The sequence below is a fragment of the Oncorhynchus clarkii genome, unplaced genomic scaffold (genome assembly GCF_045791955.1).
Source record: "Oncorhynchus clarkii lewisi isolate Uvic-CL-2024 unplaced genomic scaffold, UVic_Ocla_1.0 unplaced_contig_6256_pilon_pilon, whole genome shotgun sequence".
NCBI lineage: Eukaryota > Metazoa > Chordata > Actinopteri > Salmoniformes > Salmonidae > Oncorhynchus > Oncorhynchus clarkii.
The window spans coordinates 1-72,089 of NW_027258367.1; the positions used below are offsets into that span (position 1 = coordinate 1).

Here is a 72,089-nt window from a genome sequence, read left to right on the forward strand (position 1 = left end):
TGTATTCGGCCATGAGCTTTCAGGCCTCCTAACCTGTTAAAACACTTTCCACACTGGGAGCAGTGGTAAGGCTTTTCCCCTGTGAGACTCTTCTCATGTCTTTTCAGGCTTCCTAACTTGGCAAAACTCTTTCCAATCTGGGAGCAGAGTCTTGCTGGTTTGGACGTCTCTGGTTCCTCCAAGTTTGGTTTTCCTCCTGCCAAAGACAGTGTTTATTTAAAGAGAGAACAGAATTACATCTCCACATGATAAAACTGCCTTGCTATGAGGTTTAATCCAAATCAGATCCCTCAATAACCGGAGGTCAGTTTTCAAACATTTCATCATTTAAAACAATCTTGGTGTGATTTTAAAACAAATGTTGTAGAGCTTCCTGGTAATATGTTTACTTACTTATTCATATTCTTAATTTTCTTTCTGTTTTAGAAGTCAGAACACAAACAACTAAACAGTTCTACGACACTCAAGACACAGACATCTCTGGATTCCTATCGAGCAGGTGGTTCTAAATATATAACCTTCATAGCTGTATGATACAGAATGCGACCTACACACTTCCTTAAACCTAAAATAAGTAATTTTGTCAAAAAACAATATTTTTTTTCATTGGAGACAAAGCACCTCTGTAACATCTCCCCGTTGTCTCAATGGTTTGACACATGATGTTGAAATGGCACATTTTTTTATTTAGATTAGATCATTTTGATTAATCACTAATGGAATGGTATTTTGGGTAAAATAAAAATAATGAAATATTTGGGGCAGACTTTTTAAAAAGGATTATTATATTTATATTTTTTACCCCCTTTTTTGCCCCAATTTTCGTCAATTGTCTCATCGCTACAACTCCCGTACGGACTCGGGAGAGGCGAACGTCATGCGTCCTCCGAAACACAACCGCAATGCATCTTGACACGATGCACAATTAACCCAGAAGCCAGCCGCACTTATGTGTCGGAGGAAATACCTTACACCTGGCGACCGTGTCAGCGTGCATTAGCCCGGCCCGCCACAGGAGAGCACGATGGGACAAGGACATCCTGACCGGCCAAACCCTCCCCCAACCCGGACGACGCCGGACCAATTGGCTCTCCCGGTTGTGGTCGGCTGCGACACAGCTGGGTATCAAACCAGAATCTGTCGGCAAACGGTGACTACTTTGAAGATTCACTTAACCCTTTTTTGGTTACTATATGATTTCATATGTAATATTTTATAGCTTTGATGTCTTGTCACAACACAACTGATTGGCTCGAACGCATTAAGAAGGAAAGAAATTCCACAAATTACCAAGGCACATCTGTTAATTAATTGAAATGCATTCCAGGTGACTTCCTCATGAAGCTGGTTGAGAGAAGGCCAAGAGTGTGCAAGGCAAAGGGTGGCTACTTTGAATAATTTGTTTAACACTTTTGGTTACTGTATGATTCCATAAGTGTTATTTCATAGTTTTGATGTCTTCACTACTTTTCTAAAATGTAGAAATTAGTACAAATAAAGAAAAACCCTTGAATGAGTAGTTGTGTGTCCTAAATTTTGACTGGTACTGTATATGGCCGATTCCGTGGGAAAGTCAACCTGAACATGTGTAACGGAGGTTAGAGCGTGCCGTAAACTCACTTCACAGCTAGCTTGAAACGTCACAGATGGAGCTGTCCAACTGGTACCAGCTATCAAATCAAATCACATTTTATTGTTAACATACACATGGTTAGCAGATGTTAATGTGAGTGTAGCGAAATGCTTGTGCTTCTAGTTTCGACCAGTAGTAATAACAGCAGTAATATCTAACAAGTCATCAGTAGTAATAACAGTAATAACAGCAGTAATAACAGTAATAACAGCAGTAATATCAGTAATAACAGCAGTAATATCAGTAATAACAGCAGTAATATCAGTAATAAAAGCAGTAATATCTATCTATCAAGTCATCTAACAATTTCACAACAACTACCGTTTACACAGTGTAAAGGAATTAATTAGAATATGTACATATAAATATATGGATGAATTAGAATATGTACATATAAATATATGGATGAATAAGAATATGTACATCTAAATATATGGATGAATATGTACATATAAATATATGGATGAATAAGAATATGTACATATAAATATATGGATGAATATGTACATATAAATATATGGATGAATATGTACATATAAATATATGGATGAATAAGAATATGTACATATAAATATATGGATGAATATGTACATATAAATATATGGATGAATATGTACATATAAATATATGGATGAATATGTACATATAAATATATGGATGAATATGTACATATAAATATATGGATGAATAAGAATATGTACATATAAATATATGGATGAATATGTACATATAAATATATGGATAAATAAGAATATGTACATATAAATATATGGATGAATATGTACATATAAATATATGGATGAATATGTACATATAAATATATGGATGAATATGTACATATAAATATATGGATAAATAAGAATATGTACATATAAATATATGGATGAATATGTACATATAAATATATGGATGAATATGTACATATAAATATATGGATGAATATGTACATATAAATATATGGATGAATATGTACATATAAATATATGGATGAATATGAATATGATGAATATGTACATATAATATATATGAATATGTACATATAAATATATGGAATAAGAATATGTACATATAAATATATGGATGAATATGTACATATAAATATATGGATGAATATGTACATATAAATATAATGAATATGTACATATAAATATATGGATGAATATGTACATATAAATATATGGATGAATATGTACATATAAATATATGGATGAATATGTACATATAAATATATGGATGAATATGTACATATAAATATATGGATGAATATGTACATATAAATATATGGATGAATATGTACATATAAATATATGGATGAGCGATGGCCGAACGGCACAGGCAAGATGCATTTTTTATTTATTTAACCAGGCAAGTCAGTTAAGAACAAATTCTTATTTTCAATGACGGCCTGGTGTGTGTGTGGGTTAACTGCCTGTTCAGGAGCAGAACGACAGATTTGTACCTTGTCAGCTCGGGGGTTTGAACTCGCAACCTTCCGGTTACTAGTCCAATGCTCTAACCACTAGAGCTACGCTGCCGCCACCTTGCAGTAGCAAGATGCAGTAGCTATTCCCTCTACAGTATATACATATGAGATGAGTAATGTAGGGTATGTAAACATTATATAAAGTGGCATTGTTTGAAGTGATACATTTATTACATCAACATTTTTTTATTATTAAAGTGACTAGAGATTTGAGTCAGTATGTTGGCAGCAGCCACTCAATGTTAGTGATGGCTGTTTAACAGTCTGATGGCCTTGAGATAGAAGCTGTTTTTCAGTCTCTCGGTCCCAGCTTTGATGCACCTGTACTGACCTCACCTTCTGGATGATAGCGGGGTGAACAGGCAGTGGCTCGGGTGGTTGTTGCCCTTGATGATCTTTTTGGCCTTCCTGTGACATCGGGTGGTGTAGGTGAAGAAGCGCTGTTACGCCTTCTTCACCACTCTGTCTGTGTGGGTGGACCATTTCACTACTGTCCCATCGATGTGGATAGGGGGGTGCTCCCTCTGCTATTTCCTGAAGTCCACGATCATCTCCTTTGTTTTGTTGACGTTGAGTGAGGTCATTTTCCTGACACCACACTCCGAGGGCCCTCACCTCCTCGCTGTAGGCCAATTTGTCGTTGTTGGTAATCAAGCTTACCACTGTAGTGTCGTCTGCAAATTTGATGATTGAGTTGGAGGTGTGCATGGCCACGCAGTCATAGGTGAACAAGGAGTACAGGAGAGGGCTGGAGAACGCACTCTTGTGGGGCCCCAGTGTTGAGGATCAGCTGAGTGGAGATGTTGGTTCCTACCCTCACCACTTGGGGCGTCCCGTCAGAAAGTCCAGGACCCAGTTGCACAGGGCGGGGTCGAGACGCAGGGTCTCAGGCTTAATGACGAGTTTGGAGGGTACTATGGTGTTAAATGCTGAGCTGTAGTCGATTAACAGCATTCTCACATAGATATTCCTCTTGTCCAGATGGCATAGTGCAGTATGGTGGCGATTGCGTCGTCTGTGGATCTATTGGGGCTTTAAGCAAATTGGAGTGGGTCTAGGGTGTCAGGTAGGGTGGAGGTGATACGATCCTTGACTAGGCTCTCAAAGCACTTCATGATGACGGAAGTGAGTGCTACAGGGCGGTAGTCATTTAGCTCAATTACCTTAGCTTTCTTGGGAACAGGAGCAATGGTGGCCCTCTTGAAGCATGTAGGATCAGCAGACTGGAATAGGGATTGATTGAATATGTCCGTAAACACACCAGCTGGTCTGCGCATGCTCTGAGGACGCGGCTAGGGATGCCGTCTGGGCCGGCAGCCTTGCGAGGGTTAACACGTTTAAATGTTTTACTCACGTTGCCTGCGGTGAAGGAGAGCCCGCAGGTTTTGGTAGCGGGCCGTGTCGGTGGCACTGTATTGTCCTCAAAGCGAGCAAAGAAGTTGTTTAGTTTGTCTGGGATCAAGACATCGGGGTCCGCAACGGGGCTGGTTTTCTTTTTGTAGTCCGTGATTCACTGTAGACCCTGCCACATACGTCTTGTGTCTGAGCCGTTGAATTGCGACTCTAATTTGTCTCTAAACTGACGCTTAGCTTGTTTGATTGTGTTGCAGAGGGAATAGCTACACTGTTTGTTTCCGGTCACCTTGCCCTCATCAAAAGCAGTGGTTCGCGCTTTCAGTTTTGCGTGAATTCTGCCATCAATCCACGGTTTCTGGTTGGGGAAGTTTTTAATAATCGCCATGGGTAAAACATCACCGATGCACTTGTTAATAAACTCGCCGAATCAGCATATACATCAATGTTATTGTTTGACGCTATCCGGAACATATCCCAGTCCACGTGATCGAAGAATCTTGAAGCGTGGAATCAGATTGGTTGGACCAGCGTTGAACAGACATGAGCACGGGCGTATCCTGTTTTTAGTTTCTGTCTATAGGCTGGGAGCAACAAAATGGAGTCGTGGTCAGATTTTCCGAAAAGAGGATGGGGCTTAGTATGCGTCGCGTAAGTTAGAGTAACAATGATCCAGGATTTTGCCAGCCCAGGTCACGAACTCGATATGCTGATCAAATTAAGGGAGCCTTGTTTTCAGATTAGCCTTGTTAAAATCCTCAGCTACAATAACTGCAGACTTAGGATATGTGGTTTCCAGTTTACATAGAGTCCAATGAAGTTCGTTCAGGGCCGTCGAGGTGTCTGCTTGGTGTCTGCTTGGGGGGATATACATGGCTGTGATTATAATCGAAGAGAATTCTCTTGGTAGATAACGCGATCGGCATTTGATTGTACGGAATTGTAGATCAGGTGAACAAAAGGACTTGACTTCCTGTACGTCGTTATGATGACACCACGTCTCATTAATCATAAGGCATATACACCCCCGCCCTTCTTCTTACCAGAGAGATGTTTGTTACTGTCGGCGCAATGCGTGAAGAAATCAGGTGGCTGTACCGACTCTGATAACGTATCCCGAGTGAGCCATGTTTCCGTGAAACAGAGAATGTTAGCTTGAAACGTCACAGATGGAGAGAATCAGGGACACTCGAGGAAGCTAAACTGTTAGCACCACACTGGCGTCAGTTACATATGAACAAATAAAGTTAGTCATTTCCAAATGAAACCATGTTCTTTAAGGTCTATATAGTATATATATTAAACCATGTTCTTTAAGGTCTATATAGTATATATATTAAACCATGTTCTTTAAGGTCTATATAGTATATATATTAAACCATGTTCTTTAAGGTCTACATAGTATATATATAGTATATATATTAAACCATGTTCTTTAAGGTCTACATAGTATATATATATATTAAACCATGTTCTTTAAGGTCTATATATATATATATATATATATTAGTATATATATTAAACCATGTTCTTTAAGGTCTATATATTATATATATATATATATATATATATATATATATTAAACCATGTTCTTTAAGGTCTATATAGTGTATATATATATATATATATATATATATATATATATATATATATATATATATATATATATAAACCATGTTCTTTAAGGTCTATATAGTATATATATATATAGTATATATATTAAACCATGTTCTTTAAGGTCTATATAGTATATATATATAGACCTTAAAGAACATGGTTTAATATATATACTATATAGACCTTAACAGAACATGGTTTAATATATATATACTATATAGACCTTAAAGAACATGGTTTAATATATATATATATATATATATATATATATATATATATATATAGACCTTAAAGAACATGGTTTAATATATAATATATATACTATATAGACCTTAAAGAACATGGTTTAATATATATACTATATAGACCTTAACAGAACATGGTTTAATATATATATACTATATAGACCTTAAAGAACATGGTTTAATATATATACTATATAGACCTTAAAGAACATGGTTTAATATATATATATACTATATAGACCTTAACAGAACATGGTTTAATATATATATATATATATATATATATATATACTATATAGACCTTAAAGAACATGGTTTAATATATATACTATATAGACCTTAACAGAACATGGTTTAATATATATACTATATATATATACTATATAGACCTTAAAGAAGGTCGGAGGAAATGGAATACATTTGATCCACTACAGAGACGAAGAACAAGTCTCACAAAAATTGCTTTTCATTTAATCACATTTCATAGCTTTAAGAAAAGGTTTAGAGAGCTTGTTTTAAATACATATGTGCCATCTTTAACAAGTTCTGTAGATCGGACGTTAATGAAGGAATACAGACCACATTGAAGTGTCTGGAGTTTAGTTCTAGAGTCTTGTAAAGATATGGGGGGGGGGGGGGGGTGACTGAGACAGGCAATGTAACATCTATCATGTTTTTAGGAACAGTTTATGTAAAACATGCATCTCTAGAGCTAACTTTCATCAAGGTTTAATATGGTCAATTGGTTTCTCTCAGTCTAGCTTCATGTCAACTAACAGAACTCTGCTAGTTGTCATGGTAACAGATACCAGTGGGAAGATCTATTTAAAAAAAAAAAACGTATTTATTTCACCATTATTTAACCAGGTAGGCAAGTTGAGAACACCTTTATTTAACCAGGTAGGCTAGTTGAGAACACCTTTATTTAACCAGGTAGGCTAGTTGACAACAAGTTCTCATTTACAACTGCGACCTGGCCAAGATAAAGCAGTGCAGTTCGACACATACAAACAGAGTTACACATGGAGTAAACAAACATACAGTCAATAATACAGTGTAAACAAGTCTATATACGAAGTGAGCAAATGAGGTGAGATAAGGGAGGTAAAGGCAAAAAAAGGCCATGGTGGCGAAGTAAATACAATATAGCAAGTAAAAACACTGGAATGGTTGATGTGCAGTGGAAGAATGTGCCAAAGTAGAAATAATGGGATGCAAAGGAGCAAAATAAATAAATATACAATAGGGGGAGAGGTAGTTGTTTGGGCTAAATTATAGATGGGCTATGTACAGGTGCAGTAATCTGTGAGCTGCTCTGACAGCTGGTGCTTAAAGCTAGTGAGGGAGATATGTGTTTCCAGTTTCAGAGATTTATGTAGTTCGTTCCAGTCATTGGCAGCAGAGAACTGGAAGGAGAGGCGGCCAAAGGAAGAATTGATTTTGGGGGTGACCATAGAGATATACCTGCTGGATCGCGTGCTACAGGTGGGTGATGCTATGGTGACAAGCGAGCTGAGATAAGGGGAGACTTTACCTAGCAGGGTCTTATAGATGACCTGGAGCCAGTGGGTTTGGCGACGAGTATGAAGCGAGGGCCAGCCAATGAGAGCGTACAGGTCGCAGTGATGGGTAGTATATGGGGCTTTGGTGACAAAACGGATGGCACTGTGATAGACTGCAAAGAATTTATTGAGTAGGGTATTGGAGGCTATTTTGTAAATGACATCGCCGAAGTCGAGGATCGGTAGGATGGTCAGTTTTACAAGGGTATGTTTGGCAGCATGAGTGAAGGATGATTTGTTGCGAAATAGGAAACCAATTCTAGATTTAACTTTGGATTGGCAATGTTTGATATGAGTCTAGAAGGAGAGTTTACAGCCTAACCAGACACCTAGGTTATTTATAGTTGTCCACATATTCTAAATCAGAACCATCCAGAGTAGTGATGTTGGACGGGCGGGCAGGTGCAGGCAGTGATCGTTTGAAGAGCATGCATTTAGTTTTACTTGTATTTAAGAGCAATTGGAGGCCACGGAAGGAGAGTTGTATGGCATTGAAGCTCGTCTGGAGGGTTGTTAACACAGTGTCCAAAGAAGGACCAGAAGTATACAGAATGGTGTCGTCTGCGTAGAGGTGGATCAGAGACTCACCAGCAGCAAGAGCGACATCATTGATGTATACAGAGAAGAGAGTCGGACCAAGAATTGAACCCTGTGGCACCCCCATAGAGACTGCCAGAGGCCCGAACAAAAGGCCCTCCGATTTGACACACTGAACTCTATCAGAGAAGTTGTTGGTGACGAGGCAATCATTTGAGAAACCAAGGCTGTTGAGTCTGCAGATGAGGATGTGGTGATTGACAGAGTCGAAAGCCTTGGCCAGGTCAATGAATACGGCTGCACAGTAATGTTTCTTATCGATGGCGGTTAAGATATCATTTAGGACCTTGAGCGTGGCTGAGGTGAACCCATGACCAGCTCTGAAACCAGATTGCATAGCGGAGAAGGTACGGTGGGATTCGAAATGGTCGGCAATCCGTTTGTTGACTTGGCTTTCGAAGACCCTAGAAAGGCAGGGTAGGATAGATATAGGTCTGTAGCAGTTTGGGTCAAGAGTGTCCCCCCCTTTGAAGAGGGGGATGACCGCAGCTGCTTTCCAATCTTTGGGAATCTCAGACGACACGAAAGAGAGGTTGAACAGGCTAGTAATCATTTTATTTGTTGAAACTGAACTACAGCACTTACTTTGATGAGTCAAATCTGATCCGTTCATCTCTTCTCCTCCTCTCACAGTTCCACTCAGCCCCGTTGTTTTCCTGCAGTCCACCAGCAGCACAGACAACCTCTTCATACCCAGCAGTAAGGTGCTACTGGGAGAGGCACGACACGGTGACTCCGGGAGGGAGGAGGGGGGCAGGCTATCGTTGTCCTGGTAACCATAAAGAGGGGACACAGACACATATCATTATGGATGCTGATGTCACTGTTGTCATAAAGTGCTTTCCAGAAACCCAGCCCCAGATAGAGCAAGCTGTATGCTAGACCAGACCAAGCTGTACCATCTGGTGTTCTGATCTGGAGAGACTCTTCTCTGCCTCGTCAGCATCAGGATGTTGTTGAGGCTCCCCAGAAGATCCATAATAGTCATGTCTCTCTCCTGTGTGAACGAGAACATCAAACAGATATTGAACTTTAATATATCTCAACTGGGCATATAATGCAAATGTGAAAGGGTTGTTGCACGAAACAGGTGTATTTTGCATCCCTTCAATATTTTATGAAGAAATTATGCTCCAATATTGAATTTTAAAAGCCTGTTGCAATAGATGAGGTGCAGTTTAATGTAGACCACATGGAGAATTCAATACATAATCTAAAAGTCCCCAAAATATATGTAGCAATGGCAGATTGACCCTTTAACAATTTATACAGTACTGAACAACATATTCAAGTGTAGAACTTCAGTAGAATGCCCCTTACAACCCCCACATTCAATAACTGCATAGTTTGTATCCCTGTTGAAGACAGTACTCACTGGTGTTAATCAGATATTCTGTCTCCTCCTCTTTCACTCCCAAAACGTCTTCCTCCTTCACCTTTATTGAGACAGCATCCTCTTCCTCTCGAAACGGTTCTTTCTCTTCCTTCACTAAAACAGCCTCCTCTTCCTCCATTTTCATTCTGAATGCTTCTTTCTCTCCTCTCACTGTAATATCCTCCTCTTCTTCTTTCACGACAATGTTCAGCGCCAGAGCGTCTTTCTCTCCTTTCACTGTAATATCCTCCTCTTCTTCGTCTTTCACGACAATGTTCAGCGCCAGAGCTTCTTTCTCCAAACAGCAGACCTCATCTTCTTTAGCAGGGGATGAGTAGTTTAGTGAGCTCATGGTCAGTGATGTTAGTTAGCATTAGCGACTAGCCTAGTGCTAGGCTCAGTATCAATATTTAACAAGTTTGCAAATTGAACAAGGAAATTAGGTTCAAGTTAACCAGTAAATACGTCGCCAGAAATGTGTTTTCAACACTGAGATTAGCTAATGTACATTAATAATGTCTAAAACCTCAATCTTTCAGTTTTATGTTGTCTAGCCAGCTACCGAGGTGGTTGAAAGAGTAGCCGTGTTGTTGTTCCTGAGGAAGCGTCCCGTCCAGTCCATTATACGTCACGCAAGAAGCATCACCCGAAAGACGCTCATCGCCATCTGCTGGCTGGAGTGTGTAACGCAGTTTGGAAACAAAAGTTACAACTCTTTTGTATTGGAAAAAACGTCATAATAATTCAACAATAAACTGATATATTTTCTCTTACAAATAATAATTTCCGGTACACAGACGTAGAAGCTTAATATGAATATGTAGATGATGATGATTAAATACTTATATGAATAGGTGGTGTGTTAATGTGTGTTTTCTCTGTTAATTTTTTACATTCGTTTTAATCTAGATGCGATCATGCTATCCACTTCAATCAGTGTAAGATACAAACCATCCTGTAAACAACAGTGCAAATGCATCACATGCAAATAGCACTTGATTTTCTGATTATCTGTAGTGCTATACACTGGGTATAAAAAACTTTAGGAACACCTGCTCCTTCCTTGACATAGACTGACTAGGTGAATCCATGTGAAAGCTATGATCCCTTATTGATGTCACTAGTTAAATCCACTTCAATCAGTTTCGATGAAGAGGGGGAGACAGGTTAAATAAGGATTTTTAAGCCTTGAGACAAATGAGACATGGATTGTGTATGTGTGCCATTCAGATGGTGAATGGGGAAGACAAAATATTATAAAGGTCATTGAACAGGGTATGATAGTAGGTGCCAGGCGCACTGGTTTGTGTCAAGAACTGCAACGCTACAGCTTCCCATGTGCACCAAGAATGGTCCACCAGCCAAAACAGTGGCGGTCAGTGCCGTTTCAGATGAGGGAGGACCGTTTGTTTTTTCATGAGCATGGCCTTATTTCTACACAAGCATATTGGACGACTGTCATTCATATTTCACTCACCCTGTTCAATGTAACAGCAATAGGTTTAGGCTACTACATGATACTCACATTTTCACTATAACCATCATGAGTTTGCTACAACCTGGCCTATGAATGAAAGTTTAGAATGTAGGTGCACACTGGTCGAGAGAAAAATACTGCCTAGCACACTCTTGACTACATCTAGCTGATAAATGGGTGTCATCAGTAGTCCAACAGTTTCAAACAAGAGATTCTATTGGACAAATGTTGATCCCGGTTTTGTTCCGTTTATGTAATGTTTGTCAACAGAATCGGAGGACTGAATACACCCCTGATCATGCATAAACACAGTTCACTTTCATTACAGACACGTTGTATTCCTTCTTGCATCTATGTGCTCTCCTCTTATCACCTTCTCCCTTTGTTTCTGTACTTCAGTGCACAACACATCAGCTGTATGTGACCAGGCAAAAAAACCTTTCCAAGCCAAACCATTTCATAACTGCTACACACAGCTTACATTGTTGTCAACATATTAGCTAAAGTAACATCATAGTCAACAGAGCTAATAGAACTAACCTGCTACAATCATAGCATCGCTCTGTTTGAGCCAAGTGTTTGAGTAGGCTAAACAAGATAGCTGCATTTGCTAGCTAATTAAGTGAAAATGTAAGTGCAAAATAAGTGACGAAATATCTCTCTCTCGCTTCTCCTTCATTTTGGAATAAAATAATTTGTTCAAAACTGTTCAACTATTGTATTTTTCTCTCTTTTAGTCAACTACTCACCACATGTTATGCACTGCAGTGCTAGCTAGCTGTAGCTTTTGCTTTCAGTACTAGATTAATTCTCTGATCCTTTAATTGGGTGGACAACATGTCAGTTCATGCTGCAAGAGCCCTGATAGGTTGGAGGACATCCTCCGGAAGTTGTCATAATTATTGTGTAAGTCTATAGAAGCCTTGAGAACCATAATCCTCCTAGGTTTTGTATTGAAGTAAATGTACCTAGAGGAGGATGCAAAATAGTATGTTTTAATCAATTATTTGGTGACGTGATTATATTTAGTATAGTTTTATCTAAAAAAAAAAAATCAGTGAGGAGGAGGGTCCTCCCCTTCCTCCTCTGAGGAGTCAACATGGGCCAGCATCCCTGTGGAACACTTTCGACAGCTTGAAGAGTCAATGAATTGAGGCTGTTCTGAGGGAGAAAGGGGAGGGTCCAACTCCATATTAGGAAGGTGTTCCAAATCTTTGGTATAATCAGTGGATATATCTGTCATTTAGCAGACACTTTTATCCAAAGTGATTTGCAGTCATGTGTGCAAATACTTTACATATGGGTGGTCCCAGGAATCAAACCCACTACCCTAGTTTTACAAGCACCATACTCTACCAACTGAGCTACAGGACCACAAGAAATGATCAAGGAATGACGCAGAAAATAAAAACACACACACACACACACAAACACACACACACACACATACACACACACACACACACACACACACACACACACACAGCCTGAATTTGAAAAATCAAATTTAATTAAAGACAGTAACATTGAAACTGACAAACTCCATATTTAGTTCAAATCAAATGTTATTTGTCATACATACAACAGGTGTAGACGTCACTGTGAAATGCTGAATACAACTGCTATAGCTATACCTTACCGTGAAATGCTTCTTACAAGCACAGCCTGGAATCTAACCAAGGAAATTCTTACTGACAAGCACTTACACACAATGTAGTTAAGAAAAATAAGAGTTAAGAAAATATTTACTAAATAAAAACATTTAAAAAAGTAACACAATGAAATATCAATAACAAGGCTATATACAGGAGGTACCAGTACAGAGTCAATGTGGAGGCTATATACAGGGGGTACCAGTACAGAGACAATGTGGAGGCTATATACAGGGGTTACCGGTAGAGAGTCAATGTGGAGGCTATATACAGGGGTTACCGGTACAGAGTCAATGTGGAGGCTATATACAGGAGGCACCAGTACAGAGTCAATGTGGAGACTATATACCAGTACTATGTACCAGTACAGAGTCAATGTGGAGACTATATACCAGTACTATGTACCAGTACAGAGTCAATTGTTTTAAATTTTTTATTTTACCTTTATTTAACCAGTTGAGAACAAGTTCTCATTTTCAACTGCGACCTGGCCAAGATAAAGCAAAGCAGTGTGACAAAAACAACACAGAGTTACACGTAAACAAACGTACAGTCAATAACACAATAGAAAAATCTACAGTGTACAGTGTGTGCAAATGTAGAAGAGTGATCGGTAAGCTGCTCTGACAGCTGATGCTTAAAGTTAGAGAGGGAGATATAAGACTCCAGCTTTAGTGATTTTTGCAATTCGTTCCAGTCATTGGCAGCAGAGAACTGGAAGGAAAGGCTGCTGAAGGAAGTGTTGGTTTTGGGGATGACCAGTGAAATATACCTGCTGGAGCGTGTGCTATGGGTGGGTGTTGCTATGGTGACCAGTGAGCTGATATAAGGCGGGGCTTTACCAAGCAAAGACTTATAGATGACCTGGAGCCAGTGGGTTTGGTGATGAATATGTATTGAGGGCCAGCCAACGAGAGCATACAGGTCATTTGGCGACAAATATGTAGGGTAGTATACGGGGCTTTTGTGACGAAACGGATGGCACTGTGATAGGCTACATCCAGTTTGCTGAGTAGAGTGTTGGAGGCTATTTTGTAAATTACATCGCCGAAGTCAAGGATCGGTAGGATAGTCAGTTTAACGAGGGTATGTTTGGCAGCATGAGTGAAGGAGGATTTGTTGCGAAATAGGAAGCCGATTCTAGATGTAATTTTGGATAGGCGATGCTTAATGTGAGTCTGGAAGGAGAGTTTACAGTCTAACCAGACACCTAGGTATTTGTAGTTGTCCACATATTCTAGGTCAGAACCGTCCAGAGTAGTGATGCTAGTCGGGTGGGCGGATGCAGGCAGCAACCGCTTGAAGAGCATGCACTTAGTTTTACTAGCATTTAAAAGCAATTGGGGGCCACGGAAGGAGAGTTGTATGGCATTGAAGCTCGTTTGGAGATTTGTTAACACAGTGTCCAAAGAAGGGCCAGATGTATACAGAATGGTGTCGTCAGAGTAGAGGGGGATCAGAGTCACCAGCAGCAATAGGGCAACATTGATATATACAGAGAAAAGAGTCGGCCCGAGAATTGAACCCTGTGGCACCCCCATAGAGACTGCCAAAGGTCCGGACAACAGGCCCTCCGATTTGACACACTGAACTCTATCTGAGAAGCAGTTGGTGAACCAGGCGAGGAAGTCATTTGAGAAGCCAAGGCTATTGAGTATGCCGATAAGAATGCAGTGATTGACAAGAGTCGAAAGCCTTGGCCAGGTTGATGAAGACGGCTGCACAGTACTCTATTTTATCGATGGCAGTTATGATATTGTTTAGGACCTTGAGCGTGGCTGAGGTGCACCCATGACCAGCTCAGAAACCAGACTGCATAGTGGAGAAGGTACGGTGGGATTCTAAATGGTCGGTGACCTCTTTGTTAACTTGGCTTTCAAGATTTTAGAAAGACAGGGTAGGATAGATATAGGTCTATAACTGTTTGGGTCTAGAGTGTCTCCCCCTTTGAAGAGGGGGATGACCACGGCAGCTTTCCAATCTTTGGGGATCTCAGACGATACAAAAGAGAGGTTGAATAGGCTAGTAATTGGGGTACAGCAAACTTTAGAAAGAGAGGGTCCAGATTGTCTAGCCCGGCTGATTTGTAGGGATCCAGATTTTGCAGTTCTTTCAGAACATCAGCTATCTGGATTTGGGTGAAGGAAAAGCGGGGGGGACGGGGCTTTGGCAAGATGTTGCAGGGGGTACTGAGATGTTGGCCGGGGTAGGGGTAGCCAGGTGGAAAGCATGGCCAGCCGTAGAAAAATGCTTATTGAAATTATCGATGATCGTGGATTTATCGGTGGTATCTCTCAGTGCAGTGGGTAGCTGGGAGGAGGTGCACTTATTCTCCATGGACTTCTCCATTCGTGCTCCAGGATGCAAATTTCTGTTTGAAAACAGAATTTCTAGTTTTCCTAATTGACTGAGTATATTGGTTCCTGACTTCCCTGAAAAGTTCAATATCGCGGGGCTATTCGATGCTAATGCAGAACGACACAGGATGTTTTTGTGCTGTTCAAGGGCAGTCAAGTCTGGGGTGAACCAATATCTGTTCTTAGTTCTACATTTTTTTTTGAAGGGGTGTGCTTATTTAAGATGGTGAGGAAAGCACTTTTAAAGAGCAACCAGTTATCCTCTACTGACGGGAAGAGGTTAGTATACTTCCAGGATACCCGGGCCAGGTCGATTAAAAAGGCCTGCTCGGTGATGTGTTGTAGGGAGAGTTTGACAGCGATGAGGGGTGGTCATTTGACCGTGGACCCATTACGCACGTAGGCACTGAGGCAGTGATGGCTGAGATCCTGGTTGAAGACAGCAGAGGCGTATTTAGAGGGCAAGTTGGTCAGGATGATATCTAAGAGGGTGACCATTGTTACGGATTTAGAGTTGTACCTGGTGGTTTCCTTGATAATTTGTGTGAGATTGAGGGCATCTAGCTTAGATTGTAGGACGGCTGGGGTGTTAAACTGGTCCCAGTTTAGGTCACCTAACAGTACGAACTCTGAAGATAGATGGGGGGAAATTAATTCACATATGGTGTCCAGGGCACAGCTGTGGGCTGAAGGGGGTCTATAACAAGCGGCAACGGTGAGAGACTTGTTTCTGGAAAGGTGGATTTTTAAAGGTAGAAGCTCTAATTGTTTTGGGTACAGACCTTGATAGTAAGACAGAACTCTGCAGTAGATTTCAACTCCGCCCCCTTTAGCAGTTCTAGCTTGTCGGAAAATGTTATAGTTAGAGATGGACATTTCAGGATTATCAGAGGGGTACGAAGCCAGATAGAACTATTCAGACATTCCAAATCAGGCTTCATCCATTTCATGAAGGTGGATATTGATCCAACCATTTCAAAAGTAATGACCGGGCTGATGGAAACAGGATATGCCTGTATACTTTTCTAAATGCCGACAGACGATTTGTTACTTCGTTTGACATGGTGGGGTCTTTTTGTGTCAGTAAAAATGTATAAGCGAGAAATGGAGGTGGAAACTCCTTTATGAGCAAATATTTATATAATAACCATCATGTCTTAGTTAACTTGGAGTCACATGCTGATATGTTGTGTGGTCCTCCCACTATGACTTGGGAACCCATGCAGTTTATTAGGCTACAGATGAAATAAGTTATGAACTTCACAGGGTGGTGAAACTGCATGTGATGAGCTTGATGCTCCTTTCCAATACATTTTGATGGTCTTGTTCTGGTGACATGATGATTGATGATTGGTTGCCATTTTACAAATAAAATACAAAAAGAATACTTGAACTTAAATCTTCATTGTAAAGGTTTTAAACACAGTTTCCCATGTTTGTTCAGTGAACCATAAACAAGTAACGTAAAACATATACAAATATGATGATGTCATAATGAATTCATGACACGTGAATTAACAAATATGATGATGTCATAATGAATTCATGACACGTGATTGAACAAATATGATGATGTCATAATGAATTCATGACACGTGATTGAACAAATATGATGATGTGGGGCGGCAGGGTAGCCTAGTGGTTTGAGCGTTGGACTAGTAACCGGAAGGTTGCAAGTTCAAATCCCCGAGATAACAAGGTACAGATCTGTCGTTCTGCCACTGAACAGAGAGTTTGACAGCGATGAGGGGTGGTCAGATTTTTCACATTGATCAAACATCACATGGATTTATTTTGTTGAAATGATGTGGAAACAATGTTTATTCAACCAGTGGGAGGCTTGTAAATTCCCCCAGGAAAGTGTAACGAGGAATTCTTCTTTGAGACAATGATAAACAGCAATCCGTGGGAGAGTTGTGGTGGATATTATAAAATAAGGATCTGCTGGAGTCCAAGTCCAACCAAAATTCTTTATTTCTGAGCTCAGAGAGAATAACAGAGTTACACAGTGCAGTGTAGACAGCCTGAATTCAAAAGCATTGGGTGATGAGCACATATCTTTATAGTTTCCTGTTCCTGGGCGGGACTTTATTCATACAAGGACGCAGGTGCAAATTGGTTTGCAACACAGGATGAAACTCCCAAGAACAGGAGATTATAATAGGACAGTTTCACAAGGTTAGTCACATAATCAGTTATGTGGACACACATACAATTAACATTTTCTATTGCAGTCTGAATATTTTCATTTCATTAAATCATCAGTGGGCTACAATGCAAATGTCAACAATGGAACTAATGCATCACATCCAAATATCACTTGATTATCTGTAGTGCTGGAGGAATGACACAGCCAGATAAACACACAGTCAGAGTTTAAAAAAGGACCATTTAAACACATGGAATCTGATCATATCAAATCAAATGTATTTATATAGCCCTTCGTACATCAGCTGATATCTCAAAGTGCTGTACAGAAACCCAGCCTAAAACCCCAAACAGCAAGCAATGCAGGTGTAGAAGCACTGATCTACTCTGTATTCAAACTGACATACTCCATATTCAATTCATGTTTTCTAATAAAAACATACAAATATATATGTTTGAGTATACTTTGTACCATTCACTTTCATGTGGTATAAACATGTAAACACATTCTCAGTCAACAATATAAGACAATGGACAATGATATGTGAAATATGAGTTCACACACTAGGATAAGTAAGTATTCTCTCCTGTGTGGATTCTCACATGACTTTTAAGTGTCTGTGATGAGTAATATGTCTTCCCACAGTCTGAACATTTGTAAGGCTTCTCCCCTGTGTGCAGTCTCCTGTGTTCCTTCAGGCTTCTTAAATGGGTAAAACACTTTGAACACTGGGAGCAGTGGTAAGGCTTCTCCCCTGTGTGTATTCACTCATGACTTCTCAGGCTTTATAAAGGGCCAAAACTGTTTCCACACTGGGCGCAATGTTATGGTGTCTCCCTAGTGTATTCGCTCATGAGCATTGAGGGTGTCTAAGCGCTTAAAACTCTTCCCACATTGAGAGCAAATGTGTGGCTCCACTCCTGTGTGTATCCTCTCATGTCTTTTCAGGCTAGCTAAATGGTTAAAACTCTTTCCACATTGTGAGCAGTAGTAAGGCTTCACCCCTGTGTGCAGTCTCATGTGTTCCTTCAGGCTTCCTGACCGGATAAAACACTTTCCACACTGGGTGCAATGGTACGGCTTCACCCCTGTGTGTATTTTCTTGTGAGTTTTGAGGGTGTCTAACCGCTTAAACCGCTTTCCACACTGGGAGCAATGGAAAGGCCTGTTCTGTGTGTGCGTTCGCTCATGAGCTTTCAGATTTCCTAAGTGGCTAAAACTCTTTCCACACCGGGCGCAATTTTGTGTCTTCGGTTCTACGTGTCCCCTCTCATGTCTTTTCAGGCTTCCTAACCTGGTAAAACTCTTTCCAATCTGGGAGCAGAGGTGTCGTCTTGCTGGTTCGGACGTCTTTGGTTCCTCCAAGATTGGTTTTCCTCCTGCCAAAGACAGTGTTTATTTAAAGAGAGAACAGAATTACATCTCCACATCGTAAAACTGCCTTGCTATGAGGTTTAATCCAAATCAGATCCCTCAATAGCCCAAGGCCAGTTTTCAAACATTTTATAATTTAAAACAAATGTTGTAGAGTTTCCTGGTAATAACATTACTTATTTTATTTTGATTATCTTGGCAAAGGAGAAATGTTCACTAACAGGGATGTAAACACATTTGTGCACAGAATATGAGAGAAATAAGCTTTTGAAACATGGGACCAACACTTTTTATTTTTGTAAATACTTATTTCCCACCATAATTTGCAAATAAATTCATTAAAAATCCTACAATGTGATTTTCTGGATTTTTTTCTTCTCATTTTGTCCGTCATAGTTGAAGTGTACCTATGATGAACATCTTGGCCATGTTCTGTTATAATCTCCACCTGGCACAGCCAGAAGAGGACTGGCCACCCCACATATGCTCTCTCTAATTCTCTCTTTTTTTCTCTCTCTCGGAGGACCTGAGCCCTAGGACCATGCCCCAGGACTACCTGACATGATGACTCCTTGCTGTCCCCAGTCCACCTGACCGTGCTGCTGTTCCAGTTTCAACTGTTCTGCCTTATTATTATTCGACCATGCTGGTCATTTATGAACATTTGAACATCTTGGCCATGTTCTGTTATAATCTCCACCCGGCACAGCCAGAAGAGGACTGGCCACCCCACATAGCCTGGTTCCTCTCTAGGTTTCTTCCTAGGTTTTGGCCTTTCTAGGGAGTTTTTCCTAGCCACCGTGCTTCTACACCTGCATTGCTTGCTGTTTGGGGTTTTAGGCTGGGTTTCTGTACAGCACTTTGAGATATCAGCTGATGTACGAAGGGCTATATAAATAAATTTGATTTGATGAAAATTACAGGCCTCTCTCATATTTTTAAGTGGGAGAACTTGCACAATTGGTGGATGACTAAATACTTTTTTCCCCCACTGTATGTTCTCTCTCCACTGGCTACTGTCATGGAAATTGCAAGATCATGTTATAACGCTTGTATTGCATTATAATGGTTGTTTTATTCGACAGAATAGAGTATTCTGTTAACTATTGAGTGTGTGTTCTACTGAGGATGGGCCTCTATGAGATAACACTGACAGAGGAGATTTACGATGTCTTTGGGTGATAAAACCTAAAGAGAATTCCAGAGAACATGAGGTAATGGTTCTGTTCTATACCAGGAAGAGACGGTTCCAGACACTGGTCTATACAATGAAAACTGTTGACACAGCAGATGCTGTTTACTATGTATTATAAATATCTTTCATACAAATCTTAACCTTGTGGCCATTCTATGTATCTGTTGTTCGTCATGTAGGCTGAAAGGGGTGTATCTTGGTTATAAAAGACCTTTGTACTTTTGTTTTGCCACTCTCAACGGATCATTAGAAAATGGTGAATCGTTGACAAGTCATTGGTATTGCAAAGCTCTTATTATTAAAGATGTAGTTTAAGTATAACTCTGACTTGGTGTGATAAGTTCGTATCTCCTCATTTGATAGTAAAGAAATTAACCACCACACTATCTGGCCAACAGGCTCCACTCTAGCCTCCACTGGCTATCTGGCCAACAGGCTCCACTGGCTATCTGGCCAACAGGCTCCACTCTAGGCTCCACTGGCTATCTGGCCAACAGGCTCCACTCTAGCCTCCACTGGCTATCTGGCCAACAGGCTCCACTGGCTATCTGGCCAACAGGCTCCACTGGCTATCTGGCCAACAGGCTCCACTCTAGGCTCCACTGGCTATCTGGCCAACAGGCTCCACTCTAGCCTCCACTGGCTATCTGGCCAACAGGCTCCACTGGCTATCTGGCCAACAGGCTCCACTCTATTCAGTATCTTCTGATGATGTGTGCCTGGTAGCGCTAATCTACTCTTTCCCTCCAGCAGGTTAATACCTGCCTGGCGCCACAACAAAATCTCTAACAATACCGCTACAGAATTAGCATAGTAGACCATAGTAGGCCAGGTTACCTGAAATACATTTTGGTATCTGTACTGATGGTGCAAACGCCATGACAGGGAGACATAGTGGAGTGGTAACGAGCGTGCAAACAGTTGCTCCCGACGCCACTTGGGTCACAGAGTTATGTGCATCTTTTCAAGCACACCCTTCTCATTAACCCATGGTGAGTTATTCACAATTTTTGATGAACAAATAAGGTTTTATATGAAAGATGGTTAAATAAAGAACAAAATTATATAATTATTATTTGTGCCCTGGTCCTATAAGAGCTCTTTGTCACTTCCCACGAGCCGAGTTTTGACAAAAACTCACTCATTCTTATGTTTAATAACTGTATCATATAGATAGATATAGGTACGTAGCTGGAGGTTGAATGTTTGAAGGGGTACGGAACTATAAAAAGTTTGGCAACCACTGCTCTACATCATACCCTTTTTCTATTCCTTCAGTTATACAGCCAGACCTATATGCCATCTCTTTTGCCTCCCTCTTCATCATATCATTTTTAAAATTCCTCATCAATCCACGTGGATTTAACAGTTTTTACAGTCATTTTCTTAATGGGTGCATGCTTATTAGTAACTGGGATAAGCAGTTTCAAACGTGTCAAGGGCAGTGTCTGGTTGCTCATCATTACACACTACGGACAAACAAATATTATTTACATCAACAACATAGGAATCACTACAAAAAAATTTATGACCTCTTATACACAATACTAGTCCCAGCCTTTGGAACGGTGGTTTTCCTAGACATGGATACTATATTGTGATCACTACATCTGGTGGATCTGGACACTGCTTTAAAACCCATTTCTGCAGCATTAGTAAAGATATGATCAAACCATGTTGATGATTTCATTCCTCTACTGTTTGTCACTACCCTGGTAGGTTGATTGATAACCTGAACAAGGTTGCCAGCACTGGTTACAGTTTGAAGCTTTCTCTTGAGTGGGCAGCCTGATCCCAGCTTTCTTCCAGTATTAGTTAATTAATTAAAACAGGCCAAATTGAAGTTTCTGGAGTTTTGTTTTCCTGTTCTACAGTCTTGTAAAGATAGGGGGGTTGACTGGGACAGGCAATGTAAAATCCATAATGTTTTGAGGAAAGGTTTTTGTAAAACATGCACCTTACATCAGATCATCTTGAAACTCTCTCCAAAGCTAACTTTCATCAAGGTTTTATATGGTCTATTGGTTTCTCTCTGTTCATTGGCAGAATCCTTTTTCAGTATTATGATATTCATAACATCCATATCCACCAGTCTATCTTCCTGTCAACTAACAGAACTCTGCTGGTTGTCCTGGTAACAGATACCAGTCTATCTTCATGTCAACTAACAGAACTCTGCTGGTTGTCCTGGTAACAGATACCAGTGGGCAGGTCTATTGTATTTGTTCAAACTAAACTACTTACTCTGATGAGTCAAATCTGATCCTTTCATCTCTTCTCCTCCTCTCACAGTTCTACTCAGCCCCGTTGTTTTCCTGAAGTCCACCAGCAGCACAGACAACCTCTTCATACCCAGCAGTAAGGTGCTACCGGGAGAGGCTCGACACGGGGACTCCGGGAGGGAGGAAGGGCTAGCGTTGTCCTGGTAACCATAAAGAGGGGACACAGACACATATCATTATGGATGCTGATGTCACTGTTGTCATAAAGTGCTTTACAGAAACCCAGCCCAGACCCCGATAGAGCAAGCTGTATGCTAGACCAGACCAAGCTGTACCATCTGGTGTTCTGATCTGGAGAGACTCTTCTCTGCCTCGTCAGCATCAGGATGTTGTTGAGGCTCCCCAGAGGATCCACAATAGTCATGTCTCTCTCCTGTGTGAACGAGAACATCAAACAGGTGGTAAACTTATGATCTACTATTACAATCACAGAGTCTTACCAGATGCATTAATATCTCTAAACGGGGCCTAAAATGCAAATGTAAAAGCATTTGTTCGACAAAATGGGTGCTTTTGGAGAATTCAATAAATCTAATTGAAAAGACCCCAAATATATGAACCAATGGCAGATTGACCCTTTAACAATTCCTACAGTACTGAACAACATATTCAAGTGTAGAACATCAGTAGAATGCCCCTTTAAAACCACACATTAGTTCAACAACAGCATCGTTTGTGCCCCAGTTTTTAAGACAGTACTCACTGATGGTAATCGGATATTCTGACTCCTCCTCCTTTTTCACTCCTAAAACATCTTCCTCCTCCTCTTTTTTTGAGATAGCTCCCTCTTCCTCTTTTACTCCATAAGGTTCTTCCTCTTCTTTCACTACATTCTCTTCTTTCAATGTTATGGCATCTTCCTCCTCTTTGATTCTGAAAGATTCTACCTCCTCTTCCACGCTGACAACCTCTTTCCCATCTTCCTCTTTCACTGTAATATCATCCTCTTCCTCCTTTATCATCCTGAAAGCTTCTTCTGTCTCCTCCTCTTTCACTCCCAAAATGTCTTCCTCCTTCACCTTTATTGAGACAGCATCCTCTTCCTCTCTAAAAGGTTCTTTCTCTCCTTTCACTGTATCCTCCTCTTCTTCTTCCATGTTCAGCGCAAGAGCTTCTTTCTCCAAACAGCAGACCTCATCTTCTTTAGCAAGGGAGGAGTAGTTTAGTGAGCTCATGGTCAGGGATGTTAGCTAGCTAGTTAGCATTAGCGACTAGCCTAGTGCTAGGCTCAGTATCAATCTTTAACACGTTTGCAAATTGACCATGCAAATTAAGTTAAAGTTAACCAGTTGATACGTCAACGTAACTGCGTTTACAACACTGAGATTAGCTAATGTACATTAACATGGTCTAAAGCGTCAATCCTTCAGTTTTATGTTGGCTAGCAAGCTATCGAGGTGGTTGAAAGAGTTGGCGCCTTGTTGTTCCTGAAGAAGCGTCCCGTCCATTATACGTCACGGAAGAAGAGTCAGCTGAAAGACGCTCATCGCCATCTGCTGACGAGTGAGTAACTTAGTTTGGAAACAATAGTTACTACACTTTTTGTATTGGAAAGAACGTCATAATTATTTAACAATAAGCTGATATATTTTCTCTGACGTCTTACAACTACTACTTTCCGGTACACAGACGTAGAAGCTTAACACCTGCCCTCCAGGACTACCTGCCCTCCAGGACACCTACACCACCCGATGTTACAGGAAGGCCATAAAGATCATCAAGGACAACAAACACCCGAGCCACTGCCTGTTCACCCCGCTATCATCCAGAAGGCGAGGTCAGTACAGGTGCATCAAAGCTGGGACCGAGAGACTGAAAAACAGCTTCTATCTCAAGGCCATCAGACTGTTAAACAGCCACCACTAACATTGAGTGGCTGCTGCCAACACACTGACTCAACTCCAGCCACTTTAATAATGGGAATTGATGTAAAATATATCACTAGCCACTTTAAACATAGCTACCTAATATAATGTTTGCATACCCTACATTATTATCTCATATGTATACGTATATACTGTACTCTATATCATCTACTGCATCTTTATGTAATACATGTATCACTAGCCACTAACTATGCCACTTTGTTTACATACTCATCTCATATGTATATACTGTACTCGATAACATCTACTGTATCTTGCCTATGCCTCTCTGTACCATCACTCATTCATATATCTTTGTGTACATATTCTTTATCCCCTTACACTTGTGTGTATAAGACAGTAGTTTTGGAATTGTTAGTTAGATTACTTGTTGGTTATTACTGCATTGTCGGAACTAGAAGCACAAGCATTTCGCTACACTCGCACTAACATCTGCTAACCATGTGTATGTGACAAATAACATTTGATTTGATTTGAATATAAATATGTAGATGATGAATAAATACTTCTATGAATAGGTAGCGTGTTGATACACATTTTCTCTGTTCATTTTTCACATTTGTTTTTGTCTAGATGTGACCATACTATTCCCTTAAAGCCACGCTCTATAAGATACAAATCCTCCTGTAAACAACAGAACAAATGCATCACATGCAAATAGCACTTGATTATCTGTAGTGCTTTACACTGAGTCTACAAAACATTAAGAACAGCTGCTCCTTCCATGACTTAGAAAGACCAGGTGAATCCAGGCTAAAGCTATGATCCCTTACTGATGTCACTAGTTAAATCCACTTCAATCCGTGTAGATGAAGGTGGGGGGAAACAGGTTAAATAAGGATCTTAAAACTTTGATACAATTAAGACATGGATTGTGTGTGTGTTCCATTCAGAGGGTGAATGGGGAAGACTAAATATTGAACATTAATTATTCATCCTGTTTTACGAGTCAGAACACTACACACTAGACAGTTCTATGACAAGACACAGACGCCGCTGGATTCCAATCAGCAGGTGGTTGTAAATATATAACCTTCATAGCTGTATGATACAGAATGTGACCTAAACACTTCCTTGAACCTAAAATAAGTAAAGAAGTAATTCTGTGTGGAAGTCCAAAACTTGGAGACAGACACAAAGCTCATTAGTAACATCTCTCCGTTGTCTCAAGGGTTCGACACAATGTTGATTTAGATGTTCACATTTTTTACATTTTGGCCAATCGCTAATGTCATAATATTTTGGGTAAAATAAAAAAAAGCTAAATATTTGGGGCAGACATTTTTAAAATTATTATTATTATATTTATATTTTTCACCTCCTTTTTCTCCCCAATTTTTGTCAATTGGAAGTTAGTCTTATCTCATCTCACTGCTGCAACTCCCGTACGGACTCGGGAGAGGCGAACGTCAACAGCCATGCGTCCTCTCTCTCTCCCTTCTCTTAATTTGTTCAAAACTGTTCAACTATTGTCTTTCTCTCTCTTTGAGCCAACTACTCACCACATGTTATGCACTGCAGTGCTAGCTAGCTGTAGCTTATGCGTCCCCCGAAACACAACCGCAATACTTCTTGACACAATTCTCACGCATGCGCCCGGCCCGCCACAGGAGTTGCTAGAGGACAAACCCTCCCCCAACCCGGACGACGCTGGGCCAATTGGCTCTCCCGGTTGTGGCCGGCTGCGACAGAGCTGGGTATCAAACCAGAATCTGTATTAATGCAACGAGCACAATGCAGTGCCTTAGACGCTGCACCACTCGGAAGGCTGCATTTATATTTCTGTTCAGTATATCTTTATATTTCAGTTCAGTATATCTTTATATTTCAGTTCAGTATATATCTTTTATATTTGAGATTCTTCAAAGTAGCCACCCTTTGCCTTGACAGCTTTGCATTCTTGGCATTCTGTCAACTAGCTTCAACTGAAATGCTTTTTTCAACAGTCTTGAAGAAGTTCCAACATATGCTGAACACTTATTGGTTGCTTTCCCTTCACTCTGTGTTTTGGCTCATTGTCCTGTGGAAAAACAAATGACGGTCCCATTAAGCGCAAACCAGATGGGATAGAGTATCGCTGCAGAATGCTACGGTTGTCAACCTGGTTAAGTGTGCCTTGAATTCTAAATAAATCACTGACAACGTCACCAGCAAAGCACCCGCATACCATCGCACCTCCTCCTCCATGCTTCACGGTGGGAACTACACATGCAAAGATCATCCGTTCACCTACTCACGTCTCACAAAGACACAGCGTTTGGAACCAAAAATCGCAAATTTGGATTCATCAGACCAAAGGACAGATTTCCACTGGTCTAATGTCCATTGTTCGTGTTTCTTGGCCCAAGCAAGTCTCTTCTTATTATTGATGTCCTTTTAGTAGTGGGTTCTTTGCAGCAATTCAACCAAGAAGGACTGATAAACACAGTCTCCTCTGAACAGATGATCTTGAGATGTGTTTGTTACTTGAACTCTTGTCTGCTACTTAAACTCTGTGAAGCATTTATTTGGGCAGTTAACTCTAATTAACTCTAATGAACTTATCATCTGCAGCAGAGGTAACTCTGGGTCTTCCTTTCCTGTGGAGGTCCTCATGAGAGCCAGTTTCATCATAGCGCTTGATGGTTTTTGCGACTGCACTTGAAGAAACTTTCAAAGTTACGGACATTTTCCGGATTGACTGACCTTCATGTCTTAAAGTAATGATAGACAATTGTTACTCTTTACTTATATAAGCTGTTCTTGCCATAATATGGACTTGGTCTTTTACCCAATAGGGCTATCTTCTGTATATCTTCTACCTTGTCACAACACAGCTGATTGTCTCAAACGCATTAAGTAGGAAAGAAATTCCACAAATTAACTTTAAGAAGGCACATCTGTTAATTGAAATGCATTCCAGGTGACTACCTCATGAAGCTGGTTGAGAGAATGCCAAGAGTGTGCAAAGCTGTCATCAGGGCAAAGGGTGGCTACTTTGAAGAATCTAAAATATTTTGATTGAAACTTTTTTGGTTACTACATGATTCCATATGTGTTATTTCATTGTTTATGCCTTCACTATTATTCTACAATGTAGAAAACTGTAGAACATAGTAAAAATAAAGATAAACCCTCAAATGAGTAGGTTTGACTGGTACTGTAAGTTCCTCTACACAACGTCATTTTAGAGAATTTGGCAATACGTCCAACCGACCTCATAAATGCAGACCACGCGTAACCACACCCACCCAGGACCCTCACATCCGGCTTCTTCACTTCAGGAGACTGAGACCAGCCACCTGGACAGCTGAGGAAACCAAGTAGAATGTCTCTCTGTCATAAAGCCATTTTGTGGCGAAACAAATTCTGATTGGCTGGGCCTGGCTCGTCAGTGGGTGGGCCTATGCCCTCCTAGGCCCACCCATGGCTGCACCGTGCCCAGTCATGTGAAGTCCATAGATCAGGGCCTAATACATTTGACATTGACTGATTTCCATATATGTACTGTGAATCGTTGAAATTGTTGCATGTTGCGTTTATATTTTTGTTCAGTACATATATATATATATGTAGCCATATTATAAAGTAAATATGAATTCTCTATGACATATTTGTTACGTTTTATCAGACTTTTATTATATGATCTATTAAAGTGAAGAATGGCGCTGAAGGAGATGGCTGACGATCCCATAACCAACGAAGGTGGATATTGATCCAACACCTGCCGCTTATTCAAACCAGCCCACTGGGCACAGACGTCAGTTCAACATCTAGTTTCTATTTACATTTCTTTTGAGTCGTCAACTAAAGTGAATTCAACATGAAATCAACACAACATGTAGTAGACTTTGTACCATTTAATTTCACATGGTATAAACAAGTAAACACATTCTCAGTCAACAATATAAGACAACGGACAATGTGATGTGATGCCCACACTGGGCGCAAAGGTATGACTTCTCACCTGTATGTATTCGCTCATGAACTTTCAGGCTTCCTGACTGGCTAAAACTATTTCCACACTGGGCACAATGGTATGGCTTCTCCCCTGTGTGTATTTGCTCGTGGGTTTTGAGAGTGTCTAACCGCTTAAAATTCTTTCCACACTGGGAGCAATGGAAAGGCCTCTCCCGTGTGTGTGTTCGCTCATGAGCTTTCAGATTTCCTAAGTGGCTAAAACTCTTTCCACACTGGGCGCAATTTTGTGGCTTCGGTTCTGTGTGTCCCCTCTCATGTCTTTTCAGGCTTCCTAACTTGGTAAAACTCTTTCCAATCTGGGAGCAGAGGTGTCGTCTTGCTGTTTTGGACGTCTCTGGTTCCTCCAAGTTTGGTTTTCCTCCTGCCAAAGACAGTGTTTATTTAAAGAGAGACGTGAATGAAATCTCCACACGATAAAACTGCCTTATTATGAGGTTAAATCTATATCAGATCCCTCAATAACCCGAGGCCAGTTTCCAAACATTTCATAATTTAAAACAAATGATGTTGTAGAGCTTCCTGGTAACTACTGATATGTTTACATAACTTATTATTATTTCTGTTTTACAAGTCAGAAAACAAAAAACTAGACAGTTCTAGGACACTGAAGACACAGACGTCGCTGGATTCCTATTGAGCAGGTGGTTGTAAATATATAACCCTCATAGCTGTATGATACAGAATGTGACCTACACACTTCCTTAAACATAAAATAAGTAAAGAAGTAATTCTGTGTGGAAGTCCAAAACTTGGAGACAGACACAAAGCTCATCAGTAACATCTCCCTGTTGTTGAAAGGGTTCGAAAACAATGGCTTTTTATTATTTAGGACACACATTTTTTACATTTTGACTAATCATGTCATGATATTTTGTGTAAAATAAAACAATTGTGTCACATATTTTGGATAGATGTTCCTAAAAAATATAAACGCAACATGTAAAGTGTTGGTCCCATGTTTCATGACCTGAAATAACAGAATTCTTCCATACACACAACAGCTAATTTCTCTCAAATTCTGTGCACAAATTTGTCTACATCCCTGTTAGTGAACATTTCTCCTTTGCCAAGACAATCCATCCACTTGACAGGTGTGGCATATCAAGAAGCTGATTAAACAGCATGATCATTACACAGGTGCACCTTGTTCTGGGGACAATAAAATGCCACTCTAAAATGTGCAGTTTTGTCACACAACACAATGCCACAGATGTCTCAAGGGAGCGTGCAATTGGCATGCTGACTGCAGGAATATCCACTGGAGCAGTTATCAGATAATTGAATGTTCATTTCTCTACTAGAAGCCACCTCTAAAGTCATTTTAGAGAATTTGGCAGTACATCCAACTGGCCTCACAACCGCAGACCACGTTTAACAACACCAACCCAGGACCATCGTCTGAGACCAGCCACCAGGACAGATGATGAAACTGAGGAGTATTTCTCTCTGCAATAAAGCCACTTTGTGGGGAAAAACTAGCGATTACAGCCTAGATTCTTCTTGGGTATGATGAACACACCTGCATTTGCGGAGTTTCTCCCATTCTTCTCTGCAGATCCCCTCAGGCCCTGTCAGGTTGGATGGGGAGCGTCGCTACACAGGATAATCAATGGAAACATGATGAACAGCTCGGTTTTGAGTTTCATAGCAAAGCGTCTGAATACTAATACTGTAATAAGGTATTTCTGTTTTTAACACATTTCCAAAAATGTCTAGAATCCTGTTTTTGGGTATTGTGTGTAGATTAATGAGGAATAAAATAAAAATCAATATTAGATTCAGACTGTAATGTAAAAAAACACGGAAAAAGTCAAGGGTTCTGAATACTTTCCGAAGGCACCGTATATAGTGTATGTAATAATTTAGGCACCGTATATAGTGTATATAATAATGTAGGCACCGTGTATATAATAACGAAGGCACCGTATATAGTGTATGTAATAATTTAGGCACCGTATATAGTGTATATAATAATATAGGCACGGTCTATAGTGTATATAATAATGTAGGCACCGTGTATATAATAATGAAGGCACCGTATATAGTGTATATAAGAAGGTAGGCACCGTATATAGTGTATATAATAATGTAGGCACCGTGTATATAATAACGAAGGCACCGTATATAGTGTATGTAATAATTTAGGCACCGTATATAGTGTATATAATAATATAGGCACGGTCTATAGTGTATATAATAATGTAGGCACCGTGTATATAATAATGAAGGCACCGTATATATTGTATATAATAATGTAGGCACCGTATATAGTGTATATAATAATGTAGGCACCGTATATAGTGTATATAATAATGTAGGCACCGTATATAGTGTATATAATAATGTAGGCACCGTATATAGTGCATTTAATGATGTATATAGTGAATATAATAATGTATATAGTGTATATAATAATGTATATAGTGTATATAATAATGTATAAAGCCATGTTATGAAGTATGGCTTGTTCATTCACGTGTCATGACTTCATTATGACATGTATTTTTTTATTTTATCTTTATTTAACTAGGCAAGCCAGTTAAGAACAAATTCAAATTTTCAATGACGTCCTAGGAACAGTTGGTTAACTACCTGTTCAGGGGAGGAATGACAGATTTGTCGGGGATTTGAACTTGCAACCTTCCGGTTACTAGTCCAACGCTCGAACCACTAGGCTACCCTACCGCCCCACAAATAACAAATTAACTGGCAAAGCAGCAGTGCGAGGCCTGCATCCAGCAACGTCACGAGTCACGTTTTGCAGCTGTTTCAGTACAGCCCTACAGGGAGAGAGAGGGAGAGCAGCTGTTTCAGTACAGCACTACAGGGAGAGAGAGGGAGAGCAGCTGTTTCAGTACAGCACTACAGGGAGAGAGAGGGAGAGCAGCTGTTTCAGTACAGCACTACAGGGAGAGAGAGGGAGAGCAGCTGTTTCAGTACAGCACTACAGGGAGAGAGAGGGAGAGAGCAGCTGTTTCAGTACAGCACTACAGGGAGAGAGAGGGGGAGAGCAGCTGTTTCAGTACAGCACTACAGGGAGAGAGAGGGAGAGCAGCTGTTTCAGTACAGCACTACAGGGAGAGAGAGGGAGAGCAGCTGTTTCAGTACAGCACTACAGGGAGAGAGAGGGAGAGCAGCTGTTTCAGTACAGCACTACAGGGAGAGAGAGGGAGAGCAGCTGTTTCAGTACAGCAATACAGGGAGAGAGGGGGAGCAGCTGTTTCAGTACAGCACTACAGGGAGAGAGAGGGAGAGCAGCTGTTTCAGTACAGCACTACAGGGAGAGAGAGGGAGAGCAGCTGTTTCAGTACAACACTACATGGAGAGAGAGGGAGAGCAGCTGTTTCAGTACAACACTACATGGAGAGAGAGGGAGATCAGCTGTTTCAGTACAACACTACATGGAGAGAGAGGGAGAGCAGCTGTTTCAGTACAACACTACATGGAGAGAGAGGGAGAGCAGCTGTTTCAGTACAACACTACATGGAGAGAGAGGGAGAGCAGCTGTTTCACTACAGCACTACAGGGAGAGAGAGAGGGGGAGCAGCTGTTTCAGTACAACACTACATGGAGAGAGAGGGAGAGCAGCTGTTTCAGTACAACACTACATGGAGAGAGAGGGAGATCAGCTGTTTCAGTACAACACTACATGGAGAGAGAGGGAGAGCAGCTGTTTCAGTACAACACTACATGGAGAGAGAGGGAGAGCAGCTGTTTCAGTACAACACTACATGGAGAGAGAGGGAGAGCAGCTGTTTCACTACAGCACTACAGGGAGAGAGAGAGGGGGAGCAGCTGTTTCAGTACAACACTACAGGGAGAGAGAGGGAGAGCAGCTGTTTCAGTACAGCACTACAGGGAGAGAGAGAGGGGGAGCAGCTGTTTCACTACAACACTACATGGAGTGAGAGGGAGAGCAGCTGTTTCAGTACAACACTACATGGAGAGAGAGGGAGAGCAGCTGTTTCAGTACAACACTACAGGGAGAGAGAGAGGGGGAGCAGCTGTTTCAGTACAACACTACATGGAGAGAGAGGGAGAGCAGCTGTTTCAGTACAACACTACATGGAGAGAGAGGGAGAGCAGCTGTTTCAGTACAACACTACATGGAGAGAGAGAGGGGGAGAGCAGCTGTTTCAGTACAGCACTACAGGGAGAGAGAGGGAGAGCAGCTGTTTCAGTACAACACTACAGGGAGAGAGAGGGAGAGCAGCTGTTTCAGTACAGCACTACAGGGAGAGAGAGGGAGAGCAGCTGTTTCAGTACAACACTACATGGAGAGAGAGGGAGAGCAGCTGTTTCAGTACAACACTACAGGGAGAGAGAGGGAGAGCAGCTGTTTCAGTACAGCACTACATGGAGAGAGAGGGAGAGCAGCTGTTTCAGTACAGCACTACAGGGAGAGAGAGGGAGAGCAGCTGTTTCAGTACAGCACTACAGGGAGAGAGAGGGAGAGCAGCTGTTTCAGTACAGCACTACAGGGAGAGAGAGGGGGAAAGTGGGAAATCTGAGGTTTGTAGTTTTTCAAGTCATTGCCTTTCGAATATAAAGTGTAAATTGGGTCATATTGCACTTCCCAAGGCTTCCACTAGCTGTCAACAGTCTTTAAAGGATTCTACTATGAAGGGAGAGCGAATAAGAGCTGTCTGACTAAGGGGTCTGGTAGAATGCCTTGAGCTAAGTCACACGCGCGTGGCCGTGAGCGAGCTGCGTTCCTTTTCATTTCTAAAGACAAAGAAATTGTCCGGTTGAAACATTATTGAAGATTTATGATAAAAACATCCTAAAGATTGATTATATACATCGTTTGACATGTTTCTACGAACTGTAATAGAACTTCTTTGACTTTTCATCTGGACTTAGTGCCAGCGCCTTGTGAATTTCGATAGGTGAACTAAAAGCGTTAACAAAAAGGAGGTATTTGGACATAAAGATTAACTTTATTGACCAAAACAAACATTTATTGTGGAACTGGGATTCCTGGGAGTGCATTCTGATGAAGATCATCAAAGGTAAGTTAATATTTATAACGCTATTTCTGACTCCACAACATGGAGGGTATCTGTATGGCTTGTTTTTGTGGCTTCGCGCTGTCTTTAGATTATTGCATGGTGTGCTTTTTCCGTAAAGCTTTTTTGAAATCTGACACAGTGCTTGCATTAAGGAGAAGTATATCTTTAATTCTATGAACTTTATCGAACAAAACATACATGTATTGTGTAACATGAAGTCCTATGAGTCACATCTGATGAAGATCATCAAAGGTTAGTGATTAATTTTATCTCTATTTCTGCCTTTTTGTGACTCCTCTCTTTGACTGGAAAATGGCCCTATGTTTTTTTGTGACTAGGTGCTGACCTAACATAATCGTATGGTGAGCTTTTGCTGTATAGCTTTTTTGAAATTGGACACGATGGCTAGATTAACAAGAGGTTAAGCTTTAATTTGGTGTATTGCACGCGTGAATGTATGAAAGTTAAATATTTCCCAAAAATATTTTTCCATTTCGCTCTCTGCCATTTCAGCGGATGTTGTCGAGGGGTTCCGCTAGTCTTAAGAAGTTTTAAACACTTCACAACTAAGCACGCTGAAAACGAACAAGAGTTCTGCAGAGTTGCACACACTGTCAAACTTCTGCACCAACCGATAGCACTTCCGGCTCTCTGTGGAGAGAGAACTCTGCTGGTTGTCCTGGTAACAGATACCAGTGGGCAGATCTATTGTATTTGTTCAAACTAAACTACAGCACTTACTTTGATGTGTGAAATCTAATCCGTTCTTCTCTGCTCCTCCTCTCACAGTTCCACTCAGCCCTGTTGTTTTCCTGCAGTCCACCAGCAGCCCAGACAACCTCTTCATACCCAGCAGTAAGGAGCTACCGGGAGAGGCACAATACAGGAACTCAGGGAGGGAGGAAGGGCTAGCGTTGTCCTGGTAACCATAAAGAGGGGACACAAACACATACCATTATGGATGCTGATGTCACTGTTGACAAAGTGCTTTACAGAAACCCAGCCCAGACCCAGAGAGAGCAAGCTGTGTTCTAGACCAGACCAAGCTGTACCATCTGGTGTTCTGATCTGGAGAGACTCTTCTCTGCCTCGTCAGCATCAGGATGTTGTTCAGGCTCCCCAGAGGATCCACAATAGTCATGTCTCTCTCCTGTGTGAATGAGGACATCAAACAGATGGTAAACTTATGATCTACTATTACAATAACATAGAGTCTTACCAGAGGCATTAATATCTCTAAACAGGGCCTAAAATGCAAATGTTAAAGGGTTGTTCCATGAAATGGGTGCCTGTTGCGTCCCTTTGTTATTTTAAGTAGAAATGATGCACAAATATTGAATTTTAAAAGCCTGTTATATTAGATGAGGTGCACTTAATATAGACCACATGGAGAATTAAATGTAGGCACCGTATATAGTGTATATAATAATGAAGTTACCGTATATAGTGTATATAATAATGTAGGCACCGTATATAGTGTATATAATAATGTAGGTACAGTATATAGTGTATATAATAATGTAGGTACAGTATATAGTGTATATAATAATGTAGGCACCGTATATAGTGTATATAATAATATAGGCACCGTATATAGTGTATATAATAATGTAGGCACCGTATATAGTGTATATAATAATGTAGGCACCGTATATAGTGTATATAATAATGTAGGCACAGTATATAGTGTATATAATAATTTAGGCACCATATATAGTGTATATAATAATGTAGGCACAGTATATAGTGTATATAATAATGTAGGCAGCGTGTATATAATAATGAAGGCACCGTATATAGTGCATTTAATAATGCAGGCACCATATATAGTGTATATAATAATGTAGGCACGGTATATAGTGTATATAATAATATAGGCACAGTATATAGTGTATATAATAATGTAGGCACGGTATATAGTGTATATAATAATATAGGCACCGTATATAGTGTATATAATAATGTAGGTACCGTATATAGCGTATATAATAATATAGGCACTGTATATAGTGTATATAATAATATAGGCATTGTATATAGCGTATATAATAATATAGGCACCGTATATAGTGTGGTGTGCTTTTTCCGTAAAGCTTTTTTGAAATCTGACACAGTGCTTGCATTAAGGAGAAGTATATATTTAATTCTATGCATAACACTTATATATTTTATCAAATTTTATGATGAGCATTTCTGTAAATTGATTTGGCTCTCTGCAAATTCGCCAGATGTTTTCGAGGCATAACATTACTAAACATAACTCTCCAATGTAAACTGAGATATTTGGATATAAATATGAACTTTATCAAACAAAACATACACAATACATGTAACATGAAGTCCTATGAGTGCCATCTGATGAAGATCATCAAAGGTTGGGGATTAATATTCTCTCTAATTCTGCCTTTTGTGACTCCTCTCTTTGACTGGAAAATGTTTATATGTTTTTTGTGACTAGGTGCTGACCTAACATAATCGTATGGTGAGCTTTCGCTGTATAGCATTTTTGAAATTGGACACGATGGCTAGATTAACAAGAGGTTAAGCTTTAATTTGGTGTATTGCACTCGTATGAAATTAAAATATTTCCCAAAAATATTTTTCCATTTCGCTCTCTGCCATTTCAGCGGATGTTGTCGAGGGGTTCCGCTAGTCTTAAGACGTTTTAAACACTTCACAACTAAGCACGCTGAAAACGAACAAGAGTTCTGCAGAGTTGCACACACTGTCAAACTTCTGCGCCAACCGATAGCACTTCCGGCTCTTTGTGGAGAGAGAACTCTGCTGGTTGTCCTGGTAACAGATACCAGTGGGCAGATCTATTGTATTTGTTCAAACTAAACTACAGCACTTACTTTGATGTGTGAAATCTAATCCGTTCTTCTCTGCTCCTCCTCTCACAGTTCCACTCAGCCCTGTTGTTTTCCTGCAGTCCACCAGCAGCCCAGACAACCTCTTCATACCCAGCAGTAAGGAGCTACCGGGAGAGGCACAATACAGGAACTCAGGGAGGGAGGAAGGGCTAGCGTTGTCCTGGTAACCATAAAGAGGGGACACAAACACATACCATTATGGATGCTGATGTCACTGTTGACAAAGTGCTTTACAGAAACCCAGCCCAGACCCAGAGAGAGCAAGCTGTGTTCTAGACCAGACCAAGCTGTACCATCTGGTGTTCTGATCTGGAGAGACTCTTCTCTGCCTCGTCAGCATCAGGATGTTGTTCAGGCTCCCCAGAGGATCCACAATAGTCATGTCTCTCTCCTGTGTGAATGAGGACATCAAACAGATGGTAAACTTATGATCTACTATTACAATAACATAGAGTCTTACCAGAGGCATTAATATCTCTAAACAGGGCCTAAAATGCAAATGTTAAAGGGTTGTTCCATGAAATGGGTGCCTGTTGCGTCCCTTTGTTATTTTAAGTAGAAATGATGCACCAATATTGAATTTTAAAAGCCTGTTATATTAGATGAGGTGCACTTTAATATAGACCACATGGAGAATTAAATGTAGGCACCGTATATAGTGTATATAATATTGAAGTTACCGTATATAGTGTATATAATAATGTAGGCACCGTATATAGTGTATATAATAATGTAGGCACCGTATATAGTGTATATAATAATGTAGGCACCGTATATAGTGTATATAATAATGTAGGCACCGTATATAGTGTATATAATAATTTAGGCACTGTATATAGTGTATGTAATAATGTAGGCAAGGTATATAGTGTATATAATAATGTAGGCACCGTATATAGCGTATATAATAATATAGGCACCGTATATAGTGTATATAATAATGTAGGCACAGTATATAGTGTATATAATAATGTAGGTACAGTATATAGTGTATATAATAATGTAGGCACCGTATATAGTGTATATAATAATGTAGGCACAGTATATAGTGTATATAATAATGTAGGCACCGTATATAGCGTATATAATAATGTAGGCACCGTATATAGTGTATATAATAATGTAGGCACAGTATATAGTGTATATAATAATGTAGGCACCGTATATAGCGTATATAATAATATAGGCACCGTATATAGTGTGGTGTGCTTTTTCCGTAAAGCTTTTTTGAAATCTGACACAGTGCTTGCATTAAGGAGAAGTATATATTTAATTCTATGCATAACACTTATATATTTTATCAAATTTTATGATGAGTATTTCTGTAAATTGATTTGGCTCTCTGCAAATTCGCCAGATGTTTTCGAGGCATAACATTACTAAACATAACTCTCCAATGTAAACTGAGATATTTGGATATAAATATGAACTTTATCGAACAAAACATACACAATACATGTAACATGAAGTCCTATGAGTGCCATCTGATGAAGATCATCAAAGGTTGGGGATTAATATTCTCTCTAATTCTGCCTTTTGTGACTCCTCTCTTTGACTGGAAAATGTTTATATGTTTTTTGTGACTAGGTGCTGACCTAACATAATCGTATGGTGAGCTTTCGCTGTATAGCATTTTTGAAATTGGACACGATGGCTAGATTAACAAGAGGTTAAGCTTTAATTTGGTGTATTGCACTCGTATGAAATTAAAATATTTCCCAAAAATATTTTTCCATTTCGCTCTCTGCCATTTCAGCGGATGTTGTCGAGGGGTTCCGCTAGTCTTAAGACGTTTTAAACACTTCACAACTAAGCACGCTGAAAACGAACAAGAGTTCTGCAGAGTTGCACACACTGTCAAACTTCTGCGCCAACCGATAGCACTTCCGGCTCTTTGTGGAGAGAGAACTCTGCTGGTTGTCCTGGTAACAGATACCAGTGGGCAGATCTATTGTATTTGTTCAAACTGAACTACAGCACTTACTTTGATGTGTGAAATCTAATCTGTTCTTCTCTGCTCCTCCTCTCACAGTTCCACTCAGCCCCGTTGTTTTCCTGCAGTCCACCAGCAGCACAGACAACCTCTTCCTACCCAGCAGTAAGGAGCTACCGGGAGAGGCACAATACAGGGACTCAGGGAGGGAGGAAGGGCTAGCGTTGTCCTGGTAACCATAAAGAGGGGACAAAGACACATATCATTATGGATGCTGATATCACTGTTGTCATAAAGTGCTTTACAGAAACCCAGCCCAGACCCAGAGAGAGCAAGCTGTATGCTAGACCAGACCAAGCTGTACCATCTGGTGTTCTGATCTGGAGAGACTCTTCTCTGTCTCGTCAGCATCAGGATATTGTTCAGGCTCCCCAGAGGATCCACAATAGTCATGTCTCTCTCCTGTGTGAACTAGAACATCAAACAGGTGGTAAACTTATGATCTACTATTACAATCACAAAGGGTCTTAGACGAGGCATTGATATCTCTAAACAGGGCCTAAAATGCAAATGTTAAAGGGTTGTTCCACTAAATGGCCTGTTGCATCCCTTTGATATTTAAGTAGAAATTATGCACCAATATTGAATTTTAAAAGCCTGTTATATTAGATGAGGGGAACTTTAATATAGACCACATGGAGAATTATATGTAGGCACCGTATATAGTGTATATAATAATGTAGGCACCGTATATAGTGTATATAATAATGTAGGCACCGTATAGTGTATATAATAATGTAGGCACCGTATATAGTGTATATAATAATGTAGGGACCGTATATAGTGTATATAATAATGTAGGCACCGTATATAGTGTATATAATAATAATAATAGAGGCTCCCCAGAGGATCCACAATAGTGGATGGTAAACTTATGATCATCTATTGCAATCATAGAGTCTTACAAGAGGCATGCATATGTCTAAAATGGCCACTTTCATCATGATTTCCTAAAATATTGTTTGTGATGCAAATGTAAAAGGGGTCGTTCCACAAAATGGGTGGCTTTTGCATCCCTTTGTTATTTTAAGTAGAAAATATGCACCAATATAGAATTTTAAAAACCTGTTATATTAGATGAGGGGAACTTTAATACAGACCACATGGAGAATTCAATACATCTAATTGAAAAGTCCCTAAAATATATGAACCAATGGCAGATTGACCCTTTAACAATTCCTACAGTACTGAACAACATATTCAAGTGTAGAACTTCAGTAGAATGCCCCTTAAAAACCACACATTAGTTCAACAACGGCATAGTTTGTGTCCCTGTTAAAGACAGTACTCACTGGTGTTAATCTGATCTTCTGTCTCCTCCTCTTTCACTCCCAAAATGTCTTCCTCCTTCAACTTTATTGAGACAGCATCCTCTTCCTCTCTAAAAGGTTCTTTCTCTTCTTTCACTATAACAGCCTCCTCTTCCTCCTTTTTCATTCTGGAAGGTTCTTCCTCTCCTTTCACAGTCATATCCTCCTCTTCTTCTTCTTCTTTCACGACAATGTTCATCGCCAGAGATTCTTTCTCCGTACAGCAGACCTCTTCTTCTTTAGCAGGGGAGTAGTTTAGTGAACTCGTGGTCAGTGATGTTAGCCTGCTAGCATTAGCGACTAGCCTAGTGCTAGGCTCAGCAACAATCTTTAACAAGTTTGCAAATTGAACATGCAAATTAGGTTCAAGTTAACCAGTTAATACGTCAACTGAACTGCATTTACAACACTGAGATTACATAATGTACATTAACATGGTCTAAAGCGTCAATCTTCCAGTTTTAGGTTGGCTACTAAGCTACCGAGGTGGTTGAAAGAGTTGGCGCCTTGTTGTTCCTGAAGAAGCGTCCGGCCAGTCCATTATACGTCACGCAAGAATCATCACCCGAAAGACGCCCATCGCCATCTGCTGACTGGAGTGAGTAACGCAGTTTAGAAACAATAGTTACGACACTTTTTGTGTTGGAAAGAACGTCATAATTTAACAATAAGCTGATATATCTTCTCTTACGTCTTACAAATAATAAGTTCCTGTTCACAGACGTAGAAGCTTAATATGAATATGTAGATAATGAATAAATACTTCTGTGCCGCCATCCTGTCAGAAGGTAACAGACTGTTTTATTACAGTGGTACCGATGGATTTTCATTGTGTTCCATGGTGTTTATCGCCCCCTAGTGGAGGTTCCTGGTACTTAGAAAGACTGTACGGAAACAGTAAGTAGAGAATTCGTTCTGCGCGCATAGAAGCAGCGCTACGGTTCAGTCTTTCAGTGCAGTTATTTCTTGTCACGCTTCATCCTCGGAAAATATTTGTTTGTAAGTTCGATTCAAGCATGTTGCTAGTGATGATAATCTTGTTATTGATAGAATTGCTTACTTATCAATGTTAGTTGGTTGTATTTAGTCACACAAATTACCTTGCCAATCATGTATGCCGTCAGCTGTATTCCTTTGCTCATGTAAACGAATTGTAAAACATACAATACTGAAGTTTTGTTACTGTTTCTAGTGTAATATGCTTTGTTATTTTACAGAGGTGGTTGTACATTATTAGAGTAATTAAAGGAGTTAGCCAATTACCATATGAGTAACAATATAGAACTACTCAGACATTCCAAATATCACTTGATTATCAGAAGGGTGTATTATGACGTCAGAACTACTTGCCCTGCTGGACACAATAGAACAAATGCATCACATGCAAATAGCACTTGATTATCTGTAGTGCTTTACACTGAGTCTACAAAACATTAAGAACACCTGCTCCTTCCATGACTTAGACTGACCAGGTGAATCCAGGCTAAAGGTATGATCCCTTACTGATGTCACTAGTTAAATCCACTTCAATCAGTGTAGATGAAGGGGGCAGGTTAAATAAGGAATTTTAAGCCTTGAGACAATTGAGGCATAGATTGTGTGTGTGTGCCATTCAGAGGGTGAATTGGGAAGACAAAATATTGAAGTGTCTTTGAACGGGGTATGGTATTAGGTGCCAGGTGCACCGGTTTGCATCAAGAACTGCAACGCTACAGTTTCCCATGTGTACCAAGACTGGTCCACCACCAAAACAGTAGAGGTCAATGTGGTTTAAGATGAGGGAGGATGATTCTTTTAGCATAGCATCGCTCTGTTTGAGTACGCTAAACTTGCTAGCTAAGTAAGTGAAACTGAAAGTGGAAAATAAATGACCAAAACTCTCTTGCTTCTCCTAATTTGTTCAAAACTGTTAAACTATTGTCTTTTTCTCTCTTTGAGTCAACTACTCACCACATTTTATGCACTGCAGTGCTACCTAGCTGTAGCTCATACTAGATTCATTCTCTGATCCTTTCATTGGGTGGACAACATGTCAGTTCATGCTGCAAGAGCTCTGATAGGTTGGAGGACGTCCTCCAGAAGTTGTCATAATTACTGTGTAAGTCTATGGAAGGGCTTGAGAACCATGAGCCTCCTAGGTTTTGTATTTAAGTCAATGTACCTAGAGGAGGATGCAAAATACTATGTTTTAATCAATTATTTGGTGATGTGATTATATTTAGTATAGTTTTATCTAAAAAGGATTAAATGTTTTAAATGTTTTACCATTTTTATTTTTCTGAAAATAACTGAGGACGATGGTTCTCCCCTTCCTCCTCTGAGGAGCCTCCACTGCACCCAAAGGACATTCAGCCAATTTGACACAATTGTGGGAAGCACTGGAGTCAACATGGGCCAGCATTCCTGTGGAACGCTTGTCGACACCTTGCAGAGACCATGCCCTGACTAATTGAGGCTGTTCTGGGGGGAAAAGGGGAGTGTCCAACTCCATATTAGGAAGTTGTTCCAAATGTTTGGTAGAATCAGTGGATATATCTGTCATTTAGCAGACACTTTTATCCAAAGGGTTTTGCAGTCATGTGTGAAAATGAGATGGAAACCCATTTAACTTGTATTTTTCATTCGGTACATGGGAATGCACTACGTAATCATGCAAAGCCTTTTATCGCAATAAGTTTGTTTGATAGAAACATTTCTGGTGGGAAAAGGCATATATTGTTTTATGCAGATTTGAGAATATTCACATCAAAATCTGTAGCAAATTAATCCAAATCAGATCCCTCAATAACCTGAGGTCAATTTTCAAACATTTCATCATTTAAAACAATCTTGGTGTGATTTTAAAACAAATGTTGTAGAGCTTCCTGGTGATATGTTAACATGAATTATTCATTCAGTTTTACAAGTCAGAAAACAAAAAACTAGACAGTCGCTGGATTCCTATCAGCAGGTGGTTGTAAATATATAACCTTCATCGCTGTATGATACAGAATGTGACCTACACACTTCCTTAAACATAAAATAACTAAAGAAGTAATTCTGTGTGGAAGTCCAAAACTAGTTTTTACGTCGCAGATACAAAGCACATCAGTAACATCTCCCCGTTGTCTCAAGGGTTCGACACAATGTTGACTTAGATGTTCACATTTTTTACATTTTGGCCAATCACTAATGTCATGATATTTTGGGTAAAATTAAAAAAAAGCGAAATATTTGGGGCAGACATTTTTTAAATTATTATTATATTTATATTTTTCACCCCCTTTTTCTCCCCAATTTTTTGTCAATTGGAAGTTAGTCTTATCTCATCTCACTGCTGCAACTCCCGTACGGACTCGGGAGAGGCGAACGTCAAAAGCCATGCGTCATCTCTCTCTCTCCCTTCTCCTAATTTGTTCAAAACTGTTCAACTATTGTATTTTTCTCTCTTTTAGTCAACTACTCACCACATGTGCCCTCCTAGGCCCACCCATGGCTGCACCGTGCCCAGTCATGTGAAGTCCATAGATCAGGGCCTAATACATTTGACAATGACTGATTTCCATATATGTACTGTGAATCGTTGAAATTGTTGCATGTTGCGTTTATATTTTTGTTCAGTACATATATATATGTAGCCATATTATAAAGTAAATATGAATTCTCTATGACATATTTGTTACGTTTTATCAGACTTTTATGATATGATCTATTAAAGTGAAGAATGGCGCTGAAGGAGATGGCTGACGATCCCATAACCAACGAAGGTGGATATTGATCCAACACCTGCCCCGTATTCAAACCAGCCCACTGGGCACAGACGTCAGTTCAACATCTAGTTTCTATTTACATTTCTTTGAGTCGTCAACTAAAGTGAATTCAACATGAAATCAACACAACATGTCAACTGTCATTGGATTTAGGTTGCAAGTTGGGTGGAGTCCAAGTCAAACCAAGTCTCTTTATTTCTGAGCTCAGAGAGAATAACAGAGTTACACAGCGCAGTGTAGACAGTCTGATTTCCTGAAGCATTGGGTGATGAGCACATATCTTTATAGTTTCCTGTTCCTGGGAGGGACTTTATTCATACAAGGACGCAGATGCAAATTGGTTTGCAACACAGGATGAAACTCCCAAGAACAGGAGATTATAATTGCACAGTTTCACAAGGTTAGTCACATAATCAGTTATGTCGACACACATACAATTAACATTTTCTATTAGTCTGAATATTTTCATTTCATTAAATCATCAGTGGACCAACAATGCAAATGTCAACAATGGAACAAATGCATCACATCCAAATATCACTTGATTATCTGTAGTGCTGGAGGAATGACACACCCAGATAAACACAAAGAGTTTAAAAAAGGACCATTTAAATACATGGAACCTGATCTACTCTGTATTCAAACTGACAAACTCCATATTCAATTCATGTTTTCTAATAAAAACAAACAAATATATGTTGGAGTATACCCTGTACCATTTAATTTCATATGGTAAAGACAGGTAAACACATTCTCAGACAACAATATAAGACAATGGACAATGTGATGTGAAAAATGAGTTCACACACTAGGATAAGTAAGCATTCTCTCCTGTGTGGATTCTCACATGACTTTTAAGTGTCTGTGATGAGTAATATGTCTTCCCACAGTCTGAACATTTGTAAGGCTTCTCCCCTGTGTGCAGTCTCCTGTGTTCCTTCAGGCTTCCTAAATGGGTAAAACACTTTGAACACTGGGAGCAGTGGTAAGGCTTCTCCCCTGTGTGTATTCGCTCATGTACTCTCAGGCTTTCTAAAAGGCTAAAACTCTTTCCACACTGGCCACAATGGTATGGCTTCTCCCCTGTGTGTATTCTCTCATGTATTTTCAGGCTTCCTGACTGGCTAAAACTATTTCCACACTGGGCGCAATGGTATGGTGTCTCCCCTGTGTGTATTCGCTCATGAGCTTTGAGGGTGTCTAACCGCTTAAAACTCTTTCCACACTGGGAGCACGGGTGTGGCTTCGCTCCTGTGTGTATCCTCTCATGTCTTTTCATGCTAACTAAATGGTTAAAACTCTTCCCACAATGTGAGCAGTAGTAAGGCTTCTCCCTTGTGTGCAGTCTCATGTGTTCCTTCAGGCTTCCTGACTGGCTGAAACTCTTTCCACACTGGGCGCAAAGGTATGACTTCTCCCCTGTATGTATTCGCTCATGAACTTTCAGGCTTCCTGACTGGCTAAAACTATTTCCACACTGGGCACAATGGTATGGCTTCTCCCCTGTGTGTATTTGCTCATGGGTTTTGAGAGTGTCTAACCGCTTAAAATTCTTTCCACACTGGGAGCAATGGAAAGGCCTCTCCCGTGTGTGTGTTCGCTCATGAGCTTTCAGATTTCCTAAGTGGCTAAAACTCCTTCCACACTGGGTGCAATTTTGTGGCTTCGGTTCTGTGTGTCCCCTCTCATGTCTTTTCAGGCTTCCTAACTTGGTAAAACTCTTTCCAATCTGGGAGCAGAGGTGTCGTCTTGATGGTTTGGACGTCTCTGGTTCCTCCAAGTTTGGTTTTCCTCCTGCCAAAGACAGTGTTTATTTAAAGAGAGAACAGAATGAAATTTCCCCATGATAAAAGTGCTTGCTATGAGGTTTAATTCAAATCAGAGCCCTCAACCTGAGGCCAGTTTTCAAACATTTCATAATTTAAAACAAATTATGTTGTAGAGCTTCCTGGTAACTACTGATATGTTTGCATGACTTATCTTTATTTCTGTTTTACAAGTCAGAATACAAACAACTAGACAGTTCTATGACACCCAAGACATAATTGGATTCTATGTTCTACAGTTCTATGACACCCAAGACATAATTGGATTCTATGTTCTACAGTTCTATGACACCCAAGACATAATTGGATTCTATGTTCTACAGTTCTATGACACCCAAGACACAGACGACACAGATGTTGTTCCTATCATACAGGTGGTTGTAAATATATAACCTTCATAGCTGTATGATACAGAATGTGACCTACACACTTCCTTAAACATTAAATAACTAAAGAAGTAATTCTGTGTGGAAGTCCAAAACTTGGAGACAGACACAAAGCACATTAGTAACATCTCCCTTGACAGTTGTGGCATATCAAGAAGCTAATTAAACAGCATGATCATTACACAGGTGCCCCCTCAATATTACATTCAGACTGTAATGTAAAAAAACACGGAAAAAGTCAAGGGTTATGTATACTTTCCGAAGGCACCGTATATAGTGTATGTAATAATGTAGGCACCATGTATATAATAATGTAGGCACCGTGTATATAATAATGTAGGCACCGTATATAGAGTATATAATAATGTAGGCACCGTATATAGTGTATGTAATAATGTAGGCACCGTATATAGTGTATGTAATAATGTAGGCACCATGTATATAATAATGTAGGCACCATGTATATAATAATGTAGGCACCGTATATAGTGTATGTAATAATGTATGCACCATGTATATAATAATGTAGGCACTGTGTATATAATAATGTAGGCACCGTATATAGTGTATGTAATAATGTAGGCACCGTATATAGTGTATATAATAATGTAGGCACCATGTATATAATAATGTAGGCACCGTATATAGTGTATATAATAATGTAGGCACTGTGTATATAATAATGTAGGCACCGTATATAGTGTATGTAATAATGTAGGCACCGTATATAGTGTATATAATAATGTAGGCACCATGTATATAATAATGTAGGCACCGTATATAGTGTATATAATAATGTAGGCACCGTATATAGTGTATGTAATAATGTAGGCACCGTATATAGTGTATGTAATAATGTATATAGTGTATATAATAATGTATGCACCGTATATAGAGTATATAATAATGTAGGCACCGTATATAGTGTATATAATAATGTAGGCACCGTATATAGTGTATGTAATAAGTAATAATGTATATAGTGTATATAATAATGTATGCACCGTATATAGTGTATATAATAATGTAGGCACCGTATATAGTGTATGTAATAATGTAGGCACCGTATATAGTGTATGTAATAATGTATATAGTGTATATAATAATGTATGCACCGTATATAGAGTATATAATAATGTAGGCACCGTATATAGAGTATATAATAATGTAGGCACCGTATATAGTGTATGTAATAATGTAGGCACTGTATATAGTGTATGTAATAATGTATATAGTGTATATAATAATGTATGCACCGTATATAGAGTATATAATAATGTAGGCACCGTATATAGTGTATGTAATAATGTAGGCACCGTATATAGTGTATGTAATAATGTATATAGTGTATATAATAATGTATGCACCGTATATAGAGTATATAATAATGTAGGCACCGTATATAGTGTATATAATAATGTAGGGACCGTATATAGTGTATATAATAATGTAGGGACCGTATATAGAGTATATAATAATGTAGGCACCGTATATAGTGTATATAATAATGTAGGCACCGTGTATATAATAATGAAGGCACCGTATATAGTGTATATAATAATGTAGGCACCGTATATAGAAAGGCTTGTTCATTCACGTGTCATGAATTCATTATGACATTTATTTATTTTTTATTTTATCTTTATTTAACTAGGCAAGCCAGTTAAGAACAAATTCTAATTTTCAATGACGTCATAGGAACAGTTGGTTAACTGCCTGTTCAGGGGACGAACGACAGATTTGTACCTTGTCAGCTCGGGGATTTGATATTGCAACCTTCCGGTTACTAGTCCAACGCTCGAACCACTAGGCTACCCTGCCGCCCCACATCATCATATTTGTTCAATCACGTGTCATGAATTCATTATGACATCATCATATTTGTATATGTTTGACGTTACTTGTTTATGGTTCATTGAACAAACATGGGAAACTGTGTTTAGAACCTTTACAATGAAGATCTGTGAAGTTATTTGGATTTTTACAAAGTATCTTTGAAAGACAGGGTCCTGAAAAAAGATACGTTAATTTTTTTGTTGTGTTTATTTGTATATGTTTTACAGGTTGAAACGTGTTTTTTTTCTCTCAAACAAATAAAACAAATCCAGCTGCAAGACAAAAGCCATAACTTCAATAAAATAACAAATTAACTGGCAAAGCAGCAGAGCGAGGCCCGCATCCAGCAACGTCACGAGTCACGTTTTGCAGCTGTTTCAGTACAACACTACATGGAGAGAGAGGGAGAGCAGCTGTTTCAGTACAACACTACAGGGAGAGAGAGGGGGAGAGCAGCTGTTTCAGTACAGCACTACAGGGAGAGAGAGGGAGAGCAGCTGTTTCAGTACAACACTACAGGGAGAGAGAGGGAGAGCAGCTGTTTCAGTACAACACTACTACATGGAGAGAGAGGGAGAGCAGCGGGAAAAGTGGGAAATCTGAGGTTTGTAGTTTTTCAAGTCATTGCCTTTCGTATATAAAGTGTAAATTGGGTCATATTGCACTTCCCAAGGCTTCCACTAGATGTCAACAGTCTTTAGAACCTTGTTGCAGGATTCTACTATGAAGGGGGAGCGAATAAGAGCTGTTTGACTAAGGGGTCTGGCAGAATGCCTTGAGCTAAGTCATGAGCGCGGCCGTGAGCGAGCTGCGTTTCTTTTCATTTCTAAAGACAAAGGAATTGTCCGGTTGAAACATTATTGAAGATTTATGATAAAAACATCCTAAAGATTGATTCTATACATCTATACATTCTATACATGTTTCTACGAACTGTAATAGAACTTCTTTGACTTTTCGTCTGGACTTTCGTCTGGACTTGCCAGCGCGAGGCACAACATTACTGAACAAACTCTCCAATGTAAACTGAGATATTTGGATACAAATATGAACTTTATCCAACAAAACATACATGTATTGTGTAACATGAAGTCCTATGAGTGCCATCTGATGAAGATCATCAAAGGTTGGGGATTATTTTTATCTCTATTTCTGCCTTTTGTGACTCCTCTCTTTGACTGGAAAATGGCCCTATGTTTTTTTGTGACTAGGTGCTGACCTAACATAATCGTATGGTGAGCTTTCCCTGTGTAGCATTTTTGAAATTGGACACGATGGCTAGATTAACAAGAGTTTAAGCTTTAATTTGGTGTATTGCACGCGTGAATGTATGAAAGTTAAATATTTCCCAAAAATATTTTTCCATTTTGTTCTCTCTGCCATTTCAGCGGATGTTGTCGAGGGGTTCCGCTAGTCTTAAGAAGTTTTAAACACTTCACAACTAAGCACGCTGAAAACGAACAAGAGTTCTGCAGAGTTGCACACACTGTCAAACTTCTGCGCCAACCGATAGCACTTCCGGCTCTCTGTGGAGAGAGAACTCTGCTGGTTGTCCTGGTAACAGATACCAGTGGGCAGATCTATTGTATTTGTTCAAACTAAACTACAGCACTTACTTTGATGTGTGAAATCTAATCCGTTCTTCTCTGCTCCTCCTCTCACAGTTCCACTCAGCCCTGTTGTTTTCCTGCAGTCCACCAGCAGCCCAGACAACCTCTTCATACCCAGCAGTAAGGAGCTACCGGGATAGGCACAATACAGGGACTCAGGGAGGGAGGAAGGGCTAGCGTTGTCCTGGTAACCATAAAGAGGGGACACAAACACATACCATTATGGATGCTGATGTCAATGTTGACATAAAGTGCTTTACAGAAACCCAGCCCAGACCCAGAGAGAGCAAGCTGTATGCTAGACCAGACCAAGCTGTACCATCTGGTGTTCTGATCTGGAGAGACTCTTCTCTGCCTCGTCAGCATCAGGATGTTGTTGAGGCTCCGCAGAGGATCCACCATAGTCATGTCTCTCTCCTGTGTGAACTAGAACATTAAACAGGTGGTAAACTTATGATCTACTATTACAATCACAAAGGGTCTTACAAGAGGATTTGATATCTCTAAACAGGGCCTAAAATGCAAATGTTAAAGGGTTGTTCCACGAAATGGGTGCCTGTTGCATCCCTTTGATATTTAAGTAGACATCATGCACCAATATTGAACTTTAAAAGCCTGTTATATTAGATGAGGGGAACTTTAATATAGACCACATGGAGAATTATATGTAGGTACCGAATATAGTGTATATAATAATGTAGGCACCGTATATAGTGTATATAATAATATAGGCACCGTATATAGTGTATATAATAATGTAGGTACCGTATATAGTGTATATAATAATGTAGGCACCGTATATAATAATGTAGGCACAGTATATAGTGTATATAATAATGTAAGCACCGTGTATATAATAATGAAGGCACCGTATATAGTGCATTTAATAATGTAGGCACCATATATAGTGTATATAATAATGTAGGCACAGTATATAGTGTATATAATAATATAGGCACAGTATATAGTGTATATAATAATGTAGGCACAGTATATAGTGTATATAATAATGTAGGCACCATATATAGTGTATATAATAATGTAGGCACAGTATATAGTGTATATAATAATATAGGCACAGTATATAGTGTATATAATAATGTAGGCACAGTATATAGTGTATATAATAATGTAGGCACCGTATATAGTGTATTTAGTAATGTAGGCAGCGTATATAGTGTATATAATAATATAGGCATTGTATATAGCGTATATAATAATATAGGCACAGTATATAGTGTATATAATAATGTAGGCACCGTATATAGTGTATATAATAATGTAGGCACCGTATATAGTGTGGTGTGCTTTTTCCGTAAAGCTTTTTTGAAATCTGACACAGTGCTTGCATTAAGGAGAAGTATATATTTAATTCTATGCATAACACTTATATCTTTTATAAAATTTTATGATGAGTATTTCTGTAAATTGATTTGGATCTCTGCAAATTCGCCAGATGTTTTCGAGGCACAACATTACTGAACAAACGCTCCAATGTAAACTGAGATATTTGGATACTAATATGAACTTTATCCAACAAAACATACATGTATTGTGTAACATGAAGTCCTATGAGTGCCATCTGATGAAGATCATCAAAGGTTGGGGATTAATATTATCTCTAATTCTGCCTTTTGTGACTCCTCTCTTTGACTGGAAAATGTCTGTATGTTTTTTGTGACTAGGTGCTGACCTAACATAATCGTATGGTGAGCTTTCGCTGTATAGCATTTTTGAAATTGGACACGATGGCTAGATTAACAAGAGGTTAAGCTTTAATTTGGTGTATTGCACTCGTATGAAATTAAAATATTTCCCAAAAATATTTTTTCATTTCGCACTCTGCCATTTCAGCGGATGTTGTCGAGGGGTTCCGCTAGTCTTAAGAAGTTTTAAACACTTCACAACTAAGCACGCTGAAAACGAACAAGAGTTCTGCAGAGTTGCACACACTGTCAAACTTCTGCGCCAACCGATAGCACTTCCGGCTCTCTGTGGAGAGACAACTCTGCTGGTTGTCCTGGTAACAGATACCAGTGGGCAGATCTATTGTATTTGTTCAAACTAAACTACAGCACTTACTTTGATGTGTGAAATCTAATCCGTTCTTCTCTGCTCCTCCTCTCACAGTTCCACTCAGCCCTGTTGTTTTCCTGCAGTCCACCAGCAGCCCAGACAACCTCTTCATACCCAGCAGTAAGGAGCTACCGGGAGAGGCACAATACAGGAACTCAGGGAGGGAGGAAGGGCTAGCGTTGTCCTGGTAACCATAAAGAGGGGACACAAACACATACCATTATGGATGCTGATGTCACTGTTGACAAAGTGCTTTACAGAAACCCAGCCCAGACCCAGAGAGAGCAAGCTGTGTTCTAGACCAGACCAAGCTGTACCATCTGGTGTTCTGATCTGGAGAGACTCTTCTCTGCCTCGTCAGCATCAGGATGTTGTTCAGGCTCCCCAGAGGATCCACAATAGTCATGTCTCTCTCCTGTGTGAATGAGGACATCAAACAGATGGTAAACTTATGATCTACTATTACAATAACATAGAGTCTTACCAGAGGCATTAATATCTCTAAACAGGGCCTAAAATGCAAATGTTAAAGGGTTGTTCCATGAAATGGGTGCCTGTTGCGTCCCTTTGTTATTTTAAGTAGAAATGATGCACCAATATTGAATTTTAAAAGCCTGTTATATTAGATGAGGTGCACTTTAATATAGACCACATGGAGAATTAAATGTAGGCACCGTATATAGTGTATATAATAATGAAGTTACCGTATATAGTGTATATAATAATGTAGGCACCGTATATAGTGTATATAATAATGTAGGCACCGTATATAGTGTATATAATAATGTAGGTACAGTATATAGTGTATATAATAATTTAGGCACCGTATATAGTGTATATAACAATGTAGGCACCGTATATAGTGTATATAATAATGTAGGCACCGTATATAGTGTATATAATAATGTAGGCACAGTATATAGTGTATATAATAATTTAGGCACCATATATAGTGTATATAATAATGTAGGCACAGTATATAGTGTATATAATAATGTAGGCACCGTGTATATAATAATGAAGGCACCGTATATAGTGCATTTAATAATGTAGGCACCATATATAGTGTATATAATAATGTAGGCACGGTATATAGTGTATATAATAATATAGGCACAGTATACAGTGTATATAATAATGTAGGCACAGTATATAGTGTATATAATAATGTAGGCACCGTATATAGTGTATATAATAATTTAGGCACTGTATATAGTGTATATTATAATGTAGGCAAGGTATATAGTGTATATAATAATGTAGGCACCGTATATAGTGTATTTAGTAATGTAGGCAGCGTATATAGTGTATATAATAATATAGGCATTGTATATAGTGTATATAATAATGTAGGCACCGTATATAGTGTATATAATAATATAGGCATTGTATATAGCGTATATAATAATATAGGCATCGTATATAGCGTATATAATAATATAGGCACCGTATATAGTGTGGTGTGCTTTTTCCGTAAAGCTTTTTTGAAATCTGACACAGTGCTTGCATTAAGGAGAAGTATATATTTAATTCTATGCATAACACTTATATCTTTTATAAAATTTTATGATGAGTATTTCTGTAAATTGATTTGGATCTCTGCAAATTCGCCAGATGTTTTCGAGGCACAACATTACTGAACAAACGCTCCAATGTAAACTGAGATATTTGGATACTAATATGAACTTTATCCAACAAAACATACATGTATTGTGTAACATGAAGTCCTATGAGTGCCATCTGATGAAGATCATCAAAGGTTGGGGATTAATATTATCTCTAATTCTGCCTTTTGTGACTCCTCTCTTTGACTGGAAAATGTCTGTATGTTTTTTGTGACTAGGTGCTGACCTAACATAATCGTATGGTGAGCTTTCGCTGTATAGCATTTTTGAAATTGGACACGATGGCTAGATTAACAAGAGGTTAAGCTTTAATTTGGTGTATTGCACTCGTATGAAATTAAAATATTTCCCAAAAATATTTTTTCATTTCGCACTCTGCCATTTCAGCGGATGTTGTCGAGGGGTTCCGCTAGTCTTAAGAAGTTTTAAACACTTCACAACTAAGCACGCTGAAAACGAACAAGAGTTCTGCAGAGTTGCACACACTGTCAAACTTCTGCGCCAACCGATAGCACTTCCGGCTCTCTGTGGAGAGAGAACTCTGCTGGTTGTCCTGGTAACAGATACCAGTGGGCAGATCTATTGTATTTGTTCAAACTAAACTACAGCACTTACTTTGATGTGTGAAATCTAATCCGTTCTTCTCTGCTCCTCCTCTCACAGTTCCACTCAGCCCCGTTGTTTTCCTGCAGTCCACCAGCAGCCCAGACAACCTCTTCATACCCAGCAGTAAGGAGCTACCGGGATAGGCACAATACAGGGACTCAGGGAGGGAGGAAGGGCTAGCGTTGTCCTGGTAACCATAAAGAGGGGACACAAACACATACCATTATGGATGCTGATGTCACTGTTGACATAAAGTGCTTTACAGAAACCCAGCCCAGACCCAGAGAGAGCAAGCTGTGTTCTAGACCAGACCAAGCTGTACCATCTGGTGTTCTGATCTGGAGAGACTCTTCTCTGCCTCGTCAGCATCAGGATGTTGTTCAGGCTCCCCAGAGGATCCACAATAGTCATGTCTCTCTCCTGTGTGAATGAGGACATCAAACAGATGGTAAACTTATGATCTACTATTACAATAACATAGAGTCTTACCAGAGGCATTAATATCTCTAAACAGGGCCTAAAATGCAAATGTTAAAGGGTTGTTCCATGAAATGGGTGCCTGTTGCGTCCCTTTGTTATTTTAAGTAGAAATGATGCACCAATATTGAATTTTAAAAGCCTGTTATATTAGATGAGGTGCACTTTAATATAGACCACATGGAGAATTAAATGTAGGCACCGTATATAGTGTATATAATAATGAAGTTACCGTATATAGTGTATATAATAATGTAGGCACCATATATAGTGTATATAATAATGTAGGCACCATATATAGTGTATATAATAATGTAGGCACGGTATATAGTGTATATAATAATATAGGCACAGTATATAGTGTATATAATAATGTAGGCACAGTATATAGTGTATATAATAATGTAGGCACCGTATATAGTGTATATAATAATTTAGGCACTGTATATAGTGTATATTATAATGTAGGCAAGGTATATAGTGTATATAATAATGTAGGCACCGTATATAGCGTATATAATAATATAGGCATCGTATATAGCGTATATAATAATGTAGGCACCGTATATAGTGTATTAAGTAATGTAGACAGCGTATATAGTGTATATAATAATTTAGGCACTGTATATAGTGTATATTATAATGTAGGCAAGGTATATAGTGTATATAATAATGTAGGCACTGTATATAGTGTATATTATAATGTAGGCACCGTATATAGCGTATATAATAATATAGGCACCGTATATAGTGTGGTGTGCTTTTTCCGTAAAGCTTTTTTGAAATCTGACACAGTGCTTGCATTAAGGAGAAGTATATATTTAATTCTATGCATAACACTTATATATTTTATCAAATTTTATGATGAGTATTTCTGTAAATTGATTTGGCTCTCTGCAAATTCGCCAGATGTTTTCGAGGCATAACATTACTAAACATAACTCTCCAATGTAAACTGAGATATTTGGATATAAATATGAACTTTATCAAACAAAACATACACAATACATGTAACATGAAGTCCTATGAGTGCCATCTGATGAAGATCATCAAAGGTTGGGGATTAATATTCTCTCTAATTCTGCCTTTTGTGACTCCTCTCTTTGACTGGAAAATGTTTATATGTTTTTTGTGACTAGGTGCTCACCTAACATAATCGTATGGTGAGCTTTCGCTGTATAGCATTTTTGAAATTGGACACGATGGCTAGATTAACAAGAGGTTAAGCTTTAATTTGGTGTATTGCACTTGTGAATGTATGAAAGTTAAATATTTCCCAAAAATATTTTTCCATTTCGCTCTCTGCCATTTCAGCGGATGTTGTCGAGGGGTTCCGCTAGTCTTAAGAAGTTTTAAACACTTCACAACTAAGCACGCTGAAAACGAACAAGAGTTCTGCAGAGTTGCACACACTGTCAAACTTCTGCGCCAACCGATAGCACTTCCGGCTCTTTGTGGAGAGAGAACTCTGCTGGTTGTCCTGGTAACAGATACCAGTGGGCAGATCTATTGTATTTGTTCAAACTAAACTACAGCACTTACTTTGATGTGTGAAATCTAATCTGTTCTTCTCTGCTCCTCCTCTCACAGTTCCACTCAGCCCCGTTGTTTTCCTGCAGTCCACCAGCAGCACAGACAACCTCTTCCTACCCAGCAGTAAGGAGCTACCGGGAGAGGCACAATACAGGGACTCAGGGAGGGAGGAAGGGCTAGCGTTGTCCTGGTAACCATAAAGAGGGGACAAAGACACATATCATTATGGATGCTGATGTCACTGTTGTCATAAAGTGCTTTACAGAAACCCAGCCCAGACCCAGAGAGAGCAAGCTGTATGCTAGACCAGACCAAGCTGTACCATCTGGTGTTCTGATCTGGAGAGACTCTTCTCTGTCTCGTCAGCATCAGGATATTGTTCAGGCTCCCCAGAGGATCCACAATAGTCATGTCTCTCTCCTGTGTGAACTAGAACATCAAACAGGTGGTAAACTTATGATCTACTATTACAATCACAAAGGGTCTTAGACGAGGCATTGATATCTCTAAACAGGGCCTAAAATGCAAATGTTAAAGGGTTGTTCCACTAAATGGCCTGTTGCATCCCTTTGATATTTAAGTAGAAATTATGCACCAATATTGAATTTTAAAAGCCTGTTATATTAGATGAGGGGAACTTTAATATAGACCACATGGAGAATTATATGTAGGCACCGTATATAGTGTATATAATAATGTAGGCACCGTATATAGTGTATATAATAATGTAGGCACCGTATAGTGTATATAATAATGTAGGCACCGTATATAGTGTATATAATAATGTAGGCACCGTATAGTGTATATAATAATGTAGGGACCGTATATAGTGTATATAATAATGTAGGCACCGTATATAGTGTATATAATAATAATAATAGAGGCTCCCCAGAGGATCCACGATAGTGGATGGTAAACTTATGATCATCTATTGCAATCATAGAGTCTTACAAGAGGCATGCATATGTCTAAAATGGCCACTTTCATCATGATTTCCTAAAATATTGTTTGTGATGCAAATGTAAAAGGGGTCGTTCCACAAAATGGGTGGCTTTTGCATCCCTTTGTTATTTTAAGTAGAAAATATGCACCAATATAGAATTTTAAAAACCTGTTATATTAGATGAGGGGAACTTTAATACAGACCACATGGAGAATTCAATACATCTAATTGAAAAGTCCCTAAAATATATGAACCAATGGCAGATTGACCCTTTAACAATTCCTACAGTACTGAACAACATATTCAAGTGTAGAACTTCAGTAGAATGCCACTTTAAAACCACACATTAGTTCAACAACGGCATAGTGTGTCCCTGTTAAAGACAGTACTCACTGGTGTTAATCTGATCTTCTGTCTCCTCCTCTTTCACTCCCAAAATGTCTTCCTCCTTCAACTTTATTGAGACAGCATCCTCTTCCTCTCTAAAAGGTTCTTTCTCTTCTTTCACTATAACAGCCTCCTCTTCCTCCTTTTTCATTCTGGAAGGTTCTTCCTCTCCTTTCACAGTCATATCCTCCTCTTCTTCTTCTTCTTTCACGACAATGTTCATCGCCAGAGATTCTTTCTCCGTACAGCAGACCTCTTCTTCTTTAGCAGGGGAGTAGTTTAGTGAACTCGTGGTCAGTGATGTTAGCCTGCTAGCATTAGCGACTAGCCTAGTGCTAGGCTCAGCAACAATCTTTAACAAGTTTGCAAATTGAACATGCAAATTAGGTTCAAGTTAACCAGTTAATACGTCAACTGAACTGCATTTACAACACTGAGATTACATAATGTACATTAACATGGTCTAAAGCGTCAATCTTCCAGTTTTAGGTTGGCTACTAAGCTACCGAGGTGGTTGAAAGAGTTGGCGCCTTGTTGTTCCTGAAGAAGCGTCCGGCCAGTCCATTATACGTCACGCAAGAATCATCACCCGAAAGACGCCCATCGCCATCTGCTGACTGGAGTGAGTAACGCAGTTTAGAAACAATAGTTACGACACTTTTTGTGTTGGAAAGAACGTCATAATTTAACAATAAGCTGATATATCTTCTCTTACGTCTTACAAATAATAAGTTCCTGTTCACAGACGTAGAAGCTTAATATGAATATGTAGATAATGAATAAATACTTCTGTGCCGCCATCCTGTCAGAAGGTAACAGACTGTTTTATTACAGTGGTACCGATGGATTTTCATTGTGTTCCATGGTGTTTATCGCCCCCTAGTGGAGGTTCCTGGTACTTAGAAAGACTGTACGGAAACAGTAAGTAGAGAATTCGTTCTGCGCACATAGAAGCAGCGCTACGGTTCAGTCTTTCAGTGCAGTTATTTCTTGTCACGCTTCATCCTCGGAAAATATTTGTTTGTAAGTTCGATTCAAGCATGTTGCTAGTGATGATAATCTTGTTATTGATAGAATTGCTTACTTATCAATGTTAGTTGGTTGTATTTAGTCACACAAATTACCTTGCCAATCATGTATGCCGTCAGCTGTATTCCTTTGCTCATGTAAACGAATTGTAAAACATACAATACTGAAGTTTTGTTACTGTTTCTAGTGTAATATGCTTTGTTATTTTACAGAGGTGGTTGTACATTATTAGAGTAATTAAAGGAGTTAGCCAATTACCATATGAGTAACAATTAGCTATATGGTTTGGCATCATGCTAGACACATTACCATATGAGTAACAATATAGAACTACTCAGACATTCCAAATAGCACTTGATTATCAGAGGGGTGTATTATGACATCATATAGAACTACTCAGACATTCCAAATATCACTTGATTATCAGAAGGATGTATTATGACGTCAGAACTACTTGCCCTGCTGGACACAATAGAACAAATGCATCACATGCAAATAGCACTTGATTATCTGTAGTGCTTTACACTGAGTCTACAAAACATTAAGAACACCTGCTCCTTCCATGACTTAGACTGACCAGGTGAATCCAGGCTAAAGGTATGATCCCTTACTGATGTCACTAGACAAATCCACTTCAATCAGTGTAGATGAAGGGGGCAGGTTAAATAAGGATTTTTAAGCCTTGAGACAATTGAGGCATAGACTGTGCCCTTCAGAGGGTGAATTGGGAAGACAAAATATTGAAGTGTCTTTGAATGGGGTATGGTATTAGGTGCCAGGTGCACCGGTTTGCATCAAGAACTGCAACGCTACAGTTTCCCATGTGTACCAAGACTGGTCCACCACCAAAACAGTAGAGGTCAATGTGGTTTAAGATGAGGGAGGATGATTCTTTTAGCATAGCATCGCTCTGTTTGAGTAGGCTAAACTTGCTAGCTAAGTAAGTGAAACTGAAAGTGGAAAATAAATTACCAAAACTCTCTTGCTTCTCCTAATTTGTTCAAAACTGTTAAACTATTGTCTTTTTCTCTCTTTGAGTCAACTACTCACCACATTTTATGCACTGCAGTGCTACCTAGCTTTAGCTCATACTAGATTCGTTCTCTGATCCTTTCATTGGGTGGACAACATGTCAGTTCATGCTGCAAGAGCTCTGATAGGTTGGAGGACGTCCTCCGGAAGTTGTCATAATTACTGTGTAAGTCTATGGAAGGGCTTGAGAACCATGAGCCTCCTAGGTTTTGTATTGAAGTCAATGTACCCAGAGGAGGATGCAAAATACTATGTTTTAATCAATTATTTGGTGATGTGATTATATTTAGTATAGTTTTATCTAAAAAGGATTAAATGTTTTAAATGTTTTACCATTTTTATTCTTCTGAAAATGGGGCTCCCCTTCCTCCTCTGAGGAGCCTCCACTGCACCCAAAGAACATCCAACCAATTTGACACAATTGTGGGAAGCACTGGAGTCAACATGGGCCAGCATTCCTATGGAACGCTTGTCGACACCTTGCAGAGACCATGCCCTGACTAATTGAGGCTGTTCTGGGGGGAAAGGGGAGTGTCCAACTCCATATTAGGAAGTTGTTCCAAATGTTTGGTAGAATCAGTGGATATATCTGTCATTTAGCAGACACTTTTATCCAACGGGATTTGCAGTCATGTGTGAAAATGAGATGGAAAGCCATTTAACTTGTATTTTTCATTCGGTACATGGGAATTCACTACGTAATCATGCAAAGCCTTTTATCGCAATAAGTTTGTTTGATAGAAACATTTCTGGTGGGAAAAGGCATATATTGTTTTATGCAGATTTGAGAATATTTACATCAAAATCTGTAGCAAATTAATCCAAATCAGATCCCTCAGTAACCTGAGGTCAATTTTCAAACATTTCATCATTTAAAACAATCTTGGTGTGATTTTAAAACAAATGTTGTAGAGCTTCCTGGTAATATGTTAACATTAATTATTCATTCAGTTTTACAAGTCAGAAAACAAAAAACTAGACAGTCGCTGGATTCCTATCAGCAGGTGGTTCTAAATATATAACATTCACAGCTGTATGATACAGAATGTGACCTACACACTTCCTTAAACATAAAATAACTAAAGAATTCATTTTGTGTGGAAGTCCAAAACTTGTTTTTACGTCGCAGATACAAAGCTCATTAGTAACATCTCTCCGTTGTCTCAAGGGTTCGACACAATGTTGATTTAGATGTTCACATTTTTTACATTTTGGCCAATCACTAATGTCATGATATTTTGGGTAAAATAAAAAAAAGCGAAATATTGGGGCAGACATTTTTAAAATTATTATTATTATATTTATATTTTTCACCCCCTTTTTCTCCCCAATTTTTTGTCAATTGACAGTTAGTCTTATCTCATCTCACTGCTGCAACTCCCGACGGACTCGGGAGAGGCGAACGTCAACAGCCATGCGTCCTCTCTCTCTCTCTCCCTTCTCCTAATTTGTTCAAAACTGTTCAACTATTGTATTTCTCTCTCTTTGAGCCAACTACTCACCACATGTTATGCACTGCAGTGCTAGCTAGCTGTAGCTTATGCGTCCCCCGAAACACAACCGCAATACTTCTTGACACAATTCTCACGCATGCGCCCGGCCCGCCACAGGAGTTGCTAGAGGACATCCTGACCGGCCAAAACCCCCCCCCCCCCCCCCCCCCCCCCCCCCAACCCGGACGACGCTGGGCCAATTGGCTCTCCCGGTTGTGGCCGGCTGCGACTTAGCTGGGTATCAAACCAGAATCTGTATTAATGCAGCGAGCACAATGCAGTGCCTTAGACGCTGCGCCACTCGGAAGGCTGCATTGATATTTCTGTTCAGTATATCTTTATATTTCAGTTCAGTATATATATCTTTTATATTTGAGATTCTTCAAAGTAGCCACCCTTTGCCTTGACAGCTTTGCACACTCTTGGCATTCTGTGAACTAGCTTCAACTGAAATGCTTTTTTCAACAGTCTTGAAGAAGTTCCAACATATGCTGAACACTTATTGGTTGCTTTCCCTTCACTCTGTGTTTTGGCTCATTGTCCTGTGGAAAAACAAATGAAACAAATGATGGTCCCACTAAGCGCAAACCAGATGGGATAGAGTATCGCTGCAGAATGCTATGGTTGTCAACCTGGTTAAGTGTGCCTTGAATTCTAAATAAATCACTGACAACGTCACCAGCAAAGCACCCGCATACCATCGCACCTCCTCCTCCATGCTTCACGGTGGGAATTAGACATGCAAAGATCATCCGTTCACCTACTCACGTCTCACAAAGACACAGCGTTTGGAACCAAAAATCTCACATTTGGACTCATCAGACCCAAGGACAGATATCCACCGGTCTAATGTCCATTGTTCGTGTTTCTTGGCCCAAGCAAGTCTCTTCTTCTTATTGATGTCCTTTTAGTAGTGGTTTCTTTGCAGCAATTCGACCATGAAGGACTGATAAACGCAGTCTCTGAACAGATGATCTTGAGATGTGTCTGTTACTTGAACTCTGTGAAGCATTTATTTGGGCAGTTAACTCTAATTAACTCTAATGAACTTATCCTCTGCAGCAGAGGTAACTCTGGGTCTTCCTTTCCTGTGGAGATCCTCATGAGAGCCAGTTTCATCATAGCGCTCGATGGTTTTTCGACTGCACTTGAAGAAACTTTCAAAATTCCGGAAATTTTCCGGATTGACTGACCTTCGTGTCTTAAAGTAACGATGGACAATTGTTACTCTTTACTTATATAAGCTGTTCTTGCCATAATATGGACTTGGTCTTTTACCCAATAGGGCTGTCTTCTGTATACCCCCCCCCCCCCCCACCTTGTCACAACACAGCTGATTGTCTCAAACGCATTAAGTAGGAAAGAAATTCCAGAAATTAACTTTAAGAAGGCACATCTGTTAATTGAAATGCATTCCAGGTGACAACCTCATGAAGCTGGTTGAGAGAATGCCAAGAGTGTGCAAAGCTGTCATCAGTGCAAAGGGTGGCTACTTTGAAGAATCTAAAATATTTTGATTGAAACTTTTTTGGTTACTACATGATTCCATATGTGTTATTTCAGAGGTCAGTTCAACATCTAGTTTCTATTTACATTTATTTTAAGAGTCATCAACTAAAGTGAATTCAACATGAAATCAACACAACATGTCAACTGTCATTGGATTTAGGTTGCAAGTTGGGTGGAGTCCAAGTCAAACCAAGTCTCTTTATTTCTGAGCTCAGAGAGAATAACAGAGTCACAGCGCAGTGTAGACAGTCTGAATTCCTGAAGCATTGAGTGATGGGCACATATCTTTATAGTTTCCTGTTCCTGGGAGGGACTTTATTCATACAAGGACACAGGTGCAAATTGGTTTGCAACACAGGATGATACTCCCAAGAACAGGAGATTATAATAGGACAGTTTCACAAGGTTAGTCACATAATCAGTTATGTGGACACACATACAATTAACATTTTCTATTAGTCTGAATATTTTCATTTCATTAAATCATCAGTGGACCAACAATGCAAATGTCAACAATGGAACAAATGCATCACATCCAAATATCACTTGATTATCTGTAGTGCTGGAGGAATGACACACCCAGATAAACACACACAAAGAGTTTTAAAGAAGGAACCTGATCTTCTTTATATTCAAACTGACAGACTCCATATTCACTTCATGTTTTCTAATAAAAACAAACAAATATATGTTTGAGTATACCCTGTACCATTTAATTTCATATGGTAAAGACAGGTAAACACATTCTCAGACAACAATATAAGACAATGGACAATGTGATGTGAAAAATGAGTTCACACACTAGGATAAGTAAGCATTCTCTCCTGTGTGGATTCTCACATGACTTTTAAGTGTCTGTGATGAGTAATATGTCTTCCCACAGTCTGAACATTTGTAAGGCTTCTCCCCTGTGTGCAGTCTCCTGTGTTCCTTCAGGCTTCCTAAATGGGTAAAACACTTTGAACACTGGGAGCAGTGGTAAGGCTTCTCCCCTGTGTGTATTCGCTCATGTACTCTCAGGCTTTCTAAAAGGCTAAAACTCTTTCCACACTGGCCACAATGGTATGGCTTCTCCCCTGTGTGTATTCTCTCATGAATTTTCAGGCTTCCTGACTGGCTAAAACTATTTCCACACTGGGCGCAATGGTATGGTGTCTCCCCTGTGTGTATTCGCTCATGAGCTTTGAGGGTGTCTAACCGCTTAAAACTCTTTCCACACTGGGAGCAGGGATGTGGCTTCGCTCCTGTGTGTATCCTCTCATGTCTTTTCATGCTAACTAAATGGTTAAAACTCTTCCCACAATGTGAGCAGTAGTAAAGCTTCTCCCTTGTGTGCAGTCTCATGTGTTCCTTCAGGCTTCCTGACTGGCTGAAACTCTTTCCACACTGGGCGCAAAGGTATGACTTCTCCCCGGTGTGTATTTGCTCATGGGTTTTGAGAGTGTCTAACCGCTTAAAATTCTTTCCACACTGGGAGCAATGGAAAGGCCTCTCCCGTGTGTGTATTCGCTCATGAACTTTCAGGCTTCCTGACTGGCTAAAACTATTTCCACACTGGGCACAATGGTATGGCTTCTCCCCGGTGTGTATTTGCTCATGGGTTTTGAGAGTGTCTAACCGCTTAAAATTCTTTCCACACTGGGAGCAATGGAAAGGCCTCTCCCGTGTGTGTGTTCGCTCATGAGCTTTCAGATTTCCTAAGTGGCTAAAACTCCTTCCACACTGGGTGCAATTTTGTGGCTTCGGTTCTGTGTGTCCCCTTTCATGTCTTTCCAGGCTTCCTAACTTGGTAAAACTCTTTCCAATCTGGGAGCAGAGGTGTCGTCTTGCTGGTTTGGACGTCTCTGGTTCCTCCAAGTTTGGTTTTCCTCCTGCCAAAGACAGTGTTTATTTAAAGAGAGAACAGAATGAAATCTCCCCATGATAAAAGTGCTTGCTATGAGGTTTAATTCCTGGTAATTACTGATATGTTTACATTACTTATCTTTATTTCTGTTTTACAAGTCAGAATACAAACAACTAGACAGTTCTATGACACCCAAGACACAGACGACACAGATGTTGTTCCTATCATGCAGGTGGTTGTAAATATATAACCTTCATAGGTGTATGATACAGAATGTGACCTAAACACTTCTTTAAACATTAAATAACTAAAGAAGTGTGGAAGTCCAAAACTTGGAGACAGACACAAAGCACATCAGTAACATCTCCCTTGACAGTTGTGGCATATCAAGAAGCTAATTAAACAGCATGATCATTACACAGGTGCCCCCTCAATATTACATTCAGACTGTAACGTAAAAAAACACGGAAAAAGTCAAGGGTTCTGTATACTTTCCGAAGGCACCGTATATAGTGTATGTAATAATGTAGGCACCATGTATATAATAATGTAGGCACCGTATATAGTGTATGTAATAATGTAGGCACCGTATATAGTGTATGTAATAATGTAGGCACCATGTATATAATAATGTAGGCACCGTATATAGTGTATGTAATAATGTATGCACCATGTATATAATAATGTAGGCACCGTATATAGTGTATATAATAATGTATGCACCGTATATAGTGTATATAATAATGTAGGCACCGTATATAGTGTATATAATAATGTATGCACCATGTATATAACAATGTAGGCACCGTATATAGTGTATATAATAATGTAGGCACCGTATATAGTGTATATAATAATGTAGGCACCGTATATAGTGTATATAATAATGTAGGCACCGTGTATAGTGTATATAATAATGTAGGCACCGTGTATAGTGTATATAATAATGTAGGCACCGTATATAGTGTATATAATAATGTAGGCACCGTGTATAGTGTATATAATAATGTAGGCACCGTATATAGTGTATATAATAATGTAGGCACCGTGTATAGTGTATATAATAATGTAGGCACCGTGTATAGTGTATATAATAATGTAGGCACCGTATATAGTGTATATAAGAAGGTAGGAACCGTATATAGAGTATTTAATAATGTAGGCACCGTATATAGTGTATATAATAATGTAGGCACCGTATATAGAGTATATATTAATGTAGGCACCGTATATAGTGTATGTAATAATGTATGCACCATGTATATAATAATGTAGGCACCGTATATAGTGTATATAATAATGTATGCACCGTATATAGAGTATATAATAATGTAGGCACCGTATATAGTGTATATAACAATGTATATAGTGTATATAATAATGAAGGCACCGTATATAGTGTATATAATAATGTAGGCACCGTATATAGAAAGGCTTGTTCATTCACGTGTCATGAATTCATTATAACATTTATTTATTTTTTATTTTATCTTTATTTAACTAGGCAAGCCAGTTAAGAACAAATTCAAATTTTCAATGACGTCCTAGGAACAGTTGGTTAACTGCCTGTTCAGGGGATGAACGACAGATTTGTACCTTGTCAGCTGGGGGATTTGATATTGCAACCTTCCGGTTACTAGTCCAACGCTCGAACCACTAGGCTACCCTGCCGCCCCACATCATCATATTTGTTCATTCACGTGTCATGAATTCATTATGACGTCATCATATTTGTTAATTCACGTGTCATGAATTCATTATGACATCATCATATTTGTATATGTTTGACGTTACTTGTTTATGGTTCATTGAACAAACATGGGAAACTGTGTTTAGAACCTTTACAATGAAGATCTGTGAAGTTATTTGGATTTTTACAAAGTATCTTTGAAAGACAGGGTCCTGAAAAAAGATACGTTCATTTTTTTTGTTGTGTTTATTTGTATATGTTTTACAGGTTGAAAAGTGTTTTTTTCTCTCAAACAAATAAAAAAAATGCCAGCTGCAAGACAAAAGCCATAACTTCAATAAAATAACAAATTAACTGGCAAAGCAGGAGAGCGAGGCCCGCATCCAGCAATGTCACGAGTCACGTTTTGCAGCTGTTTCAGTACAGCACTACAGGGAGAGAGAGGGGGAGCAGCTGTTTCAGTACAGCACTACAGGGAGAGAGAGGGAGATCAGCTGTTTCAGTACAGCACTACAGGGAGAGAGAGGGAGATCAGCTGTTTCAGTACAGCACTACAGGGAGAGAGAGGGAGATCAGCTGTTTCAGTACAGCACTACAGGGAGAGAGAGGGAGATCAGCTGTTTCAGTACAGCACTACAGGGAGAGAGAGGGAGAGCAGCCGTTTCAGTACAACACTACATGGAGAGAGAGGGGGAGAGCAGCTGTTTCAGTACAACACTACATGGAGAGAGAGAGGGAGAGCAGCTGTTTCAGTACAACACTACATGGAGAGAGAGAGGGAGAGCAGCTGTTTCAGTACAACACTACATGGAGAGAGAGAGGGAGAGCAGCTGTTTCAGTACAACACTACATGGAGAGAGAGGGAGAGCAGCTGTTTCAGTACAACACTACATGGAGAGAGAGAGGGGGAGCAGCTGTTTCAGTACAACACTACATGGAGAGAGAGAGGGAGAGCAGCTGTTTCAGTACAACACTACATGGAGAGAGAGGGGGAGAGCAGCTGTTTCAGTACAACACTACATGGAGAGAGAGGGGGAGAGCAGCTGTTTCAGTACAACACTACATGGAGAGAGAGAGGGAGAGCAGCTGTTTCAGTACAACACTACATGGAGAGAGAGAGGGAGAGCAGCTGTTTCAGTACAACACTACATGGAGAGAGAGAGGGAGAGCAGCTGTTTCAGTACAACACTACAGGGAGAGAGAGGGAGAGCAGCTGTTTCAGTACAACACTACATGGAGAGAGAGGGAGAGCAGCTGTTTCAGTACAACACTACATGGAGAGAGAGAGAGAGCAGCTGTTTCAGTACAACACTACATGGAGAGAGAGGGGGAAAGTGGGAAATCTGAGGTTTGTAGTTTTTCAAGTCATTGCCTTTCGTATATAAAGTGTAAATTGGGTCATATTGCACTTCCCAAGGCTTCCACTAGCTGTCAACAGTCTTTAGAACCTTGTTGCAGGATTCTACTATGAAGGGGGAGCGAATAAGAGCTGTTTGACTAAGGGGTCTGGCAGAATGCCTTGAGCTAAGTCACACGCGCGTGGCCGTGAGCGAGCTGCGTTCCTTTTCATTTCTAAAGACAAAGGAATTGTCCGGTTGAAACATTATTGAAGATTTATGATAAAAACATCCTAAAGATTGATTCTATACATAGTTTGACATGTTTCTACAAACTGTAATAGAACTTCTTTGACTTTTCGTCTGGACTTGCCAGCGCCTTGTGAATTTCGATTGGTGAACTAAAAGCGTTAACAAAAAGGAGGTATTTGGACATAAAGATGAACTTTATCGAACAAAACAAACATTTATTGTGGAACTGGGATTCCTGGGAGTGCATTCTGATGAAGATCATCAAAGGTAAGTTAATATTTATAACGCTATTTCTGACTCCACAACATGGTGGGTATCTGTATGGCTTGTTTTTGTGGCTTCGCGCTGTCTTTAGATTATTGCATGGTGTGCTTTTTCCGTAAAGCTTTTTTGAAATCTGACACAGTGCTTGCATTAAGGAGAAGTATATCTTTAATTCTATGCATAACACTTGTATCTTTTATCAAAGTTTATGATGAGTATTTCTGTAAATTAATGTGACTGCAAATTCCGCTGGATGTTTTTGAGGCACAACATTACTGAACAAACGCTCCAATGTAAACTGAGATATTTGGATATAAATATGAACTTTATCGAACAAAACATACATGTATTGTGTAACATGAAGTCCTATGAGTGACATCTGATGAAGATCATCAAAGGTTAGTGATTAATTTTATCTCTATTTCTGCCTTTTTGTGACTCCTCTCTTTGACTGGAAAATGGCCCTATGTTTTTTTGTGACTAGGTGCTGACCTAACATAATCGTATGGTGAGCTTTTGCTGTATAGCTTTTTTGAAATTGGACACGATGGCTAGATTAACAAGAGGTTAAGCTTTAATTTGGTGTATTGCACGCGTGAATGTATGAAAGTTAAATATTTCCCAAAAATATTTTTCCATTTCGCTCTCTGCCATTTCAGCGGATGTTGTCGAGGGGTTCCGCTAGTCTTAAGAAGTTTTAAACACTTCACAACTAAGCACGCTGAAAACGAACAAGAGTTCTGCAGAGTTGCACACACTGTCAAACTTCTGCACCAACCGATAGCACTTCCGGCTCTCTGTGGAGAGAGAACTCTGCTGGTTGTCCTGGTAACAGATACCAGTGGGCAGATCTATTGTATTTGTTCAAACTAAACTACAGCACTTACTTTGATGTGTGAAATCTAATCCGTTCTTCTCTGCTCCTCCTCTCACAGTTCCACTCAGCCCTGTTGTTTTCCTGCAGTCCACCAGCAGCCCAGACAACCTCTTCATACCCAGCAGTAAGGAGCTACCGGGATAGGCACAATACAGGGACTCAGGGAGGGAGGAAGGGCTAGCGTTGTCCTGGTAACCATAAAGAGGGGACACAAACACATACCATTATGGATGCTGATGTCACTGTTGACATAAAGTGCTTTACAGAAACCCAGCCCAGACCCAGAGAGAGCAAGCTGTATGCTAGACCAGACCAAGCTGTACCATCTGGTGTTCTGATCTGGAGAGACTCTTCTCTGCCTCGTCAGCATCAGGATGTTGTTGAGGCTCCGCAGAGGATCCACCATAGTCATGTCTCTCTCCTGTGTGAACTAGAACATTAAACAGGTGGTAAACTTATGATCTACTATTACAATCACAAAGGGTCTTACAAGAGGATTTGATATCTCTAAACAGGGCCTAAAATGCAAATGTTAAAGGGTTGTTCCACGAAATGGGTGCCTGTTGCATCCCTTTGATATTTAAGTAGAAATTATGCACCAATATTGAATTTTAAAAGTATGTTATATTAGATGAGGTGCACTTTAATATAGACCACATGGAGAATTATATGTAGGTACCGAATATAGTGTATATAATAATGTAGGCACCGTATATAGTATATATAATAATGTAGGCACGGTATATAGTGTATATAATAATATAGGCACGGTATATAGTGTATATAATAATGTAGGCACCGTATATAGTGTATATAATAATGTAGGCACCGTATATAGTGTATATAATAATTTAGGCACTATATATAGTGTATATTATAATGTAGGCAAGGTATATAGTGTATATAATAAGGTAGGCACCGTATATAGTGTATATAATAATGTAGGCACCGTGTATATAATAATGAAGGCACCGTATATAGTGTATTAAGTAATGTAGACAGCGTATATAGTGTATATAATAATATAGGCATCGTATATAGCGTATATAATAATATAGGCACCGTATATAGCGTATATAATAATATAGGCACCGTATATAGTGTGGTGTGCTTTTTCCGTAAAGCTTTTTTGAAATCTGACACAGTGCTTGCATTAAGGAGAAGTATATATTTAATTCTATGCATAACACTTATATCTTTTATCAAATTTTATGATGAGTATTTCTGTAAATTGATTTGGATCTCTGCAAATTCGCCAGATGTTTTCGAGGCACAACATTACTGAACAAACGCTCCAATGTAAACTGAGATATTTGGATACTAATATGAACTTTATCCAACAAAACATACATGTATTGTGTAACATGAAGTCCTATGAGTGCCATCTGATGAAGATCATCAAAGGTTGGGGATTAATTTTATCTCTAATTCTGCCTTTTGTGACTCCTCTCTTTGACTGGAAAATGTCTGTATGTTTTTTGTGACTAGGTGCTGACCTAACATAATCGTATGGTGAGCTTTCCCTGTATAGCATTTTTGAAATTGGACACGATGGCTAGATTAACAAGAGGTTAAGCTTTAATTTGGTGTATTGCACTCGTGAATGTATGAAATTAAAATATTTCCCAAAAATATTTTTTCATTTCGCTCTCTGCCATTTCAGAGGATGTTGTCGAGGGGTTCCGCTAGTCTTAAGAAGTTTTAAACACTTCACAACTAAGCACGCTGAAAACGAACAAGAGTTCTGCAGAGTTGCACACACTGTCAAACTTCTGCGCCAACCGATAGCACTTCCGGCTCTCTGTGGAGAGAGAACTCTGCTGGTTGTCCTGGTAACAGATACCAGTGGGCAGATCTATTGTATTTGTTCAAACTAAACTACAGCACTTACTTTGGTGTGTCAAATCTGATCCGTTCATCTCTTCTCCTCCTCTTACAGTTCCACTCAGCCCTGTTGTTTTCCTGCAGTCCACCAGCAGCACAGACAACCTCTTCATACCCAGCAGTAAGGAGCTACCGGGATAGGCACAATACAGGGACTCAGGGAGGGAGGAAGGGCTAGCGTTGTCCTGGTAACCATAAAGAGGGGACACAAACACATACCATTATGGATGCTGATGTCACTGTTGACATAAAGTGCTTTACAGAAACCCAGCCCAGACCCAGAGAGAGCAAGCTGTATGCTAGACCAGACCAAGCTGTACCATCTGGTGTTCTGATCTGGAGAGACTCTTCTCTGCCTCGTCAGCATCAGGATGTTGTTGAGGCTCCGCAGAGGATCCACCATAGTCATGTCTCTCTCCTGTGTGAACTAGAACATTAAACAGGTGGTAAACTTATGATCTACTATTACAATCACAAAGGGTCTTACAAGAGGATTTGATATCTCTAAACAGGGCCTAAAATGCAAATGTTAAAGGGTTGTTCCACGAAATGGGTGCCTGTTGCATCCCTTTGATATTTAAGTAGAAATTATGCACCAATATTGAATTTTAAAAGTATGTTATATTAGATGAGGTGCACTTTAATATAGACCACATGGAGAATTATATGTAGGTACCGAATATAGTGTATATAATAATGTAGGCACTGTATATAGTGTATATAATAATGTAGGCACGGTATATAGTGTATATAATAATATAGGCACGGTATATAGTGTATATAATAATGTAGGCACCGTATATAGTGTATATAATAATGTAGGCACCGTATATAGTGTATATAATAATTTAGGCACTATATATAGTGTATATTATAATGTAGGCAAGGTATATAGTGTATAATAATGTAGGCACGGTATATAGTGTATATAATAATATAGGCACCGTATATAGTGTATATAATAATGTAGGCACCGTGTATATAATAATGAAGGCACCGTATATAGTGTATTAAGTAATGTAGACAGCGTATATAGTGTATATAATAATATAGGCATCGTATATAGCGTATATAATAATATAGGCACCGTATATAGCGTATATAATAATATAGGCACCGTATATAGTGTGGTGTGCTTTTTCCGTAAAGCTTTTTTGAAATCTGACACAGTGCTTGCATTAAGGAGAAGTATATATTTAATTCTATGCATAACACTTATATCTTTTATCAAATTTTATGATGAGTATTTCTGTAAATTGATTTGGATCTCTGCAAATTCGCCAGATGTTTTCGAGGCACAACATTACTGAACAAACGCTCCAATGTAAACTGAGATATTTGGATACTAATATGAACTTTATCCAACAAAACATACATGTATTGTGTAACATGAAGTCCTATGAGTGCCATCTGATGAAGATCATCAAAGGTTGGGGATTAATTTTTATCTCTAATTCTGCCTTTTGTGACTCCTCTCTTTGACTAGAAAATGTCTGTATGTTTTTTGTGACTAGGTGCTGACCTAACATAATCGTATGGTGAGCTTTCCCTGTATAGCATTTTTGAAATTGGACACGATGGCTAGATTAACAAGAGGTTAAGCTTTAATTTGGTGTATTGCACTCTTGAATGTATGAAAGTAAAATATTTCCCCAAAAATATTTTTTCATTTCGCTCTCTGCCATTTCAGCGGATGTTGTCGAGGGGTTCCGCTAGTCTTAAGAAGTTTTAAACACTTCACAACTAAGCACGCTGAAAATGAACAAGAGTTCTGCAGAGTTGCACACACTGTCAAACTTCTGCGCCAACCGATAGCACTTCCGGCTCTTTGTGGAGAGAGAACTCTGCTGGTTGTCCTGGTAACAGATACAAGTGGGCAGATCTATTGTATTTGTTCAAACTAAACTACAGCACTTACTTTGATGTGTGAAATCTAATCTGTTCTTCTCTGCTCCTCCTCTCACAGTTCCACTCAGCCCTGTCGTTTTCCTGCAGTCCACCAGCAGCCCAGACAACCTCTTCATACCCAGGAGTAAGGAGCTACCGGGAGAGGTACAATACAGGGACTCAGGGAGGGAGGAAGGGCTAGCGTTGTCCTGGTAACCATAAAGAGGGGACACAGACACATACCATTATGGATGCTGATGTCACTGTTGACATAAAGTGCTTTACAGAAACCCAGCCCAGACCCAGAGAGAGCGAGCTGTATTCTAGACCAGACCAAGCTGTACCATCTGGTGTTCTGATCTGGAGAGACTCTTCTCTGCCTCGTCAGCATCAGGATGTTGTTGAGGCTCCCCAGAGGATCCACAATAGTCATGTCTCTCTCCTGTGTGAACTAGAACATCAAACAGGTGGTAAACTTATGATCTACTATTACAATCACAAAGGGTCTTACAAGAGGATTTGATATCTCTAAACAGGGCCTAAAATGCAA

General features: G+C 39.5%; 4 protein-coding genes and 1 long non-coding RNA gene across 6 annotated transcripts in view; all 5 read right to left on the reverse strand.

Annotated features, from left to right (window-relative positions):
- Positions 1-33: 33 nt before the first annotated feature.
- LOC139396812 (zinc finger protein 37-like) lies at positions 34-10,217 on the reverse strand (the record flags this gene model as incomplete). Its single annotated transcript, XM_071143728.1, has 4 exons — positions 9,866-10,217; positions 9,390-9,487; positions 9,076-9,259; positions 34-196 (listed from the first exon to the last, which is right to left on the reverse strand). Coding segments are annotated over exons 1-4 (797 nt in total), but the record flags the coding sequence as incomplete, so codon positions are not given.
- A 7,092-nt stretch (positions 10,218-17,309) lies between these two features.
- On the reverse strand, positions 17,310-23,792 carry LOC139396816 (zinc finger protein interacting with ribonucleoprotein K-like). Its single transcript, XM_071143733.1, has 4 exons — positions 23,055-23,792; positions 22,627-22,724; positions 22,314-22,491; positions 17,310-18,879 (listed from the first exon to the last, which is right to left on the reverse strand). The coding sequence occupies exons 1-4, from the start codon at positions 23,524-23,526 to the stop codon at positions 18,338-18,340; spliced, it is 1,290 nt and encodes a 429-aa protein (XP_070999834.1). The 5' UTR covers positions 23,527-23,792; the 3' UTR covers positions 17,310-18,337.
- Positions 23,793-28,061: 4,269 nt separating this feature from the next.
- LOC139396817 (uncharacterized) lies at positions 28,062-34,071 on the reverse strand. Its single transcript, XR_011630873.1, has 3 exons — positions 33,951-34,071; positions 29,717-29,790; positions 28,062-28,558 (listed from the first exon to the last, which is right to left on the reverse strand). It is a non-coding gene; the product is annotated as an uncharacterized lncRNA (long non-coding RNA).
- A 9,778-nt stretch (positions 34,072-43,849) lies between these two features.
- Positions 43,850-56,978, reverse strand: LOC139396815 (zinc finger protein 436-like). Of its 2 annotated transcripts, XM_071143731.1 has the most exons (10): positions 56,446-56,978; positions 55,432-55,538; positions 55,119-55,296; positions 53,422-53,519; positions 53,109-53,286; positions 51,186-51,283; positions 50,875-51,052; positions 49,112-49,218; positions 48,751-48,976; positions 44,611-44,928 (listed from the first exon to the last, which is right to left on the reverse strand). In XM_071143731.1, exons 1-9 carry the CDS (start codon positions 56,660-56,662, stop codon positions 48,776-48,778), a joined length of 1,362 nt encoding a protein of 453 aa, XP_070999832.1. In that variant the 5' UTR covers positions 56,663-56,978; the 3' UTR covers positions 44,611-44,928; positions 48,751-48,775. The 2 variants fall into 2 exon arrangements, with proteins under 2 accessions (XP_070999833.1, XP_070999832.1); XM_071143732.1 differs by lacking the exons at positions 50,875-51,052; positions 51,186-51,283; positions 53,109-53,286; ... (1 more) ...; positions 55,119-55,296; positions 55,432-55,538 and having other exon boundaries at positions 43,850-44,928; positions 48,799-48,976; positions 56,446-56,962.
- Positions 56,979-62,143: 5,165 nt separating this feature from the next.
- LOC139396813 (zinc finger protein 436-like) overlaps positions 62,144-72,089 on the reverse strand; it is an 11,250-nt gene continuing 1,304 nt past the window's right edge. The window contains exons 2-5 of the mRNA XM_071143730.1: positions 71,884-71,990; positions 71,617-71,748; positions 67,779-67,956; positions 62,144-63,373 (exon numbers count right to left, since the gene is read on the reverse strand). Coding sequence (XP_070999831.1) covers positions 62,304-63,373; positions 67,779-67,956; positions 71,617-71,748; positions 71,884-71,990 — 1,487 coding nt within the window. The 3' untranslated portion in view covers positions 62,144-62,303. The remainder of the gene's footprint in view (positions 63,374-67,778; positions 67,957-71,616; positions 71,749-71,883; positions 71,991-72,089) is intronic.

Coding starts and splice junctions, on each gene's coding strand:
- LOC139396816 (XM_071143733.1), bottom strand. CDS start 23,526: ATGAGCTCACTAAACTACTCCTCCCTTGCTAAAGAAGATGAGGTCTGC. Junction 22,725..23,054: donor AGAATATCCGATTACCATCA/GTGAGTACTGTC, acceptor TCGTTCACACAG/GAGAGAGACATGACTATTGT. Junction 18,880..22,313: donor ATCAGATTTGACTCATCAGA/GTAAGTAGTTTA, acceptor TGTCTTTGGCAG/GAGGAAAACCAATCTTGGAG.
- LOC139396815 (XM_071143732.1), bottom strand. CDS start 56,662: ATGAACATTGTCGTGAAAGAAGAAGAAGAAGAGGAGGATATGACTGTG. Junction 49,219..56,445: donor AGAAGATCAGATTAACACCA/GTGAGTACTGTC, acceptor TTAATGTTCTAG/TTCACACAGGAGAGAGACAT. Junction 48,977..49,111: donor CCAGATCAGAACACCAGATG/GTACAGCTTGGT, acceptor TATGGTTACCAG/GACAACGCTAGCCCTTCCTC.